At 34.2% G+C, this 72,089-nt stretch overlaps 3 protein-coding genes and 1 pseudogene across 5 annotated transcripts; 1 reads left to right on the forward strand and 3 right to left on the reverse strand.

Annotated features, from left to right (window-relative positions):
• Positions 1–1,848: 1,848 nt before the first annotated feature.
• On the reverse strand, positions 1,849–3,604 carry LOC120200677 (transcription factor MYB46-like). Its single transcript, XM_039201449.1, has 2 exons — positions 3,297–3,604; positions 1,849–2,568 (listed from the first exon to the last, which is right to left on the reverse strand). The coding sequence occupies exons 1-2, from the start codon at positions 3,572–3,574 to the stop codon at positions 1,920–1,922; spliced, it is 927 nt and encodes a 308-aa protein (XP_039057380.1). The 5' UTR covers positions 3,575–3,604; the 3' UTR covers positions 1,849–1,919.
• A 24,577-nt stretch (positions 3,605–28,181) lies between these two features.
• LOC120200682 (extensin-2-like) lies at positions 28,182–38,124 on the forward strand. 3 transcript variants are annotated; one of them, XM_039201454.1, is made up of 4 exons: positions 28,182–28,500; positions 28,564–29,560; positions 29,735–29,768; positions 38,114–38,124. In XM_039201454.1, the coding sequence occupies exons 1-3, from the start codon at positions 28,250–28,252 to the stop codon at positions 29,759–29,761; spliced, it is 1,275 nt and encodes a 424-aa protein (XP_039057385.1). In that variant the 5' UTR covers positions 28,182–28,249; the 3' UTR covers positions 29,762–29,768; positions 38,114–38,124. The 3 variants fall into 3 exon arrangements, with proteins under 3 accessions (XP_039057385.1, XP_039057384.1, XP_039057383.1); XM_039201453.1 differs by lacking the exon at positions 38,114–38,124 and having other exon boundaries at positions 28,564–28,893; positions 28,984–30,269; XM_039201452.1 differs by lacking the exon at positions 38,114–38,124 and having other exon boundaries at positions 28,564–30,269.
• LOC120200679 lies at positions 34,661–35,072 on the reverse strand (annotated as a pseudogene).
• Positions 38,125–42,826: 4,702 nt separating the features above from the next.
• Positions 42,827–43,741, reverse strand: LOC120200680 (prohibitin-1-like). Its single transcript, XM_039201450.1, has 3 exons — positions 43,610–43,741; positions 43,401–43,474; positions 42,827–43,175 (listed from the first exon to the last, which is right to left on the reverse strand). The coding sequence occupies exons 1-3, from the start codon at positions 43,739–43,741 to the stop codon at positions 42,827–42,829; spliced, it is 555 nt and encodes a 184-aa protein (XP_039057381.1).
• Between the last annotated feature and the right edge of the window lie 28,348 nt (positions 43,742–72,089).

Here is a 72,089-nt window from a genome sequence, read left to right on the forward strand (position 1 = left end):
TGGCAGCCAAAAACACACCATCAAATCCTAGGGACAAACTCAGCTTCGACCTTGATGTAGGAGAAGTGATAGTTCTAGAAGAATATTGCCTGATTGATGATTCTGGTTCGTTCCCCACAATCAAGTTCTCTGAGAGAGTACATGATTAAATAGATAAAAGTATGAGAAGCACAGTGATAGTTAACCTCCTTAGCCAAACAATCATATATAAAACCTTTCCTTACACTTATTTTTGTCTAAAGATTTATATTGAATTTTGATCTTATTTTATTATTTTAGTGTTATGTAATATAGTTCTAAATATATATATATATAATTTTTAAAATATATTATATATTTGTGGAGATGAATAGCTTGACATAAGCCATCTTTAAAGATTTTCAGCTTTAAAAGACTTTCGGAGTAAATTACAACCTTAGTCTTTCTTCAATTATACTCAAATAAAAAATATCATTTTGTATCCTCTTAGGCTCAATCCAAGCCCAAATCATATTATGATTGGACAAAAACTTCTTGTAAGTCTAATGGGTTTATTTAACTCTCTCGGGTCAGCCCAAAAATGCTAACCCAGAAATCGGGGCATTACATGGTGAACAGTCAGTTGCACTCCTGTGAGGTGCTGAAGAAAGACTGGATCGTTAGAGTTCACTATATTCAGAGAGAAGGCAACCAGATCGCAGATAATCTTGCCAAACTAGCAACCTTGCGGACATAGTGGTCCACTTAGGGATAGTAATTTAACTTAAATCTAACGAGTTTTGACCAGTTAATCTTTTTTAAAAAAATCGAATTCGAGTCGAATCAGATTTTTTAAAGGACGAGATTAGGTCAAGTTAGGTCGCGTTCGCGTTCAGATTTTAAATATTGAGACATCAATTGAGACTTATTGTATTGCATTCAATTTTGTTAGTTTTGACGTCCACGTCAAATTAATCTTATGATTACACAAGCTTCTATTCATTTTTCCTTGTGCTTTAGTTGTCCATGAATACATATATGCTTTCTGGATAAATAAAATTATATATTTATTTTAATTAATTCAAATAAAATATTAGAATTTGTAATTTGAATTCTGTCTAACAAAGTTTAAAAAGTTCGCACTAGGTGAAAATAAGTTAAAAGAAAAAAATTAAATCGAACTTTTAGGAATTTTTTTGAGTAATTAGAATATATTTAAAATCTTTATTAACAATTAACAATACAATCCGTCAATCCCTATCTATTCAAACCCAAGACCTTTAGAAAGAACAACACCCCCTCAATCATTGATGTCATTCCAGTTAATGAAGTATCTAAGTTTAGAATTTTATGTAGTCGCGATAATTCTATTATTTTATATTTTAATGTATATTTATATATTCTTTTCTTTCTTATTATTTTATAATCATCTATTTACTTCTATAATTAATCCAAATAAATTAACACCTGAACATGCCAACTACGTTACTTTAGAAATGAAATACTGCATTTATTCATGACACTGTTTAAATGGCTTATTTAATACATTTCGAATCAAATCAAAATACACTTATTGTTGATAATAAAAGAATTACTTTCACAACACATTTATAATATAAATAGTAGCCGTAATATTTGGTGTGGACGAGATCTACATTTTAAAAATCTCAGAATTTCTATATTATTATTTGCAGATGTAATTTGATATTATGATTGACTTTAAAAATAATTAGGAGACTATTATTATATTGAATTGCAACAGTAATTTAATACTTTCCCACCATTATTCCAGACTTAGCTATCCTACAACCTTGTACAAATGTTTTCAAAAAAAAAAAAAAAACTACTGGTTTGTAAGTATTGACGGAATCTAGGATTTTTGTAGTTTTCTTCACTATCAAAGAGACAGGGTTTAAGGTTTGGAAATGGATTCTAGGGTTTTAATTTCTTGACCTGCGTGTTTAATAATTCAAATTTTTTAAGTCGAGAAATGGAAAGGAAGAAACATCTTTCATCAAGTCCTCTAAATCCCATTCTCCAACTTTAAGCTCCTCTCCTAACCAAAAATTCCCCATGGCCGGGCTGGCCGTAATGTTCTCTGATTTGATACTAAAAGGGTTGTTGTTAATGTTGTTGTTGGTGGTGGTCACGGCGGTGGTGATGATGTCGCTATCAAATGTGTTTTCGGCTTTACGTCTTTCTCCAACGTTTTCTAAAGGAGGGATATATAGTTCCTCCACATTGTCGACGTTATCGAATATCTCGTTTTCGCCGTAGAAACAATCGAGACTTGTACCGACCTGTGTCCCAAAGTATCCGGTGGTGGCACCGAACACAGCTCCAGTGGGATTCAAGACTGTGGATTGCAAAGAAGAGTTGGACAAAGTCGACGATAAATCGATGTACATGGGCAGAACCCGTTGTTCCACCACTGACGTGAACCCGCCGACGGCCTTGGAATCATTGTTAGGGTTCGACGTCCATGGATCGCTTGCGTTCTGTGAGGAGGAGGAGGACGATTTCTTGATCCTTTTCTTTTTCGTTGAATTCCAAAAGTTCTTGATTTCATTGTCGGTACGACCAGGGAGGCGAGCCGCAATTTGAGACCACCTTCGAAACAACAAAGATGGGAAACAAGGGTCAATGTTTTTCATGCATAAAATGCATGGATGCTTTAGTGCTAAACAAGCCGGAAAGCATTAATTATTTAATTTTAGGGTTTGAGTATCTTCAACTCAAACGGTTGGTATATAGGGCTGGAGTATCTTTCAAGCAATTAACCAAACAAGGATGTCTCTTATCTGCTACTTCTCATTTGTGATTCTGAAATCACAAAATTAGAGGGACCAAAATTGAAGTATAGGAATTTGAATAAAGGGACCAAAATTGTAGTTAACCTTTAAAAGAGTTGAAAAGGAGTTTTGCTTTATGTATCCTTTCCGACATGAGATGAGGGGATTATAATGATGAAGATGACTATGCTCAAAAGCTCTTATCTTGTCAATGGAATCATAAACAGGGTTGAAAGGCATTGCCTAATGAAGAAAGCAATTAGACCATTTCTATTCAATTATCATTGCTATAATGATTACTCCAGAACAGCATGTATCACACTCATTCAACTTTGGTCAAATTATGATTCTAACCCCCCCCCCCTGTCTCTCTATGGTTATAAATTCATTGTTTAGTCAAAATAGTTAACACCGTTAACTATTCCGCTTAAAATGCCGAACGTAAACGGACCAAAACCAGAATTTGACCAAGTTACTGTTCTTCTAAAGTTAATATGGAAAACAAAGGGGAAAGGAATGCATGCAGGATAGGGATGAAGGGCAGACCTGTTGCCGAGAATGGAATGCAAATGGACTATAAGCTCTTCTTCCGGCGGCGATATGGCGCCTCGTTTGAGATCTGGTCTCAGGTAATTGATCCAACGGAGACGGCAGCTCTTGCCACACCTTTGCAGGCCAGCATTTCTGGCTACATCGCTCCAACAACCTTGGCCATTGGTTAACATATAGTTGATGAGCTTGTCATCTTCCTCCGGTGACCACAACCCTTTCCTAAGCTTGTTAGTAGTAGCAGTTGCACCACCATTGCTAGGCTTCCTCATCATGGAAATCAAATACCCTAAAGAGAGGGTTTTGTGAAGTGCGTTATGTAGTGTTTGTGGGTTTTTCCATTTGTTGATAACTAACAAGGTTTTGTGAAATGGGTTTTATAAAGTGAAAGAGAAAGTGTTAGGAGAGGAGGGTTCATGGTGGTGATGATGACGATGATGGTTGTGTGGGGTTTGCTTAGAATTTTGGAAAGATACAAAGGGCAAAAAACAGTTGGTTGATGGGTCTAAGTAGTAAACGGTTTGGAAGGGGACTTTGAGAGAGATAAATATGGATATATATATATATATATTAATTAGAATTTAATTATAATTAAGAGGTTGGTTCAACAAGCAGTTTTATATCGCGTAAGTAAAATTTTGGGTTCAAGTTCTTGAGTATATAGAAAATTCCTATCGGAAAACTCACCCATCAAAATTAGGTGTGCGACGTGAATTTATCCGATAAATTAGGACGAAACCTTGAATTCGGGAGGAGAATTAAAAAAGTTATTTATAATTTTGTAAAGAAATGATATAATAAAAACGGTTGTGGACTTATTATTTCTATTACATATAAATCTTTGTATTTGCTTCTAATTCACATAATCATCTTTTCAACATCTAACGAGCCCACACTTGCATTTGAAGCTATAGATATGGGCATGGTTACTTGTCGTGACCGTTCTTCTTCCGTGTGGGTCTGAAATTGGGCTTAACTTAATTTTGATGTGACAGAGCCGCCACCGATCATTTAAAACTAGGTTGATCGGATTCCCTTTTACCTGATCTACGTGATTACCAGAATTGAATTCGAGATCGATTACAGTCAGGGAACGATTAGCACCCCTATACTGCCCTTTCGGTACTAATTTAATTTATCGGTCGTCTTAATTGTGAAAATTAAAAGTTAAATTAAATTTACAAGTTCGATCCGAATCACTTACCCCTTTGACAAATTTAAAATTGCCCTAAAAAATAAAATTAATATTAGGCCATAAGAAGAATAAATAAAGTAAAATTGAAAAGAATTAAAGTTAGAGTTAAAATAAAAATAGATTTAAAAACAAATAAAAAGAAATTGATAATATTCAAATAAATAAAAGACATACAAGAAAATTAAAGTTCAAGGATTGTACCGGAAAGAATAAAGAGAGTCGAGGCTTAAATTGAAATTAATTAGATATTGTAGTGAGAAAAACCAAAAGTTGGGGGGCTAATTTGCACAAATATAAAAATATAAGCAAAGATTAAATTGACTATATTATAATTTGAGGACAAAATTGCATATGGTGACCAAAATGAATTACGTTTAAAACAAGGAGGACTGCGGAAAGGATTTAGAAATCTAATAATTACATCTTAGTCATTCTTATAAATACCCCCATTTAAACCCAAAATTCATTTCTATCACATTTCAACAAACACTCCCCCTCTCCTCTCTTCAAACGCTCTCAATCCCCGGTCGAACAGTCGACCCTCACCGACATAGCTCCATCGTCGCTCCGCCGCTCCGGCCACCACCATCGGTGGCCAGAATCTTGAAAACCTTACATAGAATGTTCTTCTCACCATCCCCATGCCGAAACTGAACTCTAAATCCCCTAAATATCTCCTAAACGATGTAGATCTAAGGTGAAATGTTCGATTTTACCTTTTTCGACGTGCCTTTTCAACTTCCGGTGGCCAATTCCTTCATGAGCCAAGACTAACGCTGCTTTTATATTCCTTTTACTTATGTGAATGCTTTGCTTGATTTTGATTTTTATGGTATGTTCTCAGTTTTTTCATATCCTTAGCTGCTATGTTGTTTTTCGTGGTATGTTTGTGGTGTTTGGCTCTGTTGCTTGGTTTATTTGGGTTGTTTTAACGATTTTGTGGCTCCGATCGTTGTTGTTGTTTTCATGTCTTTGGTGTGCTCATTGGAGGTATTTATATAGCTTATTCGAGTCTGTTGCTGATCTTGAAGGGGTTATTCCCCTCGTTTTCGTCTTATTCGGGCTTACCATCGTTCACATAGCCGAGAATCCCGGGATGGTGCAGTCCTGGTTTTCTCGGCCTGTCAGTTCTCTTTGATTGGGACCTTGGCTGTGATTGTTGCATGACTGTTGGATTGGGTTAAATCCAATGGTCCGGATTTGATTGCGCAACCATGCATCTCTTTAGGTTTCGCAACCCTTGATTTACTTCAATCTTGGTCGTTCGTTCGTGTTTTGATCGTATGGCTCATGTCTGTGCAATGCTATAGCTAAATGTGAAACCTAATTGGGTTAGGACTAGGTCATGCCCCTTACCCGATTGGGCTTCTGTTGAACCCGATTTTGGACTCTTTTGAGCCTAAGAAAAAAAAAGGAAAATAATATTAAAAATAATAAATAAATAAATTAAATATTATGTAATAATAATAAAAACTATATAAAACGTGTTTTCAAAAATTATGTTTTAAAAAAAAATCATTTTTTTAGAAAATATTATAGACTATATGTTTTAAAAACTATATTATATTTGTTTTCAAAAAGCGTTTTCAAAATTATATATTATGTGTTTTTTTAAAATATTTTTTAAAAAAAACTATATATTATATATGTTTTCAAAAATGTTTTTAAAAACAATGTTTTCAAAACTATATATTATATATAGTTTCAAAAAATATTTTCCAAAACTATATATTATATACATTTTCAAAAAATGTTTTCCAAAACTATATATTATATATATTTTCAAAAAATGTTTTCAAAACTATATATTATATACATTTTCAAGTTTCAAAACTATATATTATATATGTTATATATATTGAATAAAACCCCAGACGAAATGAGTGACTATAACTGCCTCTCTTTGCCCATTATCGTACAACGAAAATGGGACAAAGATAAAAAAAATTCGTTCGGTGCATATGGGCTTGGAAACAAGCATGTTCATGTGAAGATTGTTGACTTCTGAAATCCAACTCAATGTTGTCGTTGAATCTTTATCAACTACACTCTGCTGTGGAGTTGAGAATAAAAAGAGGACGGCTCCCTATTGTTGAGCTGTACTACAGGTGACTCTTGAGATGTCTTTGAACATGATATCCTTCATTTTGAAGTTGAAATTGTATTTTGAAATTTGAATCGGAAGGTGGCTTCTTGTTGCAAAATCGTAGTTATCGCGGCCGTCTTTCGGTTGGGCCCAGAATTGGGCTTCGACTTGAAATGAATTGGTTTAGAGTCGCCACCGACCATTTTAAAACCATTTAGGTAGGTCGACAACATCTTACCTGATTTGCATCTTATCAGAAATGTGTGGGTCCGGGAGTCGGTTACAGTCAAGGAAGGATTAGCCCCTTGGTACTGCCCTTTCGGTACCAATTTATTTGTCGGTTGTCTTAATTGCGAAAAATTAAAAAAATTTAAATTAAAATTTAAAGATTCAATTCGAATTGCTTACCTCTGACCGATTGAAATTACTATTGGAAAAATAAAAAATATGTTAGACTGTAAAATAAAAGAAATATCGAGGGAAAAATTAATTAAATAAAAAGGAAAATAAAATAAAAAAATAAATCAAATAAGGGGGAAAATAAAAATAAAAAAGTTATCTATAAAAAATGTTAAAAGAAAATCGTAACAAAAGACAAAAATATTAAATTTAATAAATAAATAAATAATAATAATAAAAATGTTAAGAGAGAAAAAATAAAAACAAAATAAAAAAGTGAAAAAATAAAATAAAAAGTGTTAAAATTAAAAATAAATAAATATGAGTAAATTAGAGACCCAATAAATAAGGGGACATAAAAAATAATCACAAATAACTTTCATAGAGTAAAATAAAATAAATAAAAAATATGGAGGACTAAAGAAAGATTTACCCAAAATATATGAAGGACCATAGGGAGAATTTATCCCCAAAGTCCAAAAACATGTGGGTTAGTTGGTTTCCTGCAAAAGCAAAAATAACAAAAACTTTTTAATTCATTTGCATTTCCCATAAACTTTCTCTGTTCCCTTTCTTATACGTTCAACTCTCTATTGTTTCCAGTCACGACCGCCAATCAACCGGCCACCATCGTGATTGGCCATCGATGACACCAAATGACAACGGGTGACTCGTATCGGTCCTCTAGGTCCAAATCGGGTTTTTTTTCTTAAAAGAGATTTCGTTTCCAACGAAAAAGTCGAAAATCGTTTGACTTCTCTTGCTCCGATCTGTCGCCTTCTACGTTGGATTGTCAAAATTTCCAGGTATGTCTTTTTCTGGTCTTTCCTTACCTTCTTAACCATTCGGATCTACCAAGGAAGTCCTCCAACTATTGTGGACGCCGGTGGCTGAAACTACAAAGCCTCTGTTTTTATTTTTTACGCTCTCTTCCTCTAACTCTTCTTATTCTATTTTGCATGTTTGTTGTGGTTACTACTTCTATCAGATTTTATTCAAGCTATCAAGATGTATGTAAAAAAGCATGAAACAAAAGGGAAGCTTTTAACTAAAAGAAACTCTTTTATTGACTTTGATGATTGAGTTACAATGACTGTGGATTTCTCTAATAATCCTTGTCCCCTTTTATTGTGTACTTTACATTTATTTATAGTCTAACACATGCTATTTTTAGCTAGAGTCTATTCGAACTAGAAGACTCAATTGTGGGTTGTTGGTATCCCACGAGTACACGTCGAAAAACTCGGTTGCGTGAGCGGCTAGGACGAGGAATGCGGGTTGGAAAGTTGATGAATATTTTGAAAAAAAACAAACCCTAATATATTCTTGGGTTTCAAACCGGTTCACGGGTCCTGAACCCGGGTTCGTGTCTTGGGCACTGTTGGGTCACTGAACTTGTAAACGGGATAGCTTCTGGGCTACTGGATTTTCTTTGTAATGGACCTGTAATGTGTAAATAAATAAAATAATAAATATATATATATTTATATGTTAAATATACTATATAAAAATATTATAAATGTATAATGACGAAATATTGTGTTTACAGCTGCCTCTTTGCCTTTTTTGTGGAACGAAAAATAGGACAAAGATAAAAGGACACAAATTTTCGTTCGATTGAGTTGAAAATTGATTTAAATTAAGAATAACTCCTGTCGAGTTGAGTTACGGATGAATCTTCCGTCGCGAAGTCGAGTCCATCTTGAAATGATATGGGATTGAAGCCGTAGTTCGGAATTTGAATCGGAATGTGGCTTCTCGTCACCAAATTGTGGTCAACTTCGATCTTCTTCTCGGTTTAAAGACCTTGGTTTAAAATTGATTGGAAAGTAATTCTTTGATTCCACCCTGTGGTTGATAGGCCCTCGAGCTGAATGAAATGAACTCGAAAGGTCTTTTGTTGATAGATAGCTTTTCTCGATTGAAGCTGTGCTACCGGAAAACAGTTTCTTGTCACTAGACATGGCTAACCCAGTCATCTTCTCGACTTGAAAACCTCGGCTACCACCGGAAAGTAGTGTGATTGATGTGTCATCGAGCTGAATGGAATCAAACTCGATAATTTTATTGACAGATAACCCTTCTTGCCTTGAGTTATGCTGTAAATGATGTGCCTTTGAGCTGAGTGTAATCGAACTCGCAGGTCTTTTATTGGTAGATAGCCTTTCTTTCCTTGAGCTAAGTTGTAAATGACGTGCCTTTGAGCTGAATTTAATCGAACTCGAAGGTCTTTTGTTGGCAGATAACCCTTCTAGCCTTGAGTTATGCTACAAATAATGTGCCATGGAGTTGAGCGTAGTGAACTAAGATATTTGGTTAGCAGATAACCCTTTTTGCCTTGAGCTATACTGCAAGTGATGTGCCTTGGAGCTGAGCGTAGTCGAACTCGAAGTCTTTTATTGGCAAATAACCCTTCTTGCCTTGAGCTATGTTGCAAATGATGTGCCTTGGAGCTGAGCGTTTTGTTGAAAATAACCCTTATTTCCTTGAGCTATATTACAAATGATGCCTTTGAGCTGAGTGTAATCAAACTCGAAGGTCTTTATTGACAGATAACCCTTTTAGCCTTGAGTTATGCTGTAAATGATGTGCCTTTGAGCTGAGCGTAGTCGAACTCGAAGGTCTTTTGTTGGCAGATAACCCTTTTCGCCTTGAGTTATACTGCAAATGTTATTCCTTTGAGTTGAGCATAGTCGAACTTTAAGGTCTTTGGTTGGTAGATAACCCTTCTAGTCTTGAGTTATACTGTAAATGATATGCCTTTCAGCTGAGCGTAGTCGAACTCGAATGTCTTTTGTTTGCAAATAGCCCTTCTTGCCTTGAGCTATGTTATAAATGATGTGCCTTGGAGCTGAGCGTAGTCAAACTCGAAGGTCTTTTTTGGCAGATAACCCTTCTAGCCTTGAGTTATGCTGCAAATGATTTCTTTAAAAAATGGCTTCCCTTCACGGGTCTAAGCCAATCATAATTCTTCAAGTGGTTCATTTAAGCGGGTCTGAACCAAGTAATATGATTTTTGGATGACCCCCTTCACGGGAAATCCCACTGATAAATTCTGTCAGCCGGATATCTTCCATTGTGGAATTGAAATCTGGCTTGAAAATGTTAACTGGAAACCTGCTACTCATTATTGAGTTAAGGTGAACTAGATTCATTCTGAATTGGCTTTGAACCCATCTGAAATTGATTATGAGATCTGTAGATATGTCAAGTCGGTTGAGGTGTAGCTTCTCACTGCTGAGTTAAGCAACCACCATCGATTTTAAAGGAGCTTTCAAATTGAGTATCTTTCATCTTGAAGTCGAAACTTGATTCTGAAAGCTGCAAAAAATTATGCATATGGAAAATGATAAGTGTAATACTCTTAGTATGTCTAAGATGCATGCAATATGAATTAGTCTTAGACGGAGTCTCGTGCTTTGTCTGCCGATCTAATCCTTTGAATCGATCATGCCCATTTTCTTGTCGGGTTATAGCCTTTCACATTTGAGATTGTCCTGTTTGAAAATGTTTTTTCCTTTCTCTTATTTAGGAGAGAAAAAAGGATATGAAAATAGAAGAATTCTGTAAAACATTGCCCCTTAATTCAGGCTCGCAATCAAATTGAATCAAATTATAAACACGAGTTCAAAGAATATAAAGGAATCAATAGCTCTTTTAATGCTTTCAGAGTTATAGCTCTTTGAAAAATATTCAAGGGGATGAGTTGGCTTTAGGTTGACCTAAGGTTTCAGCCATAAAAATGTCATTTTTTTTGTCGTTGCAATATGTTTTTTCTTTGGCTTGGCATTTTTAATTGGATGCAGACAAAATGACAACTGCATGATCATTTACTAGAGCTTATATTTCGGTCCTCTGAAATCTTCCATTTGTTCAAGCTTGTAGGCTTCTCTAACAAAGACAATGCAGAAATATCGGTCTAAAAATGAAATTCTTGAGTGCTCGTGTGAATTTGACTATAACATGTGTTCTTTCACTCCCTCAGTCTATCTTTATCGAAACTCCTTATTTAAATTTGTCATTGTCTGGCTAGCTGAATCTATAAAGCCGGGGTGTTTAACCAATTGCACTAGAGGGACAGCTTAATATCATTGTATAGATATTATATTCTCCTTTATCAGGCTAGCTGAATATTATCCATAAAGCCGAGGCGTTTAACCAATTGATCTAGAGGGACAACTCAAGCTTTATTGTATATTATAATCACCTTTATCAGGCTAACTGAATTTTATCCATAAAGTGGGCGTTTAACCAATTGCTTTAGAGGGATATCAAGCTTTATTGTATATATATATATTATTATAATATGGGTATACAGATCCAATTTCTTAAGTTTATCAAGAAGAACCTGTTATAGTCTAGGTGTTGTTGAAAGTCAAGGAATCTCATCTTTAGAGTTCAATTTCCAAACAACTGACCTAAACTAGATTCACCTACTCGACTATTCCATCTGTGAAGATCATTATCATCACTGAACGTTTAAACAAAAAGTATAGAAATGTCATATGCAAAAGATGCCCCATGTTGTCCGCACCATGCACATCTAAATACCAAGCCTCTTTTCATTCTTTTATGAGAGGAGAAGGCTACATCAGTTCTTGTAAGGGAAATGTATGGTGTTCGGGCCTTTCGGGGTAAAGTCCTTGTTTTGTTACTTTGCCAAATATCTGTAACTCTGAATCATTTACAGAGTTTTTAATTCAGTTGATATTCAAAGAATTGCAAGTTTGCAAGTTTGATTCGTTGCTCGTCATCTTTAAAGTAACATAAATTTATTCAAATGTCTTTACAAAAAACTTGAGAAAAGATGGAAAAAAATAATTCAAACAAAATGTCTCAAATGATGAAATGATCTTCTTCACTTGGATGCCCCCAAGTTGTTGAAGTTGATCTAGTTCTGGTTACGCATCTTCTGCAAGATTCTCTTGAATGCGTAACAGTTCTCAATAGTGTGCCCTGGGACACCGCCGTGATATTCACAATGAGCATTCTCATCATACCACTTGGGGTATGGGGGCTTCATAGGTTCCACCAAATATGGTGACACTACGTGGGTGTCAAAACGTTGTTGGTAAAGCTCTTTGTAGGTCATGAGAATAGGATCGGATGAGACATGTGAATGTAATAAAAAAGAGAAAAATAATGCGAATGTAAAGAAATGAAAATAACAAAATGCAAAATATGCATAATGCATGCAATGTTCGAGGAATTGATCCAAAAATCCTTATTGGGGACAAAAGTGTTACGTCTTTAAGAGACAAAAAACATTTTGATGGTATAGATCCCAAACAGCCTCTGACAAGTTGATTCGTCTTCTGTCTTTTATCTGTCACCGGTTGAATACCCTGTCGAACCATCCCGGCTTCTTAGGCTAAACTGTGCAAGTGACGAGCTGCTTGCTCCAAAAAGTTTCAGATGACTACATTTCCGGCTTTCACTCTCTGCTGAGCTCGTTCTTAACGAAAGTGCCATTGGAGCCTTCCATGGATAGGAACTATACGACATTTATCTGTTTGTTTCTTGAATTCGTCAATAATGGTCTCCAGTTTAGTTAGGGTTTCACCATCTCGTTCTTGTTATCTTTGAAGGGACTCTCTAGGTTAAAGATTTTTCATTTTATCCCTACAACCTTTGCCATCTCGAAAAAGTCAACTTTTGGTGTGCATAGTGTAAATCCTGGTCCATCCTAGGTATTATTTAACTATAGCTGGATTTTTGAGCTTTTCATATCTTGTATTATAACCCCTTTATCCATTAATACGAATTATTTACGTTTAACAAACACGTTTTTGGTGGATCAACACCTCTTTTGAACGATGATGCAAAAGATGAAAAGAGAATAAAAATGAAAAGAGTTAGTGAGGTAAGATAAAAAAAAGTGACCATGAAAATAAAAGTCCTACCCCACATGCTTATTATTCCTACCCGGACATGATCTCTATCCCGCAAGTTGATTTTGAACAAGACCTAACCGCATAAATTTCTAGTTCACATGCTTTGAACAAAAAATAAAGCAGGAAATAATCTTAAAGTAGCCTAGGGTTTGAAATGAGGTTTTGGGATGGGCTCTAATTCCCTGTAGTCTCCCAGTTTATGTTCTAAAAAAGGTACCCGAGTTCTTCTTGGTGGTGTCCCCTTGGGCTTGCCAGACCCTTAGTCCTAGGCCCATTACGAGCTTGTGTGGACTAAGTTAAACTTGAGAGGAAACATTCCCTTATGCCCATACGGAGAATAAATTCACACGAAAGCATAAGGTATATGAATCCCGAAGGTTACTTGCTAGGCCCATACGGAGAATAAATTCTCACGAGTGTGTCGCTTTCACCCCCACTTAAGATGGGTTTGGAGCTCGGGTATAGAGCCAGAGATAGAAACTTTTAAATCTCAAATCATTGAAAAAATGTTAGTATAACTATTTATTTGAAAAATAATCAAAGGTAAATAATTGGAATCGAATAAATAAATTAAAATTAAAATTTACTATTTTTACATAAAAAGACGACCGAAAATTAATTTTGGCATGACTTACTTACCTGTCCCCAGTAGAGTGCCAAGCTGTCGTGACCGTCTTTCGGTTGGGCCCGAATTGGGCTTCGACTTGAAATGAAATGGTTTAGAGTCGCCACCGACCATTTTAAAATCATTTAGGTAGGTCATACACCATCTTACCTGATCTGCTTCTTATTAGACATGTGTCGGGTTCGGGAGTCGGTTACAGTCAAGGAAGGATTAGCACCCTTGTACTACCCTTTCAATACTAATTAATTTGTTGGTTGTCTTTTTATGTGAAAATAGTAAATTTAAATATTAATTTATTTATTCGATTCCAATTATTTACCTTTACCGATTGAAATTACTACTGGAAAAAGTCAAAAATATGTTAGATAGTAAAATAAAAGAAATATCGAGGGAACAATTAATTAAATAAAAAGTAAAAGAAAATAAATAAATAAATCAAAGAAGGGAAAAATTAAAATAAAAAAGTTATCTATAAAAAATATTAAAAGAAAATTGTAACAAAAGAAAATATATTATATTTTAAAATAAATAATAAAATAAATAAATAATAATAATAAAAATGTTAAGAGAGAAAAAAAAATGAAATAAAAAAGTGAAAAATAAAATAAAATAAAAAAGTGTTAAAATTATAAATAAATAAATATGAGTAAATTAGAGACCCAATAAATAAGGGGACCATAAAAAAACAACCACAAATAACTTTCACAGACTAAAAAAAATAAAAAATATGGAGGACTAAAGAAATATTTACCCAAAATATATGAAGGACCACAGGGAGAATTTATCCCCAAAGTCTAAAAACACCTGGGTTAGTTGGTTTCCTAAAAGCAAAAATAGCAAAAACTTTTTAAATTCATTTGCATTTCCCATAAACTTTCTCTGTTCCCTTTCTTATACGTTCATCTCTGTATTGTTGCCAGTCACGACTGTCGGTCGATTGACCACCATCGTGATTAGCTACCGATGGACACCAAATCACAACAGGTGAGTCGTATCGGTCATCTAGGTTCAAATCCAGGTCTTTTTCTTCAAAAGAGATTTTTTTCCAACGAAAAAGTTGAAAACCGTTTGACTTCTCTTGCTTCGTTCTGTCGCCTTCCACCGTTGGATTGTCAAAATTTTTAGGTATGTCATTTTATGGTCTTTCATCTACCTTCTTAACCATTCGGATCTACCAAGGAAGTCCTCCAACTATTGTGGACGCTGGTGGTCGAAACTACAAAGACTTCTTTTTTATTTTTACGCTCTCTTCCTCGAACTCTTCTTATTTTGTTTTTCATGTTTCGTTGGTGGTTACTGCTTCCATCGGATTTTATTCGAGCTATCAAGATGTATTAAAAAAGCATGAAACAAAATGGAAGCTTTTAACTAAAAGAAACTCTTTTATTAATTTTGATGATTGAGTTACAATGACTGTGGATTTCTCTAATAATCCTTGTCCCCTTTTGTTGTGTATTTTACATTTATTTATAGTCTAACACATGCTATTTTTAGCTAGAGTCCTATTCGAACTAGAAGACTCGATTGTGGGTTGTTGGTGTCCCACGAGTACACACCGGAAAACTCAGTTGCGTGAGGCGGCTAGGACGAGGAATGTGGCATTGGAAAGGTTGTTGAACATTTTGAAAAAAAACAAACCTAATCTATTATTGGGTTTCAAACTGGTTCGCGGGTCCTGAACCCGGGTTCGATGTCTTGGGCCACTGTTAGGTCACTGAACTTGTAAACGGGATGGCTTCTGGGCTACTGGAGTTGCTTTATAATGGACTGTAATGTGTAAATAAATAAAATAATAATATATATATATATATTATATGTTAAATATATTATATAAAAATATTATAAATGTATAATCGGACGAAATATTATGTCTACAGTAGTCAACCTCGTCTTCTTCTTGACTTAAAGACTTCGGTTTGAAAATTCGGTCGGAAAGTAGTTCCTTGCTACTACTAAGCGGTTGATATACCTTCGAGCTGAATGGAATCGAACTCGAAAGTTTTTGTTGATAGATAGCCCTTCTCGCCTTGAGCTATGCTATAGATTAGGCTAGGAGATAGTTCTTTGTTGCTAAATCGCAACCAACGTAGGTTTTCTTCTTGAGTTAAAGACCTCGGTTTAAACATCAACTGGAAAGTAGTTCCTCACTGCTACCATGTGGTTGATACGCCCTCAGTTGAACGGAATCGAACTCGATAGTTTTTATTGACAGACAATTTTTCTCGACTTAAACTATACTGTGAACAGTTCCTTTAAGTGAAGGATGACTCCTCTTCGCGGGTCTAAGTCAGTCATAATTCTTTAGATGACTCTCCCATGGGAAAGCAAAGTGGTATATTCTTCAGGTGGTTCCCCTTCACGGGTCTGAACCATGTGAGATGATATTTGGATGACTCCCCTTCACAGGAAAGTCATGTGAGATATTATTCGAGTGACTCCTCGTTGAGTTAAGCTAAACAAAATTCATTTTGAATTGGATCTGAACCCAATTTGAGGTTGATTCTAAGATCCATCGCTCTTTCTATAGGTCAAGTTGGTTGAGGCATAGCTCCTCGCTGCTAAGTTTTGCATCCACCATCAATTTTTTTAAGATACATTTGAATCAAGTATCATTCGTCAGGAAGTTTAAACATAACTCTAAAGATGGGTTGGAAGCTCAAACGACAACCTCTACAGTTAAGGCTACCTCCTCTAGTATTACTCTGATTGTCATGGAAAAAGACTAGCGAACAAGAAGACCTACTGCCTTAAAATTATATGAAGCACCCTCATTGCTTCTTGTAAGTTCTCAACTTCTTGTACTTGTAGAGTACTTCAAATTTCTTACATGATAATTTTGGCAACAAAGCTTATCTTTACTCTAAACTTGGTTGAGAATTTGGGTTGTCATTATCATCAAATCTTGCATTCATGTTGTTTCTCTTTGATATGCCATCCTCAAGTACAACAGTAAACTCATGCTTCAGGAGGGACTCGATAGTGAACGAATTTCTCTTCATCACAGGCTAGACTCTTTCCATCCGACTCTTTCCATCCAACTCATTATTGTAGGTCTCTTGCACCTTACTGGACGATCATCTTCATAGTAAAGAGAGACATTGTGCTGTATAAAGAAACCATCTGTGTTGTTTATACTTACTTTAAAATGACTGGTTAGAATGGTTTTTTTTTATCTTTTTAATCTAGTATCACGCCTTGCCATGGATTGAATACTACCTTCCTCTTCGCAAGGTCAAGCTCTATTTTGATAGGAACCACGTCAGGAGGCACGGTGGTGGAAAGAGAAGAGATTGTGAACCTAGAGATGCCCCACATCATTTCAAATTCTTCACCCGATTTTTCAAGAAAATGTCTCTTGTCTGAGATATATCTCCCCTTTTAAAAGTTTTGGTATAAAAATGATGTCAGAGCAATTAAAGCAAAGTATCAATTCATTGAATATCAAATAAAAGAATCACACAAGTTGTTTTCAAAAGTTATAGCCTTTAGCAATTGTCAAGATCCATGAGTGATATGAGAAGGCAATGCGATTTAGTTTTGATTTTCATTATTTTCAAATAGGATGTAAACAAAATAGCGCAACTGATGTATTCCACTATAATGCTCTTTAGAAAGCTTTTCTATTTCAGTTCTCAGAAATCTTCTATTTGTTCAATTTTTGTAACTCCTTAAGCAGAGATAGCGCCAAAATATCAATCTAAAAACAAAACCTCTGAGTGTTTTTGTGTATTCAACTATAACATATGTTTCTTGACTCTCTTAGTCCATCTTTTATCAAAATTTAATGTCAAATCCATGTTTATTTCAGGCCTTTTCGTCTTTCTTTAAATTATACTTTGTTAAACTTGATGTCTCGCTTAAGATTTTACTAGTAGATTCATCTCGACACCTAGAGACTAGTGTCATGATCTGAATGTACTTGTATTCATAAAGTTAGGGAACTTAACATTCCCATTACTTTAGCGAAATACCCTTAGTTAAAGGTTTAAGTGTCAGAAAGTCTTTGACTTGACAAACTCAATCGAAACTCACTTAATAAAGCTCGAACATTACCACCATAACTACTTCAGACATTTCTTCCGAAGATTAACAACCTACTACTTTCAGAGGAGTGCCTCAGTATTGTTAAAATTATCGTTCTTTAATATCAAATTAATTCTTCGATTTCGAGATTTCCTAAGTTTGAAGGAAGAATCTGTTATAGTCTGAGTGTCAGTGGAGATCATAAAATTTCATATTTGGAGCTCAATTCCTAAGCAACCGATCTAATCCAAATTTGAAAATCATCACGGAACGTCCTTAACAGACATGCAAACTAACTGGTCTTGCAATATCATGCATCAGAGATGCCCCATCTTGTCTACTTCCATCTTTTATCATGCGTGAGAAAACATTTTATTCTTTTTTTGGGTAAAAGATATTGATATTGTTTTTTAAAAGAATTTGATCTCGGCATATGTCAAAAGGCTATAACCTCATCTCTCAAAATGTGAATTTCATTATACTTGATATTCACTGAATTTTAAATAATTTTTATACTCAAAGAAATGTCATTTTTTAAAAAAAGGTTCAAGCATATAAAAGAGAAATTCGAACAAAATATTATTTAACAGGTAACACAACTTTGTGGTAATAGTGATGATCTCTTCTTGTCTCATCCCAAGATACTGTGTTCCTTGATTCAGTTTTCAGATGCATCTCCAATTGAGCAAACATCTGCTTCAGGAGTGTATTACTTTCATCGTAAAACTCCAGCTCTTTTATATCCATCATTAGTTGGATCAAGGCTCTAAATTCGACACATTCTTGTACATAATGTTCGTCCTCATTGTGATAACAACAATGACTATCACCTTTGCAATCTGATGTGCTAGGATGCGGTGCAAGAAACCTCACATTTATCATTTGCCTCTATACCCAAGCAAGAGGTGACTTCACTTTGAAACTCTGATTTTAACCTACTTACTCTTCTCCTTAGTGATTGCATTTTCCTCATTCTCTTGATGATTAGATAGAGAGTTCTGTGCAAAGTTGGGTGATTCTGAATTGTTGAAATGAATACAGATCATGTTGCGCATTCTTTAAATAGTCATCTTAAAGGCGAGGTAGTTTTCAATAGCATGCCTCGAACACCGCCATGATATTCACAGTGTGCATTTTCATCATACAACCTGGGGTATGGGGGTTTTAGAGGTTTCTTTGATATGGTGACACCACATGTGTGTCAAAAAGTTATTGATAAAGCTCCTTATATGTCATGGGAATATGATCAAAATGCTCATTTCTCCTTGATTCCCTCGAATCTTGCCTAGAAGTACCTGAAGGCACATTGCAGTTGGTTTTGATTTAGATATCATAATATTTTTTCTGGTGTTGAAAGTGTTGATATTGTTTATCTCTCATTCTCTCTTCTTCATGGGGTTTTTCTACCTCTTTTTTTTCTTTCATTGCTTAATGGTCATTTCTACCATCTTTGCTTTGACTTTCTCATCAAACTCCGGAGTATGGTAATAATCTAGATTATTTTGAGAGTTTGTTACAACAACCTATGCTTTTGCGGCAGATGAATCCCCTTGATATCATGGTAAGATTCCAAGTGAAATAACCAACTGTGGAGTAGGTGGTACAACCATCCCCTCAGATGCCCCTGCCACAGGAACATTCATTTGATTTAGGTTAGAAACCTTGCAATGATTTGATCGACCAAAGACTCTTGGCTTTTAGTGATTGATTCCAAAGTGATTTAATTATTCTGACTTATTTTTTCTTTAAGCTCCCTTTTTAACCTTAGCATGTTCTCTTCGAGTTGAGCTATCTTTGTTTTCATTTTCTTCTTCTTTGAACGGGTATTATGAGGATGATGTGTGTCCAATGCTTGGGAGTAATACGTCCAGTGTTTGTTCATTTTTTGAGGAGACATTTTCTGTTAGTTAATGTCAATGTAAAAAATTAAGAAAAATAAAAAATGCAAAATATGTAGAAATGCATAATGCATGAAGTGTTCGAGGCGTTGATCCAAAAACACGTATGCTATTATAAATAATCCTTATTAGGGCAAAAGTGTTATTTCTTAAGAGACAAAAACATCTTAAAGGTACATTCTGACTAAGTCCTCTAGACCCCGAACAACTTCTAACAGGTTGACAAGCCTTCTTTATTATCTGTCATCGATTGAATACCTTGTCGGTCCATTCCAACTTCTTTCGCTATACCGTGCAAGTAACAAGTTACTTCTTGTACTTGTTCTAAGAAGTCTCGAATGACTGCATCTCTAGCTTTCACCATTTGCTGAGCTTGCTCCCAACGAAAATGCCATTGAAATCCTCCATCAAAGGGAACTATTTGAAGCTCACTTGCTTGTTTCTTGAATCCATATACAATGGCTTCTAACTCAGCTATGGTTTTGTCATCATGTTCTTGTTATCTTTGAAGAGACTTCTTCAGATCATCTACCTTGGTCTTTAGACGTTTGTTCTGGTATTGGTTGTCTAACAAACGTCTTTGGGAGGTCTTTAGTTGTTTTTCAATGTCTCTTTTTCATCTTATCCTTCGAACTTCCTTTTCAGGCTGTTGGCTTCGCTTTTCCAGCATTCAGAAAATCTTCTCAGACTAGAATTGTTAGGTACTTGCTCCTGATACCCTTTTCTTAAATCTTCTAGTTCAAAACAACTTTCTTTGTTCTTTTTCTAATCTGTCTGTCCGATCCTTTTGAGTATCAACATCTAACTTCCACTGGAATCTTTTAGCCTCAAGTTCCTTTAACTTCATTTTAGTTCCTCCTTTTCAGCTTCGAATTCTTTATTTGTTATCTCTAGTTCAGAGGGAACTGGTTTAAGATGCTCTTCCATGGTCCGAGTATGTTATGCTCTGGCACAGAATGGTGTCATTCTTTCTTACCTTCAGCATTCCAAATAGTCTGGAGTAAGCATGCCTTTAACAACCACAAATCCATACAAAATCTCTTCTTCCATGATTCAGCTACATCTTTGACCCTCTTCTTATAGTTATCCTCATGGTATACAAATTCTGATCCACATATTCCATGTGTAGTTGGGACAAACTGGACCCCATACTGCCGAGGTGCCAAAAGTGGAGAATATATGACTCATCCCCATAATCCAAGTAACGTTATGGTTTTTAGTCTCCACACCGATAAAGGATATCACTATGGGTTAACCAAGGGGTTCTCTAGGTAATGTCTTCTCTTGAAGATGCGTGAAAACTTTCAGCCATTTCTCTTTTGGGATGCCTTTTTGCCATTTTAGTGTAAGAAATTCCCCCAAAGAAGAGTAAATGGTGTTGAATCGTCGTAAGAAATCCTGTTAGTCTTCCAAAAGTGACTACGGATCCAGACCTGAAGAAGCTGTGTGCATCCTATAAATCTTCCTTCGTCAGTCTTTCTGCAATGGTTGAGTGAACAGAAAGTTTCAACTAATATTACCGGTGTCGGGTTCACTCGCTTTGGAAGTTGTTCAAACAGTTCCACCACAGCCACCTCAATGTATCCCAAGGTTTTTGGGAAAATAACTAAGCCGTAGATCCCAATGTGAAGAGATCAATCACCTTCTATTCATCAGGATAATTCTTCATTAATTGCTTGATGTGGGTCCAAGTAATTCATTTTCTTTACCTTTGTGTTGAATTCGGTCAATTACCCACTTTTCATCTACCCGTGCAACCTTTGCCAACCCATTCTTTAAAGGCTGACTTTTGATGTACTTGGTGTAGACCCGATCCATTCTGATTCTTTACAATGCATCAAAGTAGTATATTCTTCAATTGTGGGCACCATATCTTCTTGATTGAATGTGAAACAACTATAAACCGGATTCCAAAATTGCACTAAGGCTCGAATTAGGGGCTCATCAATATTGACATGGAGTAGAAGAGCGATATCACCATACCGCTGACAGAATCTCTTTTCTGGTCACTTTTCCAACTGTCCTAAATGCTCCATAGTTCTTGAACATCGTTCTGCTTAAGGCTGACAAAGCATAACCAACCAGTTCTGACATATAGTTGCCTTGCAAATTGTCACACTTTTCCTTTTGAGTCTTCTCGAATCATAGCCAGACCTATGCGTTTTTCAACTCTTGCATTACAACCCTTTTTCCATTAATACGAATTATTTGTGTTTAACAAACACTCTTTGCATATCAACACCTCTTTTTTATGATGCAAATGATATGATAAAAAAAGCAAAAAATGAAAGAAAAACAAGTCAGTAAAATAATAATCAAAATATTACTGAAAGTAAAAAATAATCCTACCCGCATGATATCTAACCATCATACTTTAATTCCTACCCAAACATGATTTCTATCGCATTTTGACTTAATTTTGAGCAAGTCCTAACCGCATATTTTCTAGTTTGCATTCTTTAAACAGTAAATAAAGTAGGAAATAACTTAAGCATCCTAGGTTTTGAAATGGAATTTTAGGGCGAGCTCTAATTCCCTGTGGTCTCCCGGTTTAGGTTATAAAAAAAGGGTATCCGAGTTCTCCTTGCTGGTTTCCCCTTGGGCTTGCCAGACCCTCAGTCTAAGCCCATTAGAAGCTTATGTGGACCGAATTAAACTCGAGAGGACACATTCCCTTATGTCTATACGGAGAATAAATTCACACGAAGAATAAGGTATATGAATCCCAAAGGTTACTTGCTAGGCCTATACGGAGAATAAATTCCCACGAAGGTGTGCTTTTACCTCCACTTATAGGAGCTCCGGTATAGAGCCTGAGATGATTTTTTTAAATAAGTTGAAATCATTGAAGAAACGTCGGTATAACTATTTATTTAAAAAATAATCAAAAATAAATAATTAGGATCAAATAAATAAATTAAAATTTAAACATATAATTTTCGCTTAAGAATACAATCGAAAATTAATTTTATCCTGACTCACTTACCTATCCCCATCAGAGTCGCCAAGCTGTCATGACTATTCTTCCGTGTGGGCCTGGAATTGGGCTTTGAATTAACTTCTGGTGGTCGATTCGTTCTGAGCCGAGACTAACAATGCTTTTATATTCCTTTTGCTTATGTGAATGCTTTGCTTGATTTCGATTTTTATGGTTTGTTCTCGGTTTTTTCGTATCCTTGGTTGTTGTGTTACTTTTTGTGGTATGTTTGTTGGGTGTTTGGCTTTGTTGCTTGGTTTACTTGGGTTGTTTTAATGATTTTGTGGCTCCGATCGTTTTTGTTTTATTTTCCTATCTTTGGTGTGCATCATCGGAGGTATTTATTTAGCTCATTTGGGGGTCTATTGCCGATTGAATGGATTGTTCCCATTTTTCTGACTTATTTGGGCTTACCGTCGTTCACGTGGATGGGAATCTGGGATGGTGTAGTTTCGATTTTCTCAGCCGGCCGATTCTCTTTGACTGGGACCTTGGCTGTGATTGTTTCATCAATGGTCAGATTTGACTGTGCAACCATGTATCTCTTTAGGGTTTCATAACCCTTGATTTACTTCAATCTTGGTCATTCGTTCATGTTTTGATCGTATGGCTCCTGTCTGTGCGGCTGTAGCTAAATGTGAAACCCTAATTGAGTTAGGGTTGGATCAAGCCCCTTACCGATTGAGATTCTGCTGGACCCGTTTTGGACTCTTTTGGGCCTAAAAAAGGAAAATAAGGAAAATAAGATTAAAATAATAAATAAATAAATAAATAATAAAATAAATATAATGTAATAATAATAAAAACTATATAAAACGTGTTGTCAAAAATTATATGTTTAAAAAATCATTTTTTTGGAAAACAATTTATATACTATATGTTTTTAAAAATATATTATATTTGTTTTCAAAAACGTTTTCAAAATTATATATTATATGTTTTTTTTTTTAAAAAAAACTATATATTATATATGCTTTCAAAAATGTTTTTAGAAAACAAGGTTTCAAAACTATATATTATATATATTTTCAAAAAAAATGTTTTCAAAACTATATATTGAATATATTTCAAAAAATGTTTCCAAAACTATATATTATATATATTTTCAAAAAATATTTTCCAAAACTATATATTATATACGTTTTCGAAAAATGTTTTCCAAAACTATATATTATATTTTTTCAAAAAATGTTTTCAAAATTATATATTATATATATATATTCAATAATGTTTCAAAAAGTATATATTATATATATTTTTGAAATGAGTGACAACATTACTAACTTCAAATCATGCAAAATTATTTAATAATTAATTGATGCATATGGGACACACATATATATATACACATTTAAGACATTTAAGTTCTGATTGGAAAAAAAGGAAAAAGAAGAAAAAGGCTTCTTTGTTACATTATGATACTATTATAGAAATATTTTTTTTTGGTTATATGCAGAATGTGATAAAAGGAGATATAATAATAATTAATAAATAATTTTATTATATAAATAAAAAATAGAAATGAAAGCAAACGGCTAAAAACAGTCTCAAATTAAGTCATATTAGTATCACCATAGCCTATGGTTGTGGTTGGGATGGGGTTAGAAATTTTAAATTATGATATTAAAATTTTTATCCAACGTGATTTTACGACATGGGGCACGAGAAAATAATAGACATATTATTAGATGAATTTATGTAGAAAATAAAATGCATGTAACTAAGCTTAAAATTTCATGACTGAAATTAAAAGATAACTAAATTCAAAGATTAATTTTGTAACTACCCCTTTCCTTTTCCGAATTAATTAATTACAAAGCAATCAAGAAACCCACAGAGGAATGAGAGAAATGTGATGGAAGAAAATGAGTTTTTGCCTTGAAACTTGAGTCACTGAAACACATAATTTATATAGAAAATGAAACACACAATTAAGGTAGGAAAAGCATGAAGAAAAGAAAAGATCCACCCACTTTAGAAGCAACACAATAACAATATGTTTTTGAATTGTGCGTATCTAAATTCATTTAAATTTATAATAATATTAGTATCATTTGTTTTTTTATTAAATATTAATATCATTTGTTTTTTATTAAATATTAATATCATTTGAATTAATACTGGATGTCGAAAAAGTATAGAGGTAGTTGTCGAAATATCTTTCTAGTATTTGGTATTCATGATAAGATAAAGAAAGTGTCAACCTCAACCGATTAGCTTCTAGAAATGGAGGGAGAAATCAGTAAGATTAATGGTGTGGTTTAAGTGCGATTTATGGGTAACGTGGCCAAGTAATATGGCCAACTATTGAACTAGTCCCCTTAATCATCCATCCTTTGAACGTAGAATCCATATTTATAAGCAACGGCAGATAGCTGGACATTTTAGATTTCTGTTAAATAATTTTTCTTTCAAATAATTTTGAATTATAGATTGAATGAGTTTTTATCTAAAAGATTGCAATCAAATACCAATGAGTTGGTTTAAGTAGTAAGTAATCTAATATCGTTAAGTATTCTCGAGTTTGAGTCATTGTATACGTAGAAAATATCCGCTGAGAGGCTCATCCACCAAAACTAGGTGTACAAAGCAAGTTCAATTTGTTTTACGAAGGTTTTGTCCTTTTTTTATCGTATTTTGGTAGAGACCAAATCTTAAGCGGCAGATTTAGTAGAACAATTTAAAAGATTAAAAAAAAATATCATTAACTTTTTTCATGTTTGTTTAAACTGGAAATATCATGTATAAATACGAATCTTTTAAATTAATGAAATTAATAAATTTAATTGATATCAATTCAATATTTCATCTATATTCCTTTTTTTTTATTATAACAGTAACTAATTTTATTCAAAATAAGAAATATTTCAAATTATAATAAAGATTTACGATCACAATCGTAAATTAAGTAAATATTTAGGAAAATTTCCTATAATCACTTAAACAAACCTAGTAACTTAATATTACATAAGGACCATATAAGTAAAGATGAAATTTAACAAAGAAACTCACACAAAGATAGATACAAACATATCTGATCGCATTGGTAAACAAACCATAAAAGAGATCAAACTATTGAAAGACCACCGACAAATCACAAATCATACTCGAGCGACGTGAAAGGTATCCACGAACGCAAATCGGGTGTCCAAATCCAATCAGATGGTCAAAAGCAGGAAAGATCAACAAGATAGTAGATAAACACCATCTTGATCAGTCGTCGCGATGTCAAATCAACCCTTAAAAAAAGGTAAATGAAGAAATGACCAAAGAATCGAAAAACATGTCAAAAGCATAAGAAAACATGTCATACATGCATATGAAAACATGTAACACATAGACTTATGGAAAATAAAAAAATAAAGATATGATATAAAAAAGAAAAAGACAATAAAAAATAATGACAAACGACAATCAATATTAAAATTAATATCGTCGCCAATTAATAAAGACGAAAAAAAATAAGTAGCACACCAATAAAAGAAAACTATTTTTTCTTAAATTACATATCTACATTCCTAAATAACAACATAATAATAATAATAAATTATTAAATCTAATCTTAAAAATAAACTTTTAACCCATTTTAATATATATATATATATATATATATGCTATAAAATAAATAGGAAGTGCTTAACAATTCAATACGTACATAACGTGCATCCATTTGTTGCCGCGTGTTGACTTTTAGTCCATCAGTTGGTACCATGTCTACTTTAACTTGGCTCGTCTCATTGAATTTGATACTAATACAAAATATTTTAATTGATCAATGAAATACTTTAGATTATAATAGTGCTGTAGACAGATCAAGATAAACCGGTCGAGCTTCAATATAATGTCAACTTTATTCAGTTTAATATAAAATTTGACTTTGAATTTTTCTAATAACATTTTCTTATTAATTATTTGTATTTTATCTTTTGTTAAAATTTAAACACTAATAACCATTGACCAGTTGATCTAGTTGAGACGATGCACTAGATTTCTTAAACAATCTCAAATTTCAAACCTTAGCGTTTGTAGATGTAGTAATCAGGGTTAAGAGGATCGTCCTTATCGCAGTATCTGATCTGATTAATCGGTCAGTAATACCAATGATTAATTAAAAAAATTAAACACCAATAACTAATATATATACTTTCTCTAATAATTATCATATAATATTATATATTTAATTTTCTCTTTATAAAATACAAAATTATATTACCCATAAAAGAAAAAAAAACCCTAGCTGACTCTCTTCTCTTTTAACCTATTTTCTTTTAATATTTTTGTGACGTATTCTTATTTCTCTTTAATTTTGTTTAGCTGTCAGTGACACTAATCTTATTGCTAGTTGCTGACCACCGGTGATTATTAATTCTCTTGTTTTTTATATTATGTCTTTTTATCATTTTTGCTTGAGTATTTTTAATTTTGAATAAGATTCTTTGTCTTTGTGACATGATTTTTCTCTGCTCTTGTTGCACGCGTTTTCTCTACTATTGTGGCAAAATCCTCATGGTTGTTGATACGTTTTTTGTATATCTGTGGGGCCGTTTTGGTTCTCCAACAAAAATCATCACGACATTTATATTCTGATTGGTTAGTCGACGGTCATGTATAGCTAGTCAGATCTCATCTTTTGCTAAAAGGTTGGTTGGTGATATAATCAGATTGTATAGCAAAACAACCTACCAGACTATTTGGTTTGCTCTCCACTCCTTTATCACTTCATCAAGCGTCTCATTCGACAGAGACATAGTTTTTATAAGGTTATTAACTTTTGATGTAGGTGTCATTCTCATTGGAAGATTTTAATTTTCTTCGTATCTTTAGTTTTAATTTTTTTTGTATGAGTATTTTGGTGACTATCGTCTCTATAAAATCCAGTTCTCATTTTTCAAAAAAAATCTCTTTTTATGGATCTATGATGGCATGACATATAAATACAATATTGTATAAATTAATCGATTTAAGTACAAATACATTGATAAGATACTTAATTTTCACCTAAATTTTATATTTTATATTTTTTGGTAAAGTATTTAAATTATTTTTAAATACATGTTTTTAAGTAGAAAACCAAATTGATATTTCAAGACACGAAAATGACTTACTCTTTTTAGATATACACCGTGACTAAGTCTGGGGGAGGTGATTTATCAATTACCCATCCAGTTGGACCGACAGTGATATTATTATTATTATGACTTTCACAAATTTGTTCTTTTTCAATTGCCAAAAGAAATTTATTTTCAGAATTTTCAAGTTACAATTATAATATGAAAAGTTTAATAAACAGTATATTTTCAAAATTCAAATAAAATTCATACATAATGAAATTTAACCAAAATTATCTAATTAAAATTTTACACAAATATTTACACGTAAACTTTTATTTTTTTGTATTTATTTAATTTCATGACGAAAAAGTAAATTACTATAGCAATGTTTATTAATAATAAAATAGTTATTGCTTGGGAAGTCGCCGATTTTGTGAGAAATGAAATGATATATTTAGTTGAAGATTTCAATAACTTTTTAATAAAAGAAGTTTGTTGAGAACATTTAAAGTACAACTTTTATCGACAGCTTCTAGTCTAGGGGGAGTTAGTGGCAGGTCACATTCCTCTTTCAATAATTAATTTGACATTTGATGAACATATGGAAATAAATTATTTGGATGGTTAGAGAGAGGAAGTTTCACGTGGACCAATTTAAAATTGTATAGGATATTGGGGAGCTTACTATATAAACTTCAAGCTCTCGGTTGTAGTTCACAAAACATAATTACAAATAGTCTTCTATTTGTACGGTATAGAAAGTACAAAGAAGTTGGGAGTTTTTCTGCTTTATTCCCTCAAAATGGCCAAGATTTGGCCTTACCTATCCTATGCTTTGGTAGTGTGCTTGATAATAAGCAATGTAGTTGCTGACGGCGAGCCGACTCCATACAAGTACGAATCGCCACCACCTCCATATCTATACAAGTCGCCACCTCCACCTCCACCTCCATACAAGTACAACTCACCACCACCACATCCGTACAAGTACGACTCACCACCACCACCTCCTTACAAGTATGAGTCTCCACCTCCACCTCCATACAAGTACAAGTCCCCACCACCACCACCACCGTACAAGTATGAGTCTCCACCTCCACCTCTATATAAATATAAGTCACCACCACCTCCTCCGTATATGTATGAGTCACAACCTCCACCTCCATACAAGTACAAGTCACCACCACCTCCTCCATACAAGTACGAGTCACCACCTCCACCATACAAATACAAGGCGCCACCACCACCTCCGTACAAGTATGAGTCTCCACCTCCACCTCCATACAAATACAAGTCTCCACCACCACCTCCATACAAATATGAGTCTCCACCTCCACCTCCATACAAATACAAGTCACCACCACCTCCTCCTCCATACAAGTATGAGTCTCCACCTCCACCACCATACAAGTACAAGTCACCACCACCTCCTCCATACAAGTACGAGTCTCCCCTTCCGCCTCCATACAAATACAAGTCTCCACTACCTTCCCCATACAAGTATGAGTCACCACCTCCACCCTCATATTTGTACAAGTCACCCCCACCTCCTCCATACAAGTATGAATCACCACCTCCACCTCCATACAAGTACGAATCACCACCTCCACCTCCATACAAGTACGAATCACCACCACCACCTCCATACAAATATGAATCACCACCTCCTCCTCCATATGTCTATAAGTCACCACCACCTCCACCATACAAGTATGAATCACCACCTCCGCCTCCATATGTGTACAAGTCACCTCCACCTCCACCATACAAGTACGAATCACCACCTCCACCGCCATATGTGTACAAGTCACCCCCACCTCCACCATACAAATATGAATCACCACCTCCTCCTCCATACAAGTACGAGTCACCACCTCCACCCCCATATTCGTACAAGTCACCCCCACCTCCTCCATACAAATATGAATCACCACCTCCACCACCATACAAATACGAATCACCACCACCACCTCCATATAAGTACGAGTCACCACCACCACCTCCATACAAGTACGAATCAACACCACCACCTCCATACAAATATGAATCACCACCACCTCCTCCATATGTCTATAAGTCACCAACACCTCCACCATACAAGTATGAATCACCACCTCCGCCTCCATATGTGTACAAGTCACCCCCGCCTCCACCATACAAATACGAATCACCTCCTCCTCCATACAAGTACGAATTACCACCACCTCCTCCATATGTATACAAGTCACCGCCGCCACCTCCATATGTGTACAAGTCACCCCCACCTCCTCCATACGTTTACAAGTCGCCTCCACCTCCCACATATTACAAATAAACTCCACGTAACCCACTTGTCATCTAAAGTTCCCATTTTTCTCAATTTCCTTTATTTCACCCTTATTGCATATGTAAGTCTTTATGTCCTTCATTATATTCGATTCCACCTCAAACCTTCAAGTCTCTTTCCCCACTCTCTTTATTCCATCCAACTCCGTATTATTACATGTCTTTATCACCTCTCTCTATCCCATCCCTTTCCTCACCGTTATATATCACCTCCTACCTTTAATAAAATAGAAGCACTTCGCTTTGTGATTTCAACTACCATATGATTCACTCCAAGATTAATTTATGTGCTTGATATTGATGTAATAAGAGAAGGGATTGTAGCTACATCAAGTCATCAATTGGTTTATTCCAAGCTTTATGGTTATTCCTTCGAGTTGTAGCCCTCTTTGCGGGTAATGGATTTGCTATGTTTTCAAGAATATTTAATTTGTAATTGTTTGTGATTTTCACTATCACGTTAAGTTAAATTCATTGAGAATTATATGCTTTCATGTACCAAGATGTTGGATCATCTAATTTGAATTCTCTTGATTATTATTCTCTCATTTGATTTGTTTTTCTAAAAAATATTTTTATTCAAACCATAGTTACTTAAAATAGTTTTTAACTCCAAATAAGTCTTTTATTTTAAAATTTTTTAAATTCATCCTTTAATTTATACTTACCGTACGTTAAATACAATGTTATTTTCGAATCACTTGATATAATATATGACATCATGATGTACCATAAGATAGTAAGAAGAAATTATTAAGACTTAACTATAAAAATAGTTAAAATATTTAATTGATTTGATTTTAATTTAAAAACTTAACTGATTTGATTTTTCAATTAAAGAGTTCAATTGAATATAATAAAATCAATAACATTTTCTTTTTCCAAAAATTAAAAGCATCATGCACCGTCAAGCAAAAAAAAAAAAAAGTAAGAACGCAAATAGTCCCCTGACTATAGGTACTACTTTATTAAGTCCCTTGACCATTAGAAGTTACAAAATGGTCCTTCAATTATGGGGTGTTGCTTTGTGAGTCCCTCAACTATTAAAAGTTACAAAATGTCATCAATAACATTTTCTTTTTCAAAAAATTAAAAGCATCATGCACCGTCAAGCAAAAAAAAAAAGAAGTAAAGAACGCAAATAGTCCCCTGACTATAGGGTACTACTTTATTAAGTCCCTTGACCATTAGAAGTTACAAAATGGTCCTTCAATTATGGGGTGTTGCTTTGTTGAGTCCCTCAACTATTAAAAGTTACAAAATGTCATCCGACTATTCATTATGTTCCAGACTCATCATTTTTCATTAAAAAATTGATTGTTGTTTAAGCTGGATGTTAACATGATGATTGAGATATGATAGTCATTTGAGATTTTGAGATCAAATTTTATCATCTTACAGTCAACAAATTAACTTCAGCTCATAATATCTTCCATTCTTTAACGGAAAATGACGAGTTTGGAACATAACGGATAGTTGGGACCATTTTGTAACTTTTAATAATCGAGGGACTCAACAAAGCAACACTCCATAGTTGAAGAACCATTTTGTAACTTTTAATAGTCGAAAGACTTAATAAAGTAATATCACATAGTCGAGGGACCATTTGCATTCTCTTGCCCAAAAAATATCATTATTAAATATTATCATTTTGTATTTAAGTATAGAGTGTTTGGTTAGTGCCTTTTGTGAGACGGTGTTAGAGAAAACAGAGGCAAATGTTTGGACATGAGAGAACAACACACAGACATGAAGTTCCAATGAGATACTCAAACAAATTACTACCAACACACTCGTGCTGTCTCGGGAACATTGGGATCGTATTGGAACACCAAGTCCACCTCGGAAATATTATTTAAATTTCCATATAGCACTGATTCGTTAAGGACATTTTAATATTCAGAAAATAGTTTCTGAAATTAGGGTTTGTGCATCCAAAATTAATATCTATATTTGTTTACCCCATGCATCCTGTTCTTTAGTCTCCCATGGCGGCATGTTTGTTGAGAAGAAGACAACATTTACCTCGGAAATCATGCATATCAATTGTCAAACTAACCTTCCCAAGTTAATTAATTCCGCCTAGCTTTAACCAAAAACATTACATTTTACCCTGCATGCATGCATGAAAATCATTTTTTGATTCGTGGCTTCAAAAAGGTTATAAGTGTTGGGAGTAATAATAAGTAGATTATATTTGTAATGATAGAACTTATATTCTAGTCTTGAGATTATATTATTTAAAGAGACAATTATGAATTTTAAATATAGATTATAAAAGGCTTAAAGTGAAAATAAGTATTCAAACGATGTATTTTTTTTTTGCTTTAAGTACTTAAATTATTTTTTGGTCAAACTAAACTCTTAAATTATTATATTTAATCATTTTAAGTCCTATAATTTTTTTCAGTTAGATTTGTTTTGACCAATAAGATGTTGACACATCATATTAAATTAGGTACTTGTTTTGACCAAAAAATAGTTTGAGTACTTAAAGTGGTTACATATAATAGTTTAAGGACTTAGTTTGATAAAAAAATACTATAGATAAATAAAAAATGACATAATTTAAGTATTTTTTTAGTTTAAGCCATTATAAAATAAATAGGGCTGAAATAATAATAAGTTAAGCGTGTTAAATGCTCTCAAAGTTTTGAAGAAAAACTTTTTACACCCAATTCAGCTCTTATATCATGAAATTTCATTAATTAACCTCTTTCATCGACAGAGATGGGCACAAGATTTTATGTTATAGTAAATTTCTAATATTTTAGGAGGATAAATTTATAAAATTATAGAGAATGATAATAAAGTATTAATAGAAAATAAAAAAATTAAATATATGATCATTTGAAATTTTAAAGGGACGACTATCCTAGTCGTATTAATTGTGAAGTTAAAGAATATTTTTAATCAATTACTGTTATATTCATTTTAAAATATTGTCAAATTGTATTTATAGGATTTTATTAGTATTCTTTATATTTTAAAAAAATACATATTATTTTAAGATTTTAATTTAAAAAGATATATAAATTCTATGCCGCAGAACGCCTTCAACTTGGATCATAGCGTTGTTTCTTTTTTTTAAGTTTTAATACTTTAAACCTATACAAAATTAGTAATTTATTTAACACCTTCAACTTGCATTATTACTTACTTTTTTATGGAGTAGAGTTTTTTAAACGACGTTATCCTTTTTTATATATGAAAATCATTAATGAGTGCCACTAGGAAACAGTGACATATCCTTTTAAAGAAAGTGTGGAGATTCATTAGCATTTAATTCATTATTTATTAATTTTTCTAAAGATGTAAAACATTAATTGTATTGCTTAATCAATAAGAGTTGTTTAAATATTAATTAACTACTAATTTGTTGTAATATTCAAATTTTATTTTCTTTTAAAAAATCACAACTCTGGTAATATGTTTTATCTTCATTATAAATATCATACGGAGCACAATATTGAGGGGGCCCAGGAAACCCCATTCTATGCGAGTGGGCTGTGTACGCGATTGTCGTTCTCTTCACTTACGCGGAACCACGTAAATAACCCCATCTTTGTTTGTTTATTTATTTACGGTTTATATTACTGTCGCGGTCGTCTTTAAGTTGGACCTAGAATTGAGCTTCGAATTAGATGAAATAATGGGTTAGAGTCGTCACTAATCATTTTAAAGAAAAAAATTAGGCTGATCGGACACCATCTTATCTGATCTGCGTTTTACCAGAAATGTGTCGTGTTCGAGAATCGGTTAGAATCAAGGAAGGATTAACACTCTTGTACTGCCCTTTCGGTACCAATTAATTTTCCGATTGTCTTAATTGCGAAAATTTGAAATTAAAATTAAAATTTAAAAAAATGTTCGATTCAAATTAATTACCTTCGATTAGTTGAAAATATCCCTAAAATCAAAAATATTGTTAGATTAATAAATAAATAAATAAATAAATATGAAAAAATTGAATAAATAAATAAATATGAAAAAAGAGAAAAAGAGAAAAATATTAATAGAATAATAATAATAAAATAAAATAGATAACAAAGATAAATAAAAGTTAGTAAAACATAAATAAAAATAATAATAAAACAAACTAAAAAATAAATAAAAAGAACCAAAATGAATGATGTTGAAAGATGGCATGACTAAGCATGAATTAACCCTTACGTCAATTTACACAAACAAATTTAAATGGGAAACACAATATTTAAAGGGAAAACACGTCAATTTAGCTTATGGGTCCCATTTATAATATATTTAAAGGGTTTTAACACCCTTATTTGCACAATAACTTTTAAAATTCAAACACGGGGAAAATAATGAAAATCTTTGCACTTTTACCTTTGATTACGTGAGGTTTAACCGTTGGATCGAGCTGTGGTCATAGTATATCGTTCCTCATGTTGTCTCTTACTTGTTGACCGTTCGGATCGTTGAAGGAAGCATCCGATCGTCGGAAATACACCATTGGGTCTTTCATGGTTTTCGGATATGCTGCTCTTGGGTTCGCCCTGTGCTCGGATAACATCACTTTACTGGTCCTATTCACAATGAATTTGGCTCTCTCAGCATCTTGTACAGCCACCTGTTTAGCCTCAATTTCAGCAGTGAATACCTTCCTGAAAGTCAGACTTGTAATGGACACATCATCAATGTTGAAATTAGTTGCCCTATTGGTCAAAATCTTCTGAATTTCCTTACTAACATTCTCTCTCCGAGTAATGAGCTGGCTAGCATTTTATTAAGAAACAACAGCTGTCCACTTCCTTTTGCTTTTTGAGCCAACTATTTATTTTCTTTAATTGATTTACTTTAAACTCCAATTGATCGGTATAACCCTGTTTCCTTACCCTGGACCTCGCTGCAGACTCGCGGTTCTTGATCATCCTCTTTTGCCTTCTCTCGATAGTTTTCTAATTATCTGTTGATTAGGAATGACTTTTTCGGATTCGTACTCTCGCATGATATGGGGGTTCTCATTTATCAGCTGTGCAAGTTGAGCCTGGGTAAGTTTCTTATCCATTCGAGCCTGCATAATGGCTTTCTTCAGTTCAGTTGGCACTCGGTCATGTGCAAGGTTTTAGGTTTCCTCGTCGAGCTTCCTTGTATTGAGAGAAGTACTACTCGATGTTGCCTTGTTCGTCCCAGCATTTGATTTTTGACGGATTCGATCTCAGCACCGGCACGACGAGCGGTGTTAACGACTTTCTCATCCTTCTTGGTGGCAAAGTTAGGGGCTTTTTACGAATAACGACGGGCTTCAAATCTTCAGTTATAGGTCCTATTCTGGCCATTCAACTTCTTTTTATTGGATGAAATTAAAAAGACTGGAATTCAAAGATTTGTTTTTTGGGAGTTATAATCCCCCTTCTCTATCGATTCCCCTCCTATTTTCTCCCCCAAGCCTTCGGGTTTCCCCTCCATATATAGCAGTATGCATGAGAGTTTAGTGGTGGAGTAGGTTGCATCAAACCCGGATTTATGGGTTTTCTTCTGTTATTTGAATAGGTTTAGTGGATTTTGAAAGTAGATTTAGTGGGATTCGGTTTTTCTGGTGATGATTTGTTGATTTTTTTCATTGATTTGGTGTTGAATGTAGTATAAGGTCTCGATGGAGCTGCTCACGTGGCCACGAGATGTTATCGTGGAAGGAGAGCCATCGTTGGGGGCCTCTGCGTGAAAAATGGGGGATCATATTGCTTCCTGGAAACTGATGTGGTGTGTGCTTCACGTGTGGAGCATGCTGGAGCTATTGAAGTCCTGTAAAAAATGAAATGGAAATAAATATAAATATGTGTAGGTACTATACCGTAATAAAAATAATATGAGTGCTCGGGCGAAAATTAGTGTCCACAGCTGCCCCTTTTTGTCCTTTTTCGTGGAACGAAAAATAAGACAAAGATAAAAAGACACAATTTTTGTTCGGTGGAGTTGAAAATTGACTCAGATATTAAGAATAACTTCCTGTTGAATTGAGTTGTGGATGACTCATCCGTCGTGAAGTCGAGTTCATCTTGAAATGACATGGAATTGAAGCCGCAATTCAGAATTTGAATTGGAATATGGCTTCTTGTTGCCAAATTGTAGTCAACTTTGGTCTTCTTCTCGGTTTAAAGACATTGGTTTAAAAATTCGACCAAAAATTGGTTCTTTGACTCTACCATGTGGTTGATATGCCCTTGAACTGAACGAAATCGAACTAGTAGGTCTTTATTGATAGATAACCCTTATAGCCTTGAGTTATGTTGTAAATTATATGCCTTTAAGCTGAGTGTAATCGAACTTGAAGGTCTTTTGTTGGCAGATAACCCTTCTTGCCTTGAGCTAAGCTACAAATGATGTGTATTTCAGCTGAGTGTAATCGAACTCGAAGGTCTTTGTTGACAGATAACCCTTCTAGCCTTGAGTTATGCTGTAAATGATGTGCCTTTGAGCTGAGTGTAATCGAACTCGAAGGTCTTTTGTTGGCAGATAGCCCTTCTTGCCTTGAGCTAAGCTACAAATGATGTGCCTTTGAGCTGAGTTTAATCGAACTCGAAGGTCTTTGTTGATAGATAACCCTTCTAGCCTTGACTTATGTTGTAAATGACGTGCCTTTGAGCTGAGGTAATCGAACTCGAAGGTCTTTTGTTGGCAGATAACCCTTCTTGCCTTGAGCTAAGCTGCAAATGTTGTGCCTTTGAGTTTAGTGTAATCAAACTCGAAGGTTTTTGTTGGCAGATAACCCTTCTTTCCTCGAGCTATGCTGCAAATGATGCGTCTTTGAGCTGAGTGTAATCAAACTTGAAAGTCTTGTGTTGGCAGATAACCCTCATTGCCTTGAGTTAAGCTACAAATATTGTGCCTTTGAGCTGAGTGTAATCGAACTCGAAGGTCTTTTGTTGGCAGATAACCCTTCTAACCTTGAGTTATGTTGCAAATGTTGTGCCTTGGAGCTGAGTGTAGTCGAACTCGAAGGTCTTTTGTTGGCAGATAACCATTCTCACCTTGAGCTATACTGCAAATGTTGTGCCTTTAAACTAAGTGTAATCGAACTCGAAGGTCTTTTTTTGGAAGATAACCCTTATAGTCTTGAGTTATACTGCAAATGATGTGCCTTGGAGTTGAGCGTAGTCGAACTCGAAGGTCTTTTGTTGGCAGATAGCCCTTCTTGCCTTGAGCTAAACTGCAAATGATATGCCTTTGAGCTGAGTGTAATCGAACTCGAAGGTCTTTGTTGATAGATAACCCTTCTAGCCTTGAGTTATGCTGTAAATGATGTGCCTTTGAGCTGAGTGTAATCGAACTCGAAGGTCTTTTTGCCGGGATTTTCGGAAGCTCGAATCGACAACCAGAACGGTTTGCAAAGAGGGGTCAGAACGGTTTTGTGTTTAGGGAGTAAGGAGATTAAAAGATAGAGAATTGCACAGCGATTTATAGTGGTTCGACTTTCTCAATCAAAGTCTACGTCCACTATCTTAGCTCCTCACCAAGGATTTTCCAATAAATTCACTAATTTGTTCTTTCTTTTGAGGATAAAGAGTAACCTTACAAACTCCCTAGTTTTTCCGGGCTAAACTAGAACCTTTCCCTAACTTTTACACGGGATTAGCTAGAACCTTTCACCTTTATAAAAGGATAAGAAATGTAAACAAGAAAACCTCTCTAAGGTAGGTGTTTACAAGATTGAGCTCACAAGAACAAAATATATACAAGAGAAAGATGAAATAAGAATGAAAAACTCTTCTCTTGTGTTTGATTGCTTGGATAGTTGTTCTATTGCTTCTTCAAGTGTCCTTAGCTTGTATTATAGCTTGGAATGTGTTTGAAGTCGTATATAGCCGTTGGGGATGTTTTGGAGCCGTTTGGAGATGAGAATCCATTAATAAAACAGCTTGGAGCGTGGGGGAATCGGTACCCCCTGAGGGGGGAATCGGTACCCCTGGGGGGGAATCTGTACCCCCTGGACATTCTGTTTTCTCGGAGCCAAAAACCTGCTGGGGAAATCTGTACCCCCTGAACAATCTGATTTTTCTTCGTTTTGAAACAATTCGAAATCTTTGTAAAATTGTTTTAAAAATAGTTTAAGTATAAAACATAATTTTATACTTTACTAAGGATTAAAATGAACTTTGAAAGTCTTGTAGTAATATTTTGATATTCGAATAATTATATCGAATATACTTAGATAATCTTTTGGAAAATCTTAAAATTCATTTAACTTAATTTGTTATATTGAAACATCAAAATGTTTTCAACATTTTTGTTGGCAGATTGCCCTTCTTGCCTTGAGCTAAGCTGCAAGTGATGTGTCTTTAAGTTGAGTGTAATCGAACTCGAAGGTCTTTGTTGACAGATAACCCTTTTATCCTTGAGTTATGCTATAAATGATGTGCTTTGGAGCTAAGCGTAGTCCAACTCGAAGGTCTTTTGTTGGCAAATAGCCCTTCTTTCCTTGAGCTATGTTGCAAATGATGTGCCTTGTTGCTGGCATAGTCAAACTCGAAGGTCTTTTGTTAGCAGATAACTATTCTAGCCTTGAGTTATGATGCGAATAGTTTCTTTAAAAAATGGCTTTCCCATCACGGTTCTAAGCCGATCATAATTCTTCAGGTGGTTCCTTTGATCGGGTCTGAACCAAGTAATATGATTTTTAGATGACTCATTTTCACGGGAAAGTCCACTAATAAATTCTGTCAGTCGGATATCTTCCTTCGTGGAATTGAAATCTGGCTTGAAAATGTTAATTGGAAACCTGCTACTCATTATTAAGTTAAGTTAATCTGGATTCGTTCTGAATTGGCTTTCGAACCCATCTGAAATTGATTCAAGATCTGTGGATATGTCAAGTCGGTTGAGGTGTAACTTCTCATTGATGAGTCAAGCAACCACCATTGATCTTTAAAGGAGCTTTCAAAACGAGTATATTTCGTCATAAAGTCGAAACTTGACTATGAAAGCTGCAAAAAATTATACATGTGAAAAATGATAAATGTAATGCTCTTAAGTATGTCTAAGATGCATGTAATGTGAATTGGTTCTGTTTTATGTTATAGATGGAGCCTCATTCTGTCCTTCGGTCTTGTACTCGGAATCAACCATGCCCTATTTCTTCTTGGGTTGTGGCCTTTCACATTTAAGATTGTCCTGTTTGAAAGTGTTTTTCTCATTTCTCTTATTTTAGGAGGGAAAAAGATATACGAATATAAAAATTCTGTAAAACATTGCTCCCAAATTCAGGCTTACAATCGAATCAAATCATAAACATGAATTCAAAGTATATCAAAGGAATCAATAGCTCTTTTAATGCTTTCAAATTTATAGCTCTTTGACAATGTTCAAATGGATGAGTTGGCTTTAGGTGAGCCTCCTATTTAGCCATAAAAAATGTCATTTTTTCAGTCGTTGATTGGCTTGGCATTTTAATTGGATGCGGACAAAATGACGCAACTAGCATAATCAATTGCTAGACCTTCTATTTCAGTTCTCTGAAATCTTAATATTTCATTTGTTCAAGCTTTGTAGGCTCTTCTAACAAAGTCAGTGCAGAAATATCAGTCAAAAAATGAAATTCCTGAGTGCTCGTGTGAAGTTGACTATAACATGTGTTCCTTAACTCCCTTAGTCCATTTTTACCAAAACTCCTTATTTAATTTTCCATTATATGGCTAGCTGGATCCATAAAGCCGGGGCGTTTAACCAATTGGTCTAGAGGGACAACTCAAGCTTTATTGTATATTATAATCACCTTTATCAGGCTAGTTGAATCTTATCCATAAAACCGGGGCGTTTAACCAATTACTTTAGAGGGACAACTTAAGTTTTATTGTATATTATAATTACCTTTGTCAGGCTAGCTGAATCTTATCCATAAAGGTGTTTAACCAATTGCTTTAGAGGGACATCTCAAGCTTTATTGTATATATATAATACTATAATCTGGGTATATGGCCCCAATTTCTTAAGTTTGTCAAGAAGAACCTATTATAGTCTAGGTGTTGTTGAAAGTCAAAAATTTCATCTTTAGAGCTCAATTTCCAAGCAACTGACCTAAACTAGATTCATCTACTCGACTATTTCATCTGTAAAGATTATGATCATCACTGAACGTCTTAAACAAAAAGTGTAGTAATGTCAAAGATGCCCCATGTTGTCCGCACCTATGCATATCTAAATACCAAGCCTTATAAAGAGAGAAGGTTATATTAGTTATTTGTAAGAGAAGAGTACAGTGTTTGAGCGTATCTTCTTGGGTAAGGTCAAAGTCCTTTATCATGTTACTTTATCAAAGATCTGTAACTCCATTCACTTGCAGAGTTTTTTAATTCATTTGATATTCAAAGAATTTCAAGTTGTAAATTTGATTCAATGCTCTGCATAAATTCATTCAAATATCCAAAGAAAGTTCAAAAACAAGTTCCAAATATGAGAAAGTTAAAAAAAAAATCAAATTCAAACAAGATGCCTCAAAATTGAATAAGGCCTCATCAGGATGCCCCACTTGCCATGACTTTTTCTACTTTGGGAGTGTCATTTCTTTCATCGTAAAATTCTAGCTCTTTTCTGTCCATCATTAGCTAGATCAAGGCTCTAAAATCGGCACATTCTTGTACATCATGTCCATCTTCATTGTGATAACAACAATGACTGCCACCTTTGGAATCTAATGTGCTAGGAAGTGGTGTAAGAAACCACGCATTTATCATTTGTCTCCATACCCAAACAAGAGGTGACTTCACTTCGAAAACTCTGATTTTGTCCTTTTTACCCTTTTCCTCGGTGATTGCACTTTCCTCATTCTCTTTATGATTAGGCAGAGGGTTCTGTGCAATATGGGGTGATTCTGTATTGTTGAAATGAATCCAACTCCTGTTACGTATTCTTTGGATAATCCTCTTAAAGGCGAGACAATTTTTAATAGCATGTCCCGGAACACTGCCATGATATTCACAGTGCGCATTTTTGTCATACCACTTGGGGTATGGGGCTTTAGAGGTGTCTCTGGATAGGGTGACACCACATGTATGTTAAACAGTTATTGGTAGAGCTCCTTGTATGTTATGAGAATGGGATCGAAATGCTCATTTTCTCTCATTGGTTCTTTCGAATCTTGTCTAGAAGATGATACAGTTGCAATTGGTTTTGATTTGATGATGATCTCTCATTCTTTCTTCTTCAGGGGAGGCTTTCCACTCGACATACCTCCTGGTTTAATGGTCGTTTTGACTTATTCCCCAAATTTTGGGATGCGGTAACCATCTGAATTATTTTGAAGTCCTGATAAGATTCTGGTTGAGACAACTACTTGCAGGGTAGGTGACATAGTTACCCCTTCTGATGAACCTGCCCTAGGTGCACTTGCCTGACGTATGCCAGCTAACTTGGCAACGATCTGATCGATCAAGGACTCTTGGCCTTTCGTGATTGTATTTAGGGCACTTTGGCTATTTTGATTTATCTTTTCTCCTAGATCCTTCTGTAACCTTAGCATGTTCGATTCAAGTTGAGCAATTCTAGCTTCCATTTCCTTTTAGTTTGAATGGGGATGGCACGTGTCCGAAGCTTGTAGAGGTAAATCCAATGTTTATTCCTTTTGATGAGACAAGCCTTTATTAGTTAATGTGAATGTAAAGAAATGAAAATAACAAAATGCAAAATATGTTTAAATGCATAATGCATGCAATGTTCGAGGCATTGATCCAAAAACTGTGTTTGTTATTATAAATAATCCTTATTGGGGACAAAAGTGTTGCGTTTTTAAGAGACCAAAAACATTTTGATGGTATAGATCTCGAACAGCCTCTAACAAGTTGATTCGTCTTCCATCTTTTTCTATAGTCTCCCGGTTTAGGTTATAAAAAAAGTACCCGAGTTCTCCTTGCTGGTGCCCCCTTGGGCTTGCTAGACCCTTAGTCCTAAGCCCATTACAAGCTTATGTGGACTAAATTAAACTCGAGAGGAAAAATTCCCTTATGCCCGCACGGTGAATAAATTCACACGAAGACATAAGATATATGAATATCGAAGGTTACTTGCTAGGCTCGAATGGAGAATAAATTCTCACGAAGGCGTTGCTTTCACCCCCACTTAGAAAGGGTTTGGAGCTTGGGTATAAAACCTAAGATGAAATTTTCGAAAATCTGAAATCATTAAAAAAACGTCAGTACAACTATTTATTTGAAAAATAATTAAAGATAAATAATTAGAATCGAATAAATAAATTAAAATTCAAACTTGTAATTTTCGATAAAAAGGACAATCGGAAGTTAATTTCGGCCTAACTCACTTACCAGTCTCCAGTAGAGTCACCAAGCTGCTGCGACCGTCTTTCAGTTGGGCCTGAAATTGGGCTTCGACTTGGATGAAATAATGGGTTAGAGTCACCACCGATCATTTTAAAGAAAAAAATTAGGCTGATCGGACACCATCTTATCTGATCTGTGTTTTAGCATAAATGTGTCGGGTTTGGGAGTCGGTTACAATCAAGGAAGGATTAGCACCCTTGTATTGTCCTTTCGTTACCGATTAATTTGTTGGTTGTTTTAATTGCAAAAATTTAAAATTTAAATTTAAAAAAACATTCGATTCAAATTACTTACCTTTGATTAGTTGAAAAGTATCCCTAAAGTCAAAAATATTGTTAGATTGAATAAATAAATAAATAAATATGAAAAAATTGAAAAAAAAATAAATAAATATGAAAAAAGAAAAAAAGAGAAAAATATTAATAGAATAATAATAATAAAATAAAATAGATAAAAAGGATAAATAAAAGTTAATAAAAAATAAATAAATAAAAAGGACCAAAATGAATGATGTTGAAAGATGGCATTATTAAGCATGAATTAACCCTTACGACAATTTACACAAACATATTTAAAGGGAAAACACAATATTTAAAGGACAAACACATCAAATTAGCTTATGGGTCCCATTTATAATATATTTGAAGGGTTTTAACCCCTTTATTTGCACAGTAACTTTTAAAATTCAAACATGGGAAAATAATGAAAATCTTCGCACTTTTACCTTCGATTACGTGAGGTTGAACCGTTGGATCTAGCTGTGATCATAGTATATCGTTCCTCGTGTTGTCTTCTACTTGCTGACCATTCGGATCGTTGAAGGGAGCCTCCGATCGCCGGAAATACACCATTAGGTCTTTCATAGTTTTTGAATATGCTACCCTTGGGTTCGCCCTGTGCTCGGATAACAACACTTTTCTGGTCCTTTTCACAATGAATTTAGCTCTCTCAACATCTTGTACATCTACCTTTTTAACCTCAATTGCAGCAGTGAATACCTTCCCGAAAGTTAGACTTGTAATTGACACATCATCAATGTTGAAATTAGTTGCCCTATCGGTCAAAATCTTCCGAATTTCCTTACTAACATTCTCACTCCGAGTAATGAGCTGACTAGCATTGTATTGAGAAACAACAGTTGTCCACTTCTTTTTGCCTTTTGAGCCAGCTATTTATTTTCTTTAGTTGCTTTACTTTAAACTCCAACTGAATGATATAAGCCAGCTTCCTTGCTCTAGACCTCGCTGCGGACTCACGGTTCTTGATCATCCTCTTTTGCCTTCTCTCGATAGTTATCTAATTATCTGTTGATTAGGAATGGCTTTTCCGGATTCTTACTCTCGCATGATCTGGGGTTTCTCATTTATCAACTGTGCAAGTTGAGCCTGGGTAAGTTTCTTGTCCATTCGAGCCTGCATAATGGCTTTCTTCAGTTTAGTTGGCACTCAGTCATGTGAAAGGTTTTCGGTTTCCTCGTTGAGCTTCCTTGTATTGAGAGACATACTACTCGATGATGCCCTGTTCGTCCCATCATTTCATTTTTTGACGGATTCAATCTCGGCACCAGCACGACGAGCGGCGTTAACGACTTTCTCATCCTTCTTGGTGGCGGCATTAGGGGTTTTTTTGTGAATAACAACGGGCTCCAAATCTTCAGTTAGAGATCCTATTCCGACCATTCAACTTCTTTTTGTTGGATGAAATTAAAAAGACTGGAATTCAAAGATTTGTTTTTTGGGAGTTACAATCCCCCGTCTCTCTCGGTTCTCCTCCTATTTTTCCCCCCAAGCCTTCGGGTTTCCCCTCCATATATAGCAACATGCATGAGAGTTTAGTGGTGGAGTAGGTTGCATCAAACCTGGATTTTACGATATTTCTTCTGTTATTTGAATAGGTTTAGTGGATTTGAAAAGTATATTTAGTGGAATTCAGTTTTTCTGGTGATGATTTGTTGATTTTTTCATTAATTTGGTGCTGACTGGAGTATAAGGTCTCGATGGAGCTGCTCACGTGGCCACGAGATGTTGTCGTGGAAGGAGAGCCATCGTTGGGGGCCTCTGCGTGAAAAGTGGGAGACCATATTGTTGCTTGGAAATTGATGTGGCGTGTGCTTCACGTGTGGAGCATGCTGGGGCTATTGGAGGCCTGTAAAAAAATGAAATTGAAATAAATATAAATATATGTGTATGTACTATACCATAATAAAAATAATATGCGTGCTCTGGAGAAAATTAGTGTTCACAATTATAAATAAATATCTAAAATTATCTTTTTATTAAAAAAATAAGTGTCTAAGTATTTAATGTCAAAATAGGTACCTAAACTATTTAAAAGTTTTCATCTAAGTTCTAAAACAATTAACATGTGGCATTAATTTTGGAACTAAGATTAAAAGGTTAGAATAGTTTAAGTACATATAATGATCAAAAAATACTTTAGTATATATTTTGACCAAAATGATAACCTCAGGTACTTGTTTTGATCAAAAATACTTTAGATACTTAAATGGAAAAGATGTTAGATGCTTATTTGTTATATAAGCCTTTATTTATTTATCTTAATTCACAAATCAGATTTAACGTCGTCAGTTAATTCATATACTAAGTTATAACGAGTAGACTGAAAAATATTTTGGAGAAAAGATACACATGCATTGATAATATAAATTTTTCATAAGGATGAATACAAATACAAATAAAATTTTAAAGTTAACATAATCAATAAAATAAATAGTTAATAAAAAATTAAATTTCATAATAGATATGTGTCCACTCTAATATAAGAGTGGAATAGACATTGGTTATAATTATAATAAAAAATAAATAGTAAATTATATTATATTAAGATATAGAAAGAGTAGGGATGTGCATGAGTCGATTCGAGTTTTTAGTTGATCTGATCCAATCCAGAATATAAATCCTTTAATCGAAACTCAAGCCGATCCGAATTTAGGAGTGACTTCATCGACCTAAACCTGAACCGATTTTTTAAGATAAAACTCAAACTCGACCTTAGATAAATATATTTATAAGAAAAATTATTTTTATTCCATAAAAATATAAATTTAACTGAAAAATAATTTATATTTATTATTATAATTATCCTTAAATTCTCAACTCAATCCAAATTCTTATACTTTTAAATTTGATCTTATCTGATCTTATTAAAACCTATGAAGTTCATGTTCCGTGTCTATCCCAAGAAAGAGGGTAGGAGGTGTGAACAGTGAAGTTCGTTGGGGAACAGTTTGAGAGGTGGTACAGAGCCAAGCCGATAACAGCGCGCCAACCCAGGCAACTGCTGCCTTCGCTCCTTTCAGATCGGTTTACATTATCCGTTTCCCGAGACCAATCAACTAACCTACCCCAAATCTTCTTCTAATAACAAAAGTGTAAACTACACATTTTTATTATTTAAGCTATTAGTTTTATTTTGTTTTAGTACCTAAACTTTCATTTGTTTCAAAATAACACTCAACGTTTATTTTATATTTCAAAATAACACTCAACGTTTATTTTATATTTTATTTTTAGTATCTCGCCCTTAAAAACTTAACAAAATTATCTTACTTGCACATTCTTTTATGGGTAAATTACATTATTCATCACTCATATAATACCTTAATTTTATCTGAACATTTTAAATCCATTGGATGAGGTCGGGTGTCAATTTAAAGACATTCACACATGGTCGTCAAATTAATTTGAGTGGCTCGCCTTGGAGAAAAGAATTTTGGGCTTTGAGAAATGTCGAACATTTATTTGGGTTCAATAACCATACGTTTTTATGATTGAATTTTAAAGCCGAAACATGGGATACCCAAGTTAAGTACCAAACTCAAATATCCATTTACAGTCCATTATACAAAATACAACCGAAATTAAATTCTCATTCCATATTTAACCTTTCATACCGATTTTGCATTCAAACCCATTTCCATATATCATTCACACATTTATCAATTACCTAAATCCAAAGCCCATTTACTATGTTACAAGACATGGCCCAATTTAAACCCACATTTTAACATTTGTGGGAAAACCCTAATCTCACCAACCCTCCCGCCGTCGTTCCAACTCACAACCAGCAACTAAGTAATACGTTTTAGAATAGTGGAGAAGCCCCCGGGACGGTCCCAAGAACGTGCTCCTCCACGCCAGCTGTGGCAAATTTCAGAAGCTTCTACTCATGCCTCCAGCTGGCCATGCTTAACCGAAAAAACATTCTCCTCATCCGCTCGAGCCTCGTCATCAACATGCATAAGGAAAAAAACAAATAAGGGATGAGTTGTATTATTGGAGGATTGGTTTTGTAACAGAAAGGGATTCTTTTTGTAACAAAATGAGGTTATAAAAACCCCTGAAATCATTGTAAATGGGTATTCGGTTCCCCATTTATTAACAAGCAATGTAATCAAGGGCTATTCTGATCGGGAAAGAATGAAGCAACCAATGTAAGGGGTTCTTACCCATTTTCGAAAGGAAAAATACCAAGCAATACAAAGCAGTAAAAAAAACCGAAGCAAATAATCTTCATCCATCAGCAACAGAAAAACGAGAGCAAAAAAGAGAAGTCCTACCTTTTATGATCGATCAACCTCGCACCCAGAGAGAAAAGGAAACTGCAAGAAAGAAAGGGCTTACCTTTCTCGTCTGTAAAGGAGTTGCATCGTTGTCCCCGGGTATCCAAACGTCGTTGAGTCGTCGAGGGTAACCCTTCTTGTTCCCTGGTCCCGATCGAGCTTTGTTTAGGGTTATTAGGGGCAATTTTGGTCAGGGTTTAGGTGTTTTTTGAGTGTAAGTTTTTGAAGAGATTGGTTAGATGTCGTTCGGCCCCTCATCGTAGCTTGCATGCTGCAGTGGCTGCTTGTTCTTTTGCTGAGGGTGAAAAAAATGGAAAAGGGGTGAGAGGAGAGAAAATGACATATAGGAGAAAATGGGGCTAGGGTAATTTGTTACCCAAAGTAACATATATATAGCGTTGCCAAAACGACATCATTTATGGGCTAGGGCAACCTGTCTATCAGCGTGTGGGATATTTTCGCAAGGGCTCCTCCTATGTTTGTAATAAATGCATTTTGGTCCCTATTTTGAGATTTTTTTAAGTTTCCGATTTCACCATCAAGCTTTACGCGTGTTATATTTCAGTCCTGGGCCTTAAGTTTTCGTTACTTTATACATTTGACACTCAAGTTTTTACATGTTTCATTTTAGTCCACATCGAATATTTATTTGTATTTCGTATTATTTCTGGCATGTTATTTCAAGATTTTTTTTATTTTAGTCCTATGCACGCTCATGGTTTTATTGCAACTTTAGGGTTTGGAATATTTAACTTTCATATTAAGTGTCTGATCTTTGCTTAACTTGCTAAGTGTTTCCCCCAAACCTGCCTTTTTTATCACTGTTTTTATTCTTAAATATGTCATAGTTAACTTGTAAACGTTATTTTTTTTTCTTTTGCATTGGTAAATATTTCTTTCAATTTAGTTATGCATGTTTGATTAATCGTTGGCACGTTTATGTATACATGTTTGTGTATACATGTGTATGCGAGCAAGTAATTTATGAAACATACGTCATTGATGCATGCTATGTATGATACCCTTACGAGCATTACTTGATTCAATTCAAATAATTTGACTAAGGATAATACCTTTTCATTTTAAAGTCGACGTGAGGTGGTTGTCTTAATTTATAAAAAAATCACTTCCGATGATTTTAAACTGAAAGCGTATCCCGCTAAGTGAAACCTTAAAATTTGATCTCACCTAAAAATTGGGAACGAGAGAACAAGAAATGTTTGTTTATTTAAATTCTTCGAGAAAAAGATCATTAGAACTTATCTAATGTCCGATCTCGACGTCTTTAAATAATCGAATATTCTTCTTTTTTCTAAAAAGATTGATAAGTTTTAATTTAATTTGTTTAATTTCATGTATTTGAATATTGCAATGAAACCATAATATTTCTTTGTTTCAATTGGAGTAGAATCGATTGTCTCAAGGTATGAGAGGTTGTTTCTTCTCGATAGGAAATAATTAAATATTACTTAGTTTCGTTCTAACATTCACGAATATTATTTTAAGGGATTTTAAACTAAATTAAATCCGAACTTGTAAATTTCAAATACAATTAATTAATCGACTAGGTAACGATTTAGGGCGCTGTGGGGGTGCTAATCATTCCCCACGCTTAACCGGCTCCCGAACTTGAATTTTGGTAACGCAAACCTCAAATTTATTGTTTTAATTAAAATTAATATTTTTATTAAAATTGAAAAAATACGTTTTTGGGTGCCCAATCACACCCTAATCAAAGATTGGTGGCAACTCCTCGAATCGTATTTTATTTAATTTAAAGGGAATCCCAAATTTTTCGAAGCAAGAGATTTTTTTAAAATCACATTGCTTTTGATTAAAAATTAATCAAAAGATAATAAAAAAAAAGTTTTTTTTTTTAAATTCCGAAAAAAATCGTTTCGACAACTCAACTATCTTATCTCTCTTATTTTGATCATTAAAGTTTAACTTTTTAATTTAATTACTTGAATTTAAAATTACTTCTAATTTAATCACTCTAACTTTCAAATTTATTTTTTATTTTAATTATATATTATGAAAATAATTATAAAAATTTCTATCTCACAAAAATTATTAATAAAATATATTAGAGTGATTAAAACACGAGCAATTTGAAAGCTGAGTAGTTAAATTGATTTTTTTTTAAAAACTTTAGTGACCAAAATAGGAAGGATAAGATAGTTCAGTGACGAATTATGTAATTTACTCATAAAAATGCAGTGTCATTAAGTTTTTAACGACTGGTTTTAAAATGAAATAAAAAGTAAATGTTAGGTGTGATTTTAAAACAAATGAAAGTTTAGGTACTAAAATAGAATAAAATTAATAGTTTAGATACTAAACGTATAATTTATCCTAAATAAATTTATAGTTACTTAAATTCAATTACAAAATGTAAAAGTACTTTATTGATTTGGATTTTTTTGTTTCTCTAGGGATTTTATTTGGTGCTATATGTTGATCTGGGGATGATTAATGATATTTTTAAGGTATATTAGATTATTGGGATTTAAAAAAATAAAAATAATCAAGAGGTTGTAAATATATTAAATGAAAAATTAGCTCCTACAAAATCTTTGTTTTAGTGGATTTAATATTAAATAAAAGATTTATTTATATTATATGAATCGAGAAAAAATAAAATAAAGTGCCGTACCGCCTGATATCTTTGGCTCGTGAAAAATCTTATGGAGAGCTCATTATTCTTGAACTACTAGAAGCATCTAAGAGGCTATTTTAAGAAGATAATAATTTTAGGGTAAGGTATACACATAGTCTCCCGATTATAAGATAATGTTTCATTAAGCCATCGACTATTAAAAGTTACAGAACGATCATTTGATTATAGAATGTTGTTTTGTTGAGTCTATGGACTATTACAAGTAACAAAATTGTCACTCGATTATTCATTTTGTTTCAAACTCATCATTTTTGTTAAAAAATGATGACATTTTGAGTTGAACGTTAATATATTGACTGTGATATGATAAAATATGATCATAAAATTTCAAATAACTATTATTATTATTATTATTATTATTTATTAAATAATTAAATTTTACATTATAACCCAAGCCCAATTACAACAAATCCAGGTCCAGGATCAAGCCTTCAACCCGACCCAAGACAAGGGAGCCCAGAACCCACCTAGGGTTTTCCATACTCAGCTTCCAGTTGCCTCCATCCTATACCGTTGGATCTGTGAGAGGTCCAACGGTCTTGATTTCAATAAATTAGGGTTTTTTTACCCTAATACTCAGCAACTCGCCGTCGCCGCCAGTCCATATGGACCGTCCACCTGTCGTGCGTGAGGAGCACGCGCCCATCTCCTCAAGTCACCACTGCTGTCGTTGTCAATATCACCGGCCAAATCCGAAAGATCTGGGTACATTAAATGCACCCAACTAGAAATCGACACTGCCCCTAGGCGAGTCACCGCCATAGCCCCGGTGACTCACAGGGCTTCTTTTCTTCGACTGGTCCGAAGGGAGAGCTACGTGGCCTATAAAAGAACCTACCTACAAACAACGAAAAAAGGAACAACAACCATTCGAGACAGTAACCAACGGAGAGAAAAAAAATAAACACAACAATAAAAAATCGAGAGCAACCTAAAAGAGAAATGTAAAAGAGAGGAGAAGCTTGCCACCGTAGAAGCTGAACGTCGCCGGAGGCCCCCGTTTACTCGAAGGTAAAACCTTCAGTTTTGTGTAGATCTAGGGTGATGTAGGGATTTTTAGGCGTAGGGTGTGGAGATATATGTTTTGGGGTAAGTTTTTAGGTCGCCGGCCAACATGGGCGACGACAGAGAGCACCGATGTTAACTTCCTAAAAAGGTTACTTTTAAGATCTTTTTCACTTATGTTATTGTTTGTTTAAAAGCCCATTCTAGTCATTTTAGGATCATGTAGTTGCATATAGTTGCATTTGTGGTGGTAGTGCTGTTTTATTTCTTAATGGTGCTGTATGAGAGGAAGGTGTAGTTGTTTGTGGTGTGCAGGGAATAGTAGACAAAAGGACTCTTTGGGAAGTAATGCCACGACATCACACGTTGCTAAATCAGATCGAAATGCCTTGGCATTTCCGGCGTAGAAAATGATAAAAAGATACAACTGTATGAGGACAGCTGGCACTGGACGTTAAATGATTGTTGTAACCGCCTACCACCTGAAGGATGAGGTTCACGCTTATGGTATGATTCTAGGGGTACGAGGGGTATTTTGCACCCAACAACCTAATCATTACCCCTAGATATTTTTTATTATATATGACACCTCAAGGGAGAGAAGGAATATGACGCAAGAGATACACGTATAGAGCAGAAAAATCATATTTTTATTCTTCTTTTTTCTTTCTTCTTCCTTGGGTTTTCCTCCATTGATAAAGCTCCAAGGAGTGGCGAGCTAGGTGCCTAAAGGAGCTAGCGAGCTAAGGTGGTTCGTGGTGGCCGAGGAGACCTCCCGTGGCGTGCATCGAAGGCTTCTTTTCACTTCCCTTTGCTACTATTTTTTCCATTTATTTGTGGGTTGTTGGAACGAATATTTTCATGACTTTGTGTTTAGATATTTTGAACCCCACCATGAACTAACTTATTTGGTGGTGGTTGGTTTTATGGTTGTTTAAACTTTATTTTAATGGTATATTTATGTTTATCTTGGTTATTTTCTTGCTTTGCTTGTGAATACTTCACCATTTAAGCTTGTAAGAGGCATGAGAGTGTCCATTTCTTAGATGAAGGTTAGGTGTTCGAGAGAAACCTAAGCTAAAAATACTTGTAGTATTCGAGAGAAATGCAATACAAGATCCTCATAAGCAATGGGCTATAGTATTTTCAAGAGGTTTTGAACCGGCCTAGGAATACTATAACCTAATCCCTTAGATCTCGAGAGAGACTAGTATAGGATTTTAACGACTAAAAAGGGTGTCTTTATAAATAGGGTAGGCTGGCCAACATCGTTGAGTGAGAGCAGATGCCTTGGCATCCTATTATGTTAGGTTCTTTTGCGAACACTTTAGGAAAGCCTTGTCGAGTAAGTGAAGTCCAGAAAACTTAAATATACCTGAGAGATAAATTTAGCATCCTTAAATCAATCCATACCATTCATTCCATTGGAAGCTTGTCACATGAGGATTATCTTCTTATCATTTTATTTGTTATTTATTTACTATTTTTACCATTTCTTATTGCCTTGACATTACACCATTTTCAACACTAAACATCTGTTCTTGCCACTGCATTTCCATTCACTACACCATCAGACCATCACTCAATATCCACCTTCATACACTTTTCATTTGCCGTGACATTTGTATATATTAAGACTAACTATACATAGATAGATTAGTGTTTTGCTTTGGTTAGACTTTTGTAATTTCACCCAATCCTTGTGGAGACGATACTCACTCGTCATTGTATTACTTGAGCGATTGTGTATACTTGCACATCATTTGTATATAATTTTATAGTACTCACAACACGCAACAAGTTTTTGGCACCGTTGCCGGGGATTGGCAGCCTGAAGTTATTTAGTTTTGCCAGAACATTTTATTTTATTTTTTTATTTGTGTATAGTTTACTTGATATTTTTGCTTTATTTTTCAGGTTTATTTAGTTTATGCCTAGAAGAAATTCTGAAGAGCATTTGGAACCGATAGAACCTGAGATTAAAAGACTCTTTAGACAAAGGAGACGTGCTCAACGCGCTCGAGGAAATATGTATCAGATTGGAAACCAAGACATTGGTCAGGATGATGGAAATCAGAATGCTGCGGTATTAGACAATGCTGAATATGTTGGTAGGCCGCGTGTTATTCTTGATCATTTAAATCCGATGTTGGATGATCTGAATCCTGGGATTGTGGCACCCGAAATTCAAGCTTCACATTTCGATCTGAAACCAGTCATGTTCAACATGTTGAATTCTATTGGGCAGTTTGGGGGTATACCAAATGAAGATGCCAAGCAACACATTCGAAATTTTCTAGAAGTTTGTGATTCTTTCCACCAAGAAGGAGTGCATGAGGATTTTCTGAAATTAAAGCTATTTCTGTATTCACTGCGTGACCAAGCAAGGGCTTGGTTGAGTGGTGTACCTTCCGGTTTGATGGAATCGTGGGCTGATCTTTGCAAGAATTTCTTATTGAGGTACAACCCACCAAACATGAATACACAACTAAGGAATGATATAGCATCTTTTTTTCCAGGGCGACGACGAATCCATGTATGAGTGTTGGGATCGTTACAAGAGTTTGCTTCGAAAGTGTTCAAATCATGGTTTTTACGACTGGATTCAAGTAGTCATGTTCTACAATGGAGTCAATGCACCCACGAGGATGTTAATTGATGCCTTAGCAAATGGGACATTGTTGGATGAATCACCTACTAAGGCGTTTGCTATCTTGGACAGAATTACGAACAGCGATTATCAATTTCATTCCTTAAGACTCAGGAGTAGGAGGAGAGCACCTGGAGCATTCGAGTTAGATACCAAGGATTCGATGTCCGCTCAACTCTCAACTATCACCAATATGTTGAAAAATTTACAACGATCCACCGAGGTGAAGAAAATAAAAGCAACTAGCTTGGCATGTCTGTTATGCCAAGACAATCATCACGAGAGCGAATGATCGACCAACCATGAGTCCATCAACTTTATAGGCAATTACAATCGAGGCAACAACAATCCTTACTCTAACACTTATAATGCTGGATGGTGTCAGCATCCCAATTTCTCATGGGGAAATTAAGGATCCCACAATGCTAGTTAACCTACTCGGTAGCAGAATCATAATGAGCCTCAAGGTTACCAGAAGGCTATGCCATGGCATAATGTCAACAAACGAGCTTCAACTTCAGCAAGCATGAGTTCCTTGGGAGCTACAATTCAAGAGTTCATATCTACTACGAAGACAATGCTGCAAGACCATTCTACTTCAATTAAGAATCAAAGAGCTTTACTTCATAGTCGAGGCGCCTTACTTCAAAGCCATAGCTCGTCTCTGAGAGATTTGGAAGGTCCAGTTGGTCAGATTGCAACGACATTGCAAGAGCGTCAGCAAGGACGTTTTCCAAGTGATACTGAAGTCACTAAAGGGCATGGAAAAGAGCATTGCAATGTGTTAACTCTTAGGAGTGGAACACAAATCAATCAACAAGTCAAAGCTAGTGGGGCACAACATGATGACTCTACTCCCACTACTGAAAGTGGTGAAACTAAATTACATGATGATATCATTTCTGAGAAGGACAAGGAGGAGGATTAAACTAATGCACCAGATTCTGATGCCAAGGCAAAATCAATTCCTACTACTGCAGTTAAGGAAGATAGACCTCCACCACCCTTCCCGCAAAGATTGAAGAAGCATAATGATGAAGTTGAGTTCAAGAAGTTCGTGGACATTCTTGATCAGCTCCATATCAATGTACCTCTCTTGGAAGCTATTGAACAGATGCCGATGTATGCCAAATTTTTGAAGGAAATCTATACCAAGAAGAGAAAAGTAGAGACTGTTTCCACGACAACAGAATTTTATTATTCATTGAGTAAGTTGCCGCCAAAGCAAAATGATCCGGGCAGCTTCATTATTCCTTGTTTGATTGGAGCTAATTTCGTTGTAAAAGCACTATGTGATCTTGGTTCAAGTGTCAACTTAATGCCGAAATCAATTTTCTTGAAGCTTGGCATAGGAAATGTACGACCCACCTCGGTTATTTTACAACTTGCCGACAGATCCCATGTGAAACCTGAAGGGAGAGTCGAGGTTGTTATAGTATGAGTGGATAAGTTTGTGTTTCCAGTCGACTTCTTAATTTTGGACTATGAAGTTGATGCCAAGGAACCAATCATTATGGGAAGACCTTTCCTAGCCACTGGACGTATACTGATAGACTGTGAAAAAGGTGAACTCACCATGAGAGTGGCTGATCAGTGTGTGACTTTCAATGTGTTTCGAACGTTCAAATATGTCGATGACACTGAAGAATGCCAAGGCATTTCCGAATTGAACTTAGTAATTGAAGAAGAGAGTGAACATCTTTGCTAGAACAATTTTATTCAGCTAGCAGAAAATGATTATTGGGTGGATGATGAAAGCTTAGTGGAGTCCGACAACTTTCCAATTTTGGTGGAGCAATCTAGCTTACTACAAGCTAGATCAAGTATGAATTTTGAACCTCTGAATTTTGATGAATTTATTCCTTCTAAGCCTTCATTATTGCATGCACCAACGTTAGAGCTTAAGACTTTGCCAGGGCATCTGAAATATGCTTACATAGGTAGCAATGAAACTTTACCGGTGATTATTTCTGTTAACCTTACTACTAATCAAGAGCAAAGTTTGTTAAGTGTTTTGATGCAGCATAAGAAAGCAATTGGTTGGACGATGGCCGACTTGAAAGGCATTAGTCCCATGATCTATATGCACAAGATTTTGCTTGAAGATTACCACGGTAATTCAATCGAACCACAAAGGAGACTCAACCCCATTATGAAGAAAGTGATGATGAAATAAATTCTGAAATGGCTTGATGCTGGAGTGATTTACCCTATCTCGAATAGCTCATGGGTGAGCCCTGTCCAATGTGTTCCGAAAAAAGGAGGCACGACGGTGGTTACTAATGAGGAGAATGAGCTATTACCCACTCGCACTGTTACAGGTTGGAGGATATGCATGGACTATCAAAAACTCAACAAGGCTACAAAGAATGATCATTTTCCTCTACCTTTCATTGACCAAATGTTGGATCGATCGGCCGGAAAATCATTCTATTACTTTTTGGATGGGTAATCATGGTACAATCAAATTTTCATCACACCAGAGGACCAAGAAAAGACTACATTTACTTGTCCCTATAGCACTTTTTCCTTTAGGAGGTTGCCTTTCGGACTCCGTAATGGCCCGACAACATTTCAGCGATGTATGCAAGTTATATTTTCAAACATTGTTGAGAATTTTCTGGAGATTTTTATGGATGACTCTTCTGTTTGTAGGGACGATTTTGAACAATGCCTCGACAATTTAGCAAAAGTTCTCAAAAGATGCGAAGAGGATGAGTTGGTCTTAAATTGGAAAAAATGTCAGTTCATGGTGACTGAAGGCATTGTATTAGGCCACAGAATTTCTCACAAGGGTATTGAGGTGGACAAGGCAAATATTGAAGTGATTGAAAAGTTTCCACCACCAACTTCGGTCAAGGGTATAAGAAGTTTTCTTGGACATGTTGGATTCTATAGAAGATTTATCAAAGACTTCTCCAAGATTTCTAAGCCCTTGTGCACATTGCTTCAACAAAACCAACCCTTTGTGTTTGACGAATTATGCCTCAGCGCATTCATTGAGATGAAGCAAAGACTGATCTCAACACCCATTGTAGTTCCTCCCGATTGGACATCACCATTTGAGCTGATGTGTGATGCAAGCGATTATGCCGTAGGAGCTGTTTTCAGGCAACATCGAGGTAAAATTTTTCATGTTATTTATTACTTTAGGCGCACTTTGAATGAAGCACAATTGAACTACACCACTACTGAGAAAGAATTACTTGTCGTGGTATTTGCTTTTGATAAATTTAGACTTTACCTAATAGGCACTAAAGTTATTGTTTACACTGATCATTCGGCTATAAAATACTTAGTGAACAAAAAGGATGCCAAGCCTAGACTTATTAGGTGGATTTTACTTTTGCAAGAATTTGACTTAGAGGTGGTAGATAGAAAATGGACTAAAAATCAAGTTACTGATCACTTATATAGGCTAGAGAACAATTCTGAATGTCATGACACTGTAGATATTCAAAAGGAATTTCCTGATAAGAAAATTTTATATGCCGCGGCAATCCCGTGGTACGCTGACCTTGTTAATTTTCTTGTTAGTGGAATTTTGCCTTTGATTTAGACAGTCAGGCTAAAAAGAAATTCAAGCATGATGCAAGGCACTATTTTTGGGATGAGCCATATTTATTCAAGCATTGTGCCGATCAGCTCATTAGACGATGTGTACCCAAAGAGGAACAACGCAACATTTTGTACCATTGTCATTCAGCCCCATATGGAGGCCATTTTGGTGGAGCAAGGACTGTTGCTAAGGTCTTGCAATCAGGCTTTTACTGGCTAACTTTGTTTCGAGATGCCCAAGCATTTTATAAAGCTTGTGATCGATGCCAGCGGACTAGAAACATATCCAGACGACATGAAATGCCACCGTAAAAATATTTTGGAGATAAAGCTGTTTGATGTGTAGGGCATCGATTTCATGGGACCATTCATATCTTCTGGAGGAAAATTATATATCTTGCTTGCTGTGGATTATGTGCAAAGTGGGTGGAGGCAATAACAACATTAAGAAATGACTCAAAGACCGTACTCAAGTTTTTGCACAAGTATATTTTCACTCGGTTTGGAGTACCTCGTACTATCATAAGTGATGAGGGAACCCACTTTGATAACAAGTTGATTGCCAAGGCATTGAAGAGATATGGAGTTCGAAATAAGATTGCCACGGCATATCATTTGCAAATAAATGGCCAAGCTGAGATAACCAATCACGAGATCAAGCAGATTTTAGAGAAAGCGGTGAACCTAAGGCGTAAGGATTGGTCGCCAAAATTGGATAAAGCACTTTGGGCGTATAGGATAACATTCAAAACTCTTTTGGGGATGTCACCCTTCAAGCTAGTATATGGGAAATCTTGTCATCCCTCGGTTGAACTTGAACATAAAGCTTATTGGGCCATCAAGTAATTGAATTTTGATGCTCAACAAGCTGGGGAGCAGAGACTACTGGAACTTAATAAAATGGAAGAGTTTAGAGCACAAGCATATGAGAATGCTCGGATCTACAAGGAGAAAACCAAGAAGTGGCATGACCAAAAACTGATGCCATAGTATTTTCATGTGGGCTAACAAGTCTTGCTCTATAACTCCAAACTTAAACTTTTTCCTGGAAAGCTCAAATCTCGATGGTCAGGACCATTTGAGGTGCATTATATCTACCCCCATGGAGCTGTTGACATTAAAAATACAGATGGGACGTTCTTCAAAATCAATGGCCAACGTCTCAAAGCCTATACTGGAGTTCCACCACCGCACTACAAGGAAGTGTTGCGTCTGCACGATACTGAAGCGTGCCCAGAGGAGAACCAAAATTCGATGCCACATCATTGAATTTGTGTCTGTGCATAAATAAAAATTTAAAATTTAATCTTTTATTTTATTTTAATTTTTGTTCTTCTTTTATTTCGTAAATAATTTTTATTTGATTTGTAGGGACCACAGTATTGCAAACCGTGCAAGGAGCGGTTACCAAAGGGAGAAAATGACATCATATTAATTGGAGAGATATTATTTTGATTTGTTTCTTTTTAATTTATTTTTTTTCTGACATTTTTTTTTCTCTTTCCTCGGGTTTGTCCTATCATCATCATTACCTTTTGGCAGTTTTTCCTTCCCCATACACACATACGTCCTATCACTCTATTTCCCTCTCAATTTTTTATTTTCTCTTTCATCCTTAACGTTTTCTATTTCATTTTAACTTTTACCTTTTCTTTTATTTCCTCATCTTCTTCACTCTTTCTTTCCATAGCCGATCCTCTAGTTGATGACCCGACTCCTGATCAGCACCGTTCTGAGACACATGATCTGTATCGTTCCGAGACCCCTGAATATCCGCCTACTGTCCATGTTAAATAAACACCAAGTCCCGTTCTTGTACCACGTAGTGGCCGCCACACTAAAACCATGGCTGGACATAAGAATATTACACATTATTACTCTACTTCTTCATAGTCCAGCCCAGCACCCCTACGCAAGCGCACCAAGAGAGGAGCTGCTAGTAGCTCCAAGGGAACACCACCACGCAAATCCTGAGGTACCTCACTTGCATTCATTTTTATTTAGTTTGCATTTCGTTGCATGGCATTTAGTTTTTATTTAGTTTAGTTCTCTTTAAGCATTGAGGACAATGCTTCCCTTAAGTTTGAGGGAGATAGTGTTCTTGGTAGGTCATATGCATGATAGCATTAGCGTAATATTATGCCATAGCATCAATATATGGTAGGACAGTTAGATAGAATGTTTTGAGGATACCCGATGATGATGATTTTGTTAGGCTAGAATTGTAATGTAAATGACTGTTGAGAATGATAGAACTCACTCTAGGGCTTGATGCTTTGTGAATTTTTTTACACAATTTGTATGTTCTCTATACTTAGAAAATTTGGAAAATTTTTATGAATGAACTCTAGTTAGTTTTGGCATTGAAATATAGTATTGTGCTTAAATGAAAAATAAAAAACAACAACTCCTTTATATATGAAACTGTGAATAAATGCTTAGGCATAGCTGTAGAGGGACACTCCTCTTTACCGTGGCATTGCCTAAAATTCTCTTTAATAAATGGTAGCCTTGTACATATGAGTGAATAAAAGAAGTCACGGGATGACTCTACTTAACTAGCTCGGGGGTGGAAGGTATGCTCCCTTTCACCTAGAGTGTGGAAGAGTAGGTGTGATGAGTTGACTCCCTTCGTAACAGCATGTAAAAAAAGTTCAGTAAAAAGGGAGTAAAAATGTGCTTAATGAATAAGTAAATGCCTTGACAAAAACTAGGCGACTTGAGTAGAAATTGTCTGAATTTGCTAAGTATAGATTGGATACAATCACACACGCACATGACCACAAAGGATTTTGACCTAGGGAAAAGTACTTGATATCTTGATATGTCTAGCATGTTGAAGTCTATTTGTCTGAGGGTTGAAATTCAATTTTGTCCTATTGTTCTATTGTTGAAAATTGCCATGACATTCTGCTTATGTATCTGCTATCCATTGCTTGAGGACAAGCAATAGCTTAAGTTTGAGGATGTGTTAACTTCCTAAAAAGGCTACTTTTAAGGCCTTTTTCACTTAAGTTATTGTTTGTTTAAAAACCCATTCTAGTCATTTTAGGATCATGTAGTTGCATATAGTTACATTTGTGGTGGTAGTTCTATTTTATTTCTTAATGGTGCTGTATGAGAGAAAGGTGCAGTTGTTTGTGGTGTGCAGGGAATAGCAGACAAAATGACTCTTTGGGAAGTAATTTCGCGACATCACACGTTGCTAAAACAGATCAAAATGCCTTGGCATTTTCGGCACAAAAACAATAAAAAGATACAGTTGTATGAGGACAGCTGGCGCTACACGTGAAATGATTGATGTAACTGCCTGCCAGAGGACCACTACCACCTGGAGGATAAGGTTCACGCTTATGGTGTGATTCTAGGGGTATGAGGGGTATTTTGCACCCAACAACCTAATCATTACCCCTATATATTTTTTATTATATATGACACCTCAAGGGAGAGAAGGAATATGACGCAAAAGACACACGCATAGAGCAAAAAAATCAGATTTTTATTCTTCTTTTTTCCTTCTTCTTCCTTGGGTTTTCCTCCATTGATAAAGCTTCAAGGAGTGGCGAGCTAGGTACTGAAAGGAGCTAGCGAGCTAAGGTGGTTCATGGTGGCCGAGGAGACCTCCCGTGGCGTGCATCGAAGGCTTCTTCTCACTTCCCTTTACTGCTATTTTTTTCCATTTATTTGTGGGTTGTTGGAACAAATATTTTCATGACTTTGTGTTTGGATATTTCGAACCCCACCATGAACTAACTTATTTGGTGGTGGTTGGTTTTATGGTTGTTTAAACTTTATTTTAATGGTATATTTATGTTTATCTTGGTTATTTTCTTGCTTAACTTGTGAATACTTCACCATTTAAGCTTGTAAGAGGCATGAGAGTGTTTGTTTCTTAGATGAAGGTTAGGTGTTCGAGAGAAACCTAAGCTAAAAATACTTGTAGTATTCGAGAGAAACGCAATACAAGATCCTCATAAGCAATGGGTTATAGTATTTTCAAGGGGCTTTGAACTGGCCTAGGAATACTATAACCTAATCCCTTAGATCTCGAGAGAGACTAGGATAGGAATTCAATGACTAAAAAGGGTGTCTTTATCAATAGGGTAGGCTGACCAATATCGTTGAGTGAGAGCAGATGCCTTGGCATCCTATTCTGTTAGGTTCTTTTGCGAACACTTTAGGAAAGCCTTGTCGAGTAAGTGAAGTCCAAAAAACTTAAATATACCTGAGAGTTAAATTTAGCATCCTTAAATCAATCCCTACCATTCATTCCATTGGAAGCTTGTCACGTGAGGATTATCTTCTTATCATTTTATTTGTTATTTATTTACTATTTTTACCATTTCTTATTGCCTTGACATTACACCATTTTCAACACTAAACGTTTGTTCTTGCCACTGCATTTCCATTCACTACACCATCAGACCATCACTCAATATCCACCTTCATACACTTTTCATTTGTCGTGACATTTATATATATTAAGAATAACTATACATAGATAGATTCGTGCTTTGCTTTGGTTAGACTTTTGTAATTTCACCCAATCCCTGTGGAGACGATACTCACTCATCACTGTATTACTTGAGCGATTGTGTATACTTGCACATTATTTGCGTATAATTTTATAGTACTCACAACACGCAACAACCGACGAGCGGTGGCCGGAGGTTGCCAGCCTCCCTCCAGCGAGGGAAGGAAGAGAAAAGCCAGAGAGAAAAGATCTTTCTCTTCTTTTAGAGAGAGAAAGGAAAATGGAAAATGAGAGGATGGCTCAATTTTGGGTTGGATGTTGGGTATTTATACCCTTCCCTAAACTACGTCGTTTTAGGGGGTTTTCCATGTTTTTGGATGATGGTAAAATCATTCCCGCAGTCCTTGTTGTTTCGTAAATTTTCATTTTAGTCACTATAATAACTTTCTATTTATTTTAATTTGGATTTCAGATTTTATTTTGTTTCTATTTTAGTCACTGATTGTATTTACATGTGTTTTGGGTAACTATTGGATTCAATCCATATATTTTAATAAGTTTTTATTTTAATACTTCATAATGATGATGGTTAAATTATGCTACCAATACCTATTTTGCATGTTAGTCTTATTTATGACCATAATTTTCGTTTCTTTGCAGTTTAATCTTTAAATTTAAAATTTAATTTTGAATAATGTACATATTTATAAATTTATTACTAAAATAAAATTTTCATATATTATTTTATACGAGTAATTTAAAGAAATACCCCTTAACTAACAAGGAACGTGTTTCTAATGATTGTTCGAATACAATAATATTTTTTATGTTTTAAATAAATTTATTTTTATCTATTTTTATATTTTTATTCTATCTAAAATTTAGTGTACTACTATTTTGCAAGAGGAATCCATAAAAATAACCCCTTAATTGACTATGAAGGTATTTTCTAGGATTATTCGTATAAAATAATATCCTTTTTTTATTTTTCTAAAAAATTATCATAATAAATGTTATTCGAATTTGCCAATTTCAATATTTAGATGACGTATAATCGCTTAGGTACCGATTTCGGGCATTGTGGGGATGCTAATCATTCCTCACGCATAACCGACTCCCGAACCTATTTTCTAAATGAATTTCTGATTAAATGCATATCAATTTTTTATTTTTTAAAATTATTTTTCTTAAAATTATTTTAAAAAGTATTTTTAGGTATTTGACCTATCTAACCCAAAGATCGATGGCTACTCCAAATTTATTTATTTTCACATTTATTTTAAAATCCAACCTTTCCCCAAAAATTAAGTTGGATCGATCCCCGAAAAAGCTCTAAAAAGCTGCGATGACCGTTTCGATAGCTTGACGACTCCACTGGGAACTTTTTTAGATAGTCAAGTTGTAATCGATTATACGTCATCTTTTTAGTTGAAAATGGCAAATACAAATGATATTTAAATTTTGATTTGTTTACATTACATCGCATTTTTATTAGTCATACTAATATGATTGGTTTACATGTTTCAGATTTCTAACCTTTTTGAATTGATTGATCTCGGATCGAGGCAAAGGATTGTGAGATTCCCCTCACACACACTATAATCATTTGAAATGGATAAGCCTTCTTAATGTGCTCTGTCTGTAACACCCATAGCCCGTAAACATCTATAAATAAGTGTCATAGATGTCACATCAAACTGACTATTGTTTACTATTCACATTTGCTAAAAATATTGGTTTTTTAAAACATTCATATTTTCAACTTTTAAAACTATTTATATTCACTTGTAAATTCCTTACCATTTAAAAACATAATATTATTATATATATTTTATGCATATCATATACTGATAAACTAAACTAGTCAAATTAAACAATCCTAATTTACAATTTCAAACCATTTAATTATACTGATAAAGTAGACTGATAACATAAATATACATGCCACAACTAATCAAAAGAAATATCAATGATGTCTTACTGATAATGATATTATGGATGATCTGTACACGATGCTTGGAAGGCTCCTCACAAAATGTTTGTATCTCAATCAAGCCCTACGCATGAAAATCATCACGCGCTAAGTGTAACTTAGTGAGGTAATAATACTAAAAGTGAGAATAAATAAATAAAATATCAAAATATATAAAATCACTAAAAATAAATTAGACATAATTTTCAGAATGTTCAAATCGGATATCTCATGCTGAACTTTATCAGAAACCTGAAAAGAATCATCTGATGATTTTCACAAAATCATAATAATCAAATCAGACAGAATAATTAGTCCATATTCTTTTGTAGTCAAACACTTTTCAGAACTTTCGAATTTCATTTTTATAGCCCAAAGTATATTTTAAGAGAATATAAGGTATGTGAGTCAGACGAGTGTGCGCAATACATATCTTATATCATCAGAGTCGGAACAGATAAGCACACACAGTGCTATCACATCGGAAATAACAATATGCACACAAAGTGCATTCAGATCAGAATATATATACTAGTGTACACTCCAGTACACCACAGTATATCAGAATCAGAACAAATAATCACTCCACCTCATGGCATGCCAATTGTACCTTTAACTCTCAATATAACATACAGTGGGCTTTCAGTTCATTTCGTAATCATTTGATAAAAATCATATCAGAATCAAAAATATATTTAATTCACATTCATAAAACATGACATGGGCAGTTCATACCCAAAATAATCATAAATCCTTTAAAAATCATTATGGAAATATTCAATGATTAAAATAAAACCATACTTTTAAAAGATAATATGAGGTTGACTTATCGCAAGTCTTCCCCAATCAGAATAATAAATAAACTGCACTCACCTTTGCCTCACTACAGAACTTGTATACAATAATCCTAGCCACGAGCTTTGTCCTTTCCTTTCAGATCGTTCGGATTGCTAGATTTATTGTAATTTGACAATACCAAATTATAACACAAAATGTTCAAACTACATATTAGTATAGTTCTACATAAGCTTATTTTAACATTTGAAAATCTATAAAATAAAATCGACAACTAAATCCATATCAACCTAAGTCATAACTCCATTATAACTTCAAACTTCTCGAAACACTTCTTCAATTCCATAAATAATTATTCCCAACATGATTCTTCAACTTTTACCAATTATAAAATCAAACCACATATTTTAAATTCTTTCTAGAATTCAACTCAACTTTTCCTTTAATTTCATAATGGCTCTTCACTATTATGATAATTTCCCATTAAATATATAAAATTTCCAGCAACTAAAATAAAAGTTCAAATCAATACTTCAACACTCAAAAGCTTACAATTTCTTCCTAAACTTTCTTAGACTTTTCAATTTCAACCTTGCAACTTGATAAACTTGAAATTCAATCCCAACTTAATACTTAAACTCCAAAATCAGCACACTTTCCAAAATTTCCAGAATTATTCTAACTCACCCAAATAGTACTTTTACATTTAAAAATTACCACCCAAGTCCCTATATTATCAAGGCTTTTCGAATTCCAACCTAAAAATTCCAAATTTTGCAATTTAGCTCTAATCAACTTTCCAAATTAAATTTCCAGCATTTCAAGTACCAAAAATCAGCATTGAACCTTTAAAAAATTACATTCTTTCAATAAAGTCTCACAATTCTCAAAACTTGGAAACTATCCCTTTTTCTTATCTATGCTTCCAAATTGATCCAAATGAACTCCCAAATCACATAGAATACTTCTAATATCATTTCTAGACCATAGGAAAATTTTAAATATTTCCCCCCAAATTTCCTTGTTTGGCCGAATATATCTAATGCAAAAGGGCAAAGATTTCATTCAATTTCAAGCATGAATTCATCTTCCTTGCATCATTTTCATACTATTTTAACCATAACAACATCAAGTTGAATCCAAATCCTAACACTTCCATAAACCCTAATTAAGCCAAACTTTATTTATGCATGTAAAATTAATTTTAATCATCATACATGCTTTAGAAATAATCACTAACATCAAAAACATAAAAATCCTTCATCAATTCTTCAAGATCACTAAACCTCCTTAAACCCTAATCATGAAATCTCATCACATAATCATTTTACCAGGAAATATTGGTACCAAATGATAGAGAATTTCACGTAGATTAATTCTATATCTAATAGCTAAATCTAAAAAATCAAGTATATTGCTTCAAAAATCAAAATAAAAATCCTTACCTTGGAGAACTTGGAGTTTCGACCTTGAAGAGGTTGAATGCTGAAAATGCATGAATTCTCTTGAGTTTTCTAGTATTTAATACTTGATACAGTTGGCAAAAATCAATTTAATTGAATTTAATATTCATTTAATGAAAAATCTAAAAATACCCTTAATAAATCTTGAAAATTACCAAATGCCATTGTATTATCTTCCAATAAAATATTCATTTGTCAAAGATAAATCAACATAGTGTGTTGAACTAAATTGTATCAATAGATGAATTAAGAGGGCATTTTTATCATTTTAAGGGTAAATGAATTTAAAATTCATTTGTAATAAGATATTAAAGAGAAAGGGGAAAAGAAATTATCAAAAGCCATCTCTCTCTTTTCTTCTTCTTCCCCGTAGAAAAGCTCCTCCATAGCTCAAAGGTAAGTTTTCAATTTAATGGTTTATTCCTTCAATTTTTGTTGGTTATTGAATCCTAGTATATGATGGAAGCTTAAGGAAGGTTTAGATGGGATTAAAACAATGAGATAATGGAAATAAAGGAGATTTTAGAAAATGGGTTTTATAATGATATGTTAATATATGAGGGTTTATTAATGTTTATTGGTAGAATGGGCTTGTCAATAAGGTAAATGAAAGATTAGAAGAATTGGATGGGTATAAAAACAAGTTAGAAATCGTGGTGTGATTCTTAGAATCAAATTCTATTGAGAGATACTAGATGTTTTAAGTATCTAAATGAAGGAAAAATAATATGGTTAAGTAGAAAAGAGTTATATACTACTTTTAGGGGTAAATGTGAGGGAAACTGGCCAAATTTGGCTAATAATCGGGCAAGGGTATCGATACTGATAGAATAGTATTGATACTATGTAACACCTAATACACATATAATTATACCTATACAGATTATAGCTGTCACCTGAATTTCTCAAAATATTTACCAATTCAAATATGATTTAAAATTTATTTTTAAAAAGATAACTGATAATATAAAAATATCATACCACATCAAACTATCACATACTATTTAAAATATATATTAGTATGTATTTATGCTATCCATACTGAAAATAGAGTAAAACAATTTAGTTTAGTTATTACAAACCACTTCCAAAAGAGTTCAACAGAGCAACTAGGACATTTATAAGTACATGCCACTAACTAAGTCAAAATCACATCATAGGACATCTTACTGATATGGAAATATACTCCTCGATGCTTGATGTCGCTCTTAACTCTTTACTCTACTACTGGGTTTTACCTACGCATGAAAATCATCACACGCTAAGTATATACTTATTGAGGCAATTTAAAATAATAAAGAGTGCAATACAAATCATGCCTGAAATTTAATATCATTTTCAAATGCCAAAATCAAAACAACATAATATAAATAAAATCATTTTTTTCAACAACTATCACCCACAATTCTCAATCCACGAGGAACCCGATATAGGAGTCAAATATTGCACAAAAGTGCTGAGGTCGAGCATTGTTCACCTAATAATGCACCGTAGTGCTAAGGTCAGGTTTTACCCACATGATTTATACTATGTATCTTATTTGACACTATAGTACTACTTAATTCTGTAGCTACTAGACTCTATGGCATACCATTAATACCACTGAACCTCAATAACATACTTGTGCATATAGTCATAAATTAAATCATCCATGGAAATGTATAACCATGTACAAACATTAGGGTAGTTCATACCCAAAATAACATCCATGTTAAAATCTCATGTTGATAAAACAAGGTCAACTTATCGCAAGTCTTCCTGATGATGTATAAAACATCTATGTACACAATGTATAAAACATTTATGTACCATGTCATGCATGTATTGCACTCACCTCAACACTTTATATATCCAAAATATGTGCCTCACTACGGTCCACAATAACTCTTTTATACTTGACTTGCTTCCATCACAATTCAATCACGATCTATACAAAATCACAAATTCATAACAATACTTATGTTAGTATTGTACTAACATAACACATCCCCATAACACAATCTATAATATACTTAACACTTAATAATTTCTTTTTAACATTGGCACCAACTTTTCCAATTTACACAAAATGGTCCTTCACCATTTTATCACTTAGATTCTAAATACCAAAATTCTAGCATTGAAATTATTACCATTCAAATGCTTTTACAATGGTATAATTACATTTAAGTACCCCAACTATGCGAATATTGTACTTAAACCACCAATTTTTTCAAACTTCCAAAATGATCATATTTCACATCTAAACACTCATTTCAATTCCAAAACAGTAATTTTCAGCATAGTACATTAACTATTAAACAATTATACAACCATTCACAACTTTTCCAAAATTGTTGAATTGATCCCCCAACTTTTCAAAAATTATAGAATGGTCCACAAATTTTTCTAAGGATTGTAGAATACTTCCTACATCATTTCCAGCCCTTATATAATTTTTCCATAAATTTTCTCACTCAATTACCTCATGGCCGAATACTTTAAACTTAAAAACTAAGTTTTCATGAATTTGCTCAATTTTGATTCAATTCAAGCATGAAATCAACTTCCAATCAACCTTACAACATCTCTACAATCAAATCCCAAATCAACTCTCATCAAAACACCAAGTTCTATAATTTCTTCATTTGACCAAAATTTATATAATCATTTCTAAGTAGCTTGAACATGTTTTAGTTATAATTCATGCTTGAAAATGAATATACAACCTCAAAAACATAAATATTCATCATCAATTTCATGAATCCTAATATGAGCATAAACCCTAAGATTTGAGATCTTTGAAATCAAGCAAGTTAAGCAAGCATAATTGGTACAAAAGATATCGTTTCTCGACTAGATCACTTTCCTGTTTCACGGCATAACTTGAAATCCAAAGGAAAAGGCTTAAAAATGGAAAACAAATATTTTTCCCTTACCTTGGTATAGGTCACGGAAAAGGAGATAAAGATGAACACTTTGGCTTTAATATTAGATATTTTCCATGCTAAATTTACCTTTAATGAATATTAAATTCATTAAACTAGGAAAATACCAATTTACCCTTAATAAAACTTCATAATTACCATTAAACCAAGACACCTAACCCTTATCATCTTCCAAAATAAGACACCTCAACCTTATCATCTCCCATAAGTCAAAGATGAACAAATAATATCTTAGTTTACAGATTTGCCCTTGTCTTTTTCCAAAAATCACAATCTTGCCACTTTAAATCCAACGGTCCAAATTAAACATGGAAATCAAAACCTTAAATCTAAAGATTTATATTATTTTCCAACATTTACAAATATGAAAATAATATTTTCGGTCTAAGGTATCACCTTCAGATTTTTCTGAATTTTCTATTCGATCCTATTTACCGAATTTTTCCTCAACTTCCTTGTTTTTATAACTTTTATTATACATCTCGTATTAAAATGTTGATTCCCACAGAAATGATATTCTTAAGATAAACTATTTATTTATGAGGACCAAAATATAATTTTTTTAAAAATTACCATTTTGGTCCCTAAACTTTTCCAAACTTTATACTTTGGTCACTAAACATTCATAATTTCCATTTTGGTCACTATTTAAATTTTGGGTATTACATACTATAGGCTAAAATGTGATGAATTAGCTGAATAGTATCGATATTGACTGAATCAGTATCGATACTAACGAGGTAGTATCGATACCATGGTAAGGGTATCGATACCAGGAAACATCGAATCTAAAATTAGTATCGATACCGGAAGGGGTATCGGTACCATAGTATGGTAGTATAGATACCATAGTAAGGGTATCGATACCAAGCAACATTGAACCTAAAATGGGTATCGACACCAAAAGGAGGTATCGATAGCATAGAATAGAAGTATCGGTACCATGGTAGTAGTATCGATACTATTGAGCTTGTAACGACCAATTAGGTTGAAATTGTTATAGAAATTGAGATAATGATATTTTGAATATTCTTAAAGTATAATGGTTAGGAAATATACTAACATTGGATATGGTACATGTTTTAGTGGATGCTTGATTAGATTGGAACCAAGCTCCTGAGACAAACAAAATTAAGGGTAAAGGCGAAGTACCAGAATAATAAACCTTACGTTTTGGATACTTAGCGAGGAAAGTCAGGTGAGTGCATTTAATTGTGTCACTATATGTTGCAATAATCATATATGTATGATTGTTTAATATGTATGTGGTGATTACCAAATAGGCACTAAGTGTTCATTTTACGGAATTCATCATGAGTTGATGAATAACTGTACAGGCAGTATGTGTGCAAATCCATGAAATTCATCATGAGTTGATGAATAACCGTACAGGCACTAAGTGTGCATTTCACAGAATTCATCATGAGATGATGAATAACCATACATGCACTATGTGTACAAATCCACAGAATTCATCATGAGTTGATGAATAACTGTACAGGCACTAAGTGTGCATTTCACGGAATTCATCATGAGTTGATGAATAACCGTACAGGTACTATGTGTACAAATCCACGGAATTCATCATGAGTTGTTGAATAATCGTACAGGCAATATGTGTGCAAATCCACGAAATTCATCATGAGTTGATGAATAATCGCACGGGCACTATGTGTGCAAATTCACGGAATTCATCATGAGTTGAAGAATAATCGTACATGCACTAAGTGTGCATTTCACAGAATTCATAATTAGTTGATGAATAACCGTACAGGTACTATGTGTGCAAATCCATGGAATTCAACATGAGTTGATGAACTACCGTATATGCACTACTTGTGCATCTTAATAAATGAACATGAATAGAAAATTGGTAAATTACCATGTTAGCACTAAGAGTGCAAATGTATAAGGTTTATAATAAATTATAAAGAGTTAATTGATATTATAAATAATTATTAGAGTAGAAACAAGTCCAAAATAAAAGAATAATGGCCTAACTGTGCAATTGGCAGAAAGATGTCAATTATGCCAGTTAGATGAACGGTTAAAGACCGTTGAGTAAAATAATAATGGCATAACTGTGTAATTGGCAGAAAGGTGTCAATTATGCCAGTTAGATGAATGTTTAAAGATCATTGAGTAAAAAACAATGGCCTAACTGTGCAATTGGCAGAAAGGTGTTATTTTTTCCAGTTAGATGAACAGTTAAATACTGTTGAGTAAAAGATGAAAAGTCAAACACTGTTGAATAAAAGAATAATAGACTAGACGTGCATTTGACAGAAAATTGTCAAATATGCAAGTTAAGTGGAAAGATAAATATTTTTGAGGGTAAAAGAATAAAGGAATTATAATGTAATGTAATATGAATGGTATATAAGTGATAAGATATATAATGTACAATAATGCATAACTAGTATGAAGGGATATTATAAAGGAAAATGTAAACAGTTCATAATGAGCATGAAAAGATACCTAGATGAAAATACCAAATGGTGTATTAACAGTATTTAAGGTGTCACCATAATAATTATAAAAGATACATGACCAATTAGTACCTTGGTGCAATACATGTATAATACTTTCACATTTAATGTACACAAAGTAAATAAATCATAAAGAAAGAAAATATATAGAAGGATAAGTATGATGGAAATACTTAAGTGAAGCATTAAAGTTTTTAAAGTATGGTTAATTTGAGTAAGAATAAATGAATAAGCGGTAAGTACATTGACCACTAAAAGGTTATAGAAAGAGGAGTTGTTAGTGGATCAACTGATTATGAGTTATTTAAGAATAAATGTTAAGTTTTATGAAATTAATAGAGTTATTTTAACAAGTAATTTGTGAAAATGGATTTACTACCCGTTTCATGCCTCAATGGATTATTATTTAAAATCGATATTAATTCTTGAGAACTTGGAAAAGTGTCAAGTTCATAATGGAAGGAAAAAGAGTATATTGGATACTAGTGTAATTTTAGCATTAACTGCTAGGAGGTTATTTCTACAAAGTTGTCAAGTCTTCTTATTTAATGATGTGGATAATTAGACTTTCATGGTCAAGAGAGAAAATGTTTCAATTGCTCGAGAATATTTTAAATGGATTTGGAAAATTACACGGATTTCTCAATAAGGAGATGAAATATTTTAAAATAAAAGTATTATATTTAATTTAATCTCGAGTGAAATGATAGCAGTAAACCCTAGGGGTCATGGTACAAGCGTGAGTTGGACATGTAGAAAATATTTAATAAAAATTACAGGGGTTATTTTCCATGTGAATCTGATGGAATTGTCATATGTTGAATTAAGATCATATTGGGTATATGTTGTTTGTCTCTAGAGAAGATTAGGTCAGAAAGATATATATATATATATATATATATATATATATATATATAACTTTTCTGACTAATGTGATAGATACTCAATTGATTAAAGTAGAATTGTTTGATAATTTCACAAAAGTTGGGAATTTATAGATGTCTTTTCAGATAGAATTATAGGGTTATCTATATTAAGAGGTGGAATTCAAAGTTGATGGTTAGTAAATTATTGAACATGTTTCTCTGATTTCGTATACAATGACTTAGGCTAGTCAATAGAATTAGAGACTCAATTATAAGAGTTGATTGATCAAAGTTTTATCAATTCGAGTATTTCATTTTGGGAAGTATATGTGTTATTAGCGAAAAGAAAGATAAATCTATGAGGTTGTACCTAGATTTTTTCAGTTAAATAAGACTCTTTAAGAGAATAACTTGTTTGCCAAACTAGTTAAATGTGAAACTTTGGTTATCACAGTTGGTTTTCTTTAACCATGTTGTTTCGACATAAGGTGTAAGAGTAGATTTTAAGAAAAACTCATGTGGTAGTAAATTGAAAATTCCAAAAGAATGATCCTTAAGTTTGGATT

This window comes from Hibiscus syriacus, unplaced genomic scaffold (assembly GCF_006381635.1).
Source record: "Hibiscus syriacus cultivar Baekdansim isolate YM2019G1 unplaced genomic scaffold, ASM638163v2 tig00006405_pilon, whole genome shotgun sequence".
In the NCBI taxonomy this organism is placed as follows: domain Eukaryota; kingdom Viridiplantae; phylum Streptophyta; class Magnoliopsida; order Malvales; family Malvaceae; genus Hibiscus; species Hibiscus syriacus.

Bases quoted from the DNA above. Each gene is read 5' to 3' on its own strand.
- LOC120200682 (XM_039201452.1), top strand. From the start codon at position 28,250: ATGGCCAAGATTTGGCCTTACCTATCCTATGCTTTGGTAGTGTGCTTG. The intron at 28,501-28,563 runs GTCCCCACCACC...ATATAAATATAA, and splicing joins CCACCTCCATACAAGTACAA to GTCACCACCACCTCCTCCGT.
- LOC120200677 (XM_039201449.1), bottom strand. From the start codon at position 3,574: ATGATGAGGAAGCCTAGCAATGGTGGTGCAACTGCTACTACTAACAAG. The intron at 2,569-3,296 runs GTCTGCCCTTCA...GTTGTTTCGAAG, and splicing joins CATTCCATTCTCGGCAACAG to GTGGTCTCAAATTGCGGCTC.
- LOC120200680 (XM_039201450.1), bottom strand. From the start codon at position 43,741: ATGGTCGGAATAGGATCTCTAACTGAAGATTTGGAGCCCGTTGTTATT. The intron at 43,475-43,609 runs GTCAAAAAATGA...GCCATTATGCAG, and splicing joins CTGGTGCCGAGATTGAATCC to GCTCGAATGGACAAGAAACT. The intron at 43,176-43,400 runs GTAAGAATCCGG...ATACAATGCTAG, and splicing joins AAACCCCAGATCATGCGAGA to TCAGCTCATTACTCGGAGTG.